Source organism: Manis javanica, chromosome 4 (assembly GCF_040802235.1).
Source record: "Manis javanica isolate MJ-LG chromosome 4, MJ_LKY, whole genome shotgun sequence".
NCBI lineage: Eukaryota > Metazoa > Chordata > Mammalia > Pholidota > Manidae > Manis > Manis javanica.
Window position 1 is genome coordinate 135,792,120 of NC_133159.1, and position 71,519 is coordinate 135,863,638.

The 71,519-nt window shown below is 41.3% G+C and overlaps 3 protein-coding genes and 1 long non-coding RNA gene across 7 annotated transcripts in view; 3 read left to right on the forward strand and 1 right to left on the reverse strand.

Annotated features, from left to right (window-relative positions):
* The window catches only part of TMIGD1 (transmembrane and immunoglobulin domain containing 1), a 12,786-nt gene extending 11,247 nt beyond the window's left edge, over positions 1-1,539 (forward strand). Inside the window, exons 6-9 of one of the 3 annotated variants that reach the window (XR_012130553.1) lie at positions 366-523; positions 630-730; positions 850-890; positions 1,423-1,539. Coding sequence is in view for 1 of the 3 variants with exons in the window: in XM_017674104.3 (XP_017529593.1) it covers positions 850-890; positions 1,423-1,426 (45 nt within the window). In the remaining 2 variants the exon portion in view is untranslated. Of the gene's footprint in view, positions 1-365; positions 731-849; positions 891-1,422 lie in introns of all 3 variants that reach the window. The other 2 variants (XR_012130552.1, XM_017674104.3) reach the window with 2 other exon arrangements.
* Positions 1,540-16,869: 15,330 nt separating this feature from the next.
* On the forward strand, positions 16,870-60,247 carry BLMH (bleomycin hydrolase). Its single transcript, XM_037022783.2, has 12 exons — positions 16,870-17,386; positions 17,652-17,849; positions 20,426-20,535; positions 21,221-21,362; positions 21,985-22,073; positions 23,358-23,450; positions 40,131-40,286; positions 41,178-41,336; positions 41,455-41,522; positions 42,564-42,681; positions 45,163-45,232; positions 59,342-60,247. Exons 1-12 carry the CDS (start codon positions 16,885-16,887, stop codon positions 59,491-59,493), a joined length of 1,857 nt encoding a protein of 618 aa, XP_036878678.2. The 5' UTR covers positions 16,870-16,884; the 3' UTR covers positions 59,494-60,247.
* A 3,080-nt stretch (positions 60,248-63,327) lies between these two features.
* On the reverse strand, positions 63,328-68,689 carry LOC108405793 (uncharacterized). Its single transcript, XR_012130554.1, has 5 exons — positions 68,598-68,689; positions 68,188-68,331; positions 67,085-67,151; positions 66,647-66,754; positions 63,328-63,570 (listed from the first exon to the last, which is right to left on the reverse strand). It is a non-coding gene; the product is annotated as an uncharacterized lncRNA (long non-coding RNA).
* Positions 68,690-69,534: 845 nt separating this feature from the next.
* SLC6A4 (solute carrier family 6 member 4) overlaps positions 69,535-71,519 on the forward strand; it is a 35,656-nt gene continuing 33,671 nt past the window's right edge. Inside the window, exon 1 of one of the 2 annotated variants that reach the window (XM_017674110.3) lies at positions 69,535-70,045. The gene's annotated coding sequence lies outside the window, so the exon portion shown is untranslated. The remainder of the gene's footprint in view (positions 70,046-71,519) is intronic. The other variant, XM_073235063.1, reaches the window with a different exon arrangement.

Here is a 71,519-nt window from a genome sequence, read left to right on the forward strand (position 1 = left end):
GGAAGTTGCTCAAGGGAATAAAAATTGTATATATATTATGAGTGGGGCTTTACAAAGAATGGAAGTGCAAATGGATAAGACCTACATGAAAACAGCTGTGGGGTTATGAGTAGGGGATTCAGGACTGATTTTTCTTCCTTTTAGCTTTCCCTTTATTGTGGCTATAGTGCCTTTGGCACAATAAATAGAGAAAGGAATCTGCTCTGGACTCAGAGAGCTGCATGAAAAAGGTGGCACTTGCTGCTCACCACACGCCCTGGCTATAGGAGGTCGGAGTTTGAATTGTTGAATGGTTAACCTTGTTGGTTAGCACATTGCAGAGGATGTGTGTGCATAGGTTAACGCCATCCACTTGACTCCACCAGTTAATCCAGTGCCAAAAGGAGGCAACTATGGCTGAGAGCCTCTGAGGAAAGGCCAGTGTGGCTGAGGCTGAGTTCACTACCCAGCAACAGGCACTCTCTTTAAAATATGGTAACAACGTGTTATTCGGGGCAACAACGTCTCCCATGAAGAGATGCAGGTAACCCTTGTTCCAATCCAAAGCAAATTTTTTTCTACAAAGAAAGAAATACTCAACTACTTAAGAATCCTAAAGCATTTTGATTCAAGAATGACATATTTTCTAGGTTCAATAAAAGTGATTAATGCCGTCAAAAAAATGAGACCCGGACCAGAGCAGAGCTGGCTGTATTTCCAGCCACCTCTTCATTGGTGTGTATTTTTCTAGGTAGGAGATTAACGAACATTTGAGTTTCCTGTCCCTTGAGATATCTTGATGCATTCGAAATGTTTATCCATGGGCCTTAGAAAAGCAGGCAAACTCATTTCCTTTGTATTTGCTTTTAGCTCTGCATTAAGGATGAAGAGCCTCAAAGAGAAACAGCTCTGTAAGTACTCTGGGCTGGGGCCAGTGATTTTTCAATAGCAGATGGGGTAGTGGTGGTGTGCATAACAAAGCCCATCCAAGCCAAACTCCTCCTGAGATGGGAGGTGGTGCTAAAAGGTGAAGGGGTTCAGAAGAGATGGAGGGTGGAGAAGAATCTGCCTCCACTTTAGAGGAAGGCATATGAGGCTAGGTTGGAAGGTTGCCTAGAACTGAGAATACCTTTGGTCTTCAGCCTACTCTTTAAGCAGTTTTGGGCTAAGCTTGTGTGACTGCATTTTATTGCCATATAATGTAAATGACTAAGAGGGCCTACCCTGGGGGAAGCCACCACTGTATTGTCCTTTTCAACAAGGTCAAAAGTCACATTCCTCCTCCTAAGTACTGCCTGCTCTTGGCAGTTTCTTTAGTCTGTAGACTCCAGCATATGTGAAGTGGGCGATGGGTAAGAAGAACAAAGGCATTCTTTCCAAGAGTATGAATTTTTTTCCTATTGCTATGATCATCATTATAACTAATTTCTTGGTTCATTGCAGGTGAGAAAGCTGAGGTGCCATGGAATACGGCAAGAATTTCGCATCAGGACCTCCTTGATTTATGTAGTCCCATCTGTATTTATTGCTATTATTAAATTCACTCCTGTCAAATTGTCAGAGGTTATGAAGAAGTGTTTCATTAAGCACTTAACAATAGTTGTTATGACTAATTGGATATACTTGCAGAACATTTTTATGGAGAAAGCTGTTAAGAATGAAAAGCAAGATTTTAAGTCTTCTTCTTGAAAGGTATGTTATTTAAGGAGATTTTTTTCCAAAAAGTCTGGTAATCATTTCCCAATTAGTGTGTATTTTTCTAGGGAGGAGATTAATGGACATTTGGGCTTCACAAATCAGTGAAATACCAAATAAGAAAAATTGGGGGGTGGAGGAGGGTGCAACATACACTGATCAAGTTTTTAAGTTGCCAAGGAAGCACATAAATAATATCACTACCGACACTGTCATTTCATAAAAGAAATGTTTTAGGACTAAAAAAGGAAGGATATAGTCTCAGAATAGAAGATACTTCTTTAAATGGGATAAATTTAGTGTAATGAAAAACTCAACATTATGTCCTTATTTTTCTCATCTCATTATGGTTTGCACAGTCACAGACTTTGTGAGCTTTACGTGAGGAAGAAGCTGAAACAGCAGGGGACATGCGCTGGCCTGCATGTTTGTTTACATATATCCTTTGCTCTTTTTTGCATGGTCATTTGCATATTTCTGGCTATATTATGAGTCAGCCTGCACTCTTCTCATATACCTCAATATTAGAATACAGTTCTCTTATAATTTATTGTTGACTTTCTCCACTTTCATTCTTTATTCATTTTTTTCCCCCATAGAGTCTCTGCGTCACTTTTCCACACAACTTCGTGGGTTAGGGAAAGAGGCAGCCCTGGCCAGAACTGCCTTTGATATCCCTGCTGGGCTTCCCCTCTATCTTAGAAAAAAAATTTGCTTTTGTCTAAGACTGCAGTAGCTAAATGTGCCAAAGCAAGAGAAGAGATCTGCTGTCAGACAGCTGGTAAAAAGCCCCTTATTGACATAGAAGCAAAAAGAAGATATGAGCAGAATGTATGAATTCTCAGCAGTCTTGTTTCTAAGAGGAACAGACACACCCTCCTGTTAGCTTCTCGTTGCTTCCTTGGAAACTTCAGCATGGAATGGAGAGCGAGAGAGAGACCATTAGAAACTGTGGTTTACAGGCTTGTCCGCTCCTTGGAGGCCACAGCAGGTTTTTGTGGAAAAGCCATAGATCATTGTTTCTCAAAGTAGAATTTGGAAGCCCTGTGGAAATGCTGCAGATAGTAGGAGGATTGTAGGAATCTGAAAATTTATACAATTAAGTAAAAGCCTGGAGCCTATAAAGAAAGAACAGATCTCAGGCATTAGTGGGGTTGGGGTAGTTTAAAGTGAAAGAGGAAACAGAAAAACTTACATATCTAATAGGACTTGCAATTAGGAGACCTGAATTTCAATATTGGCTGTGTTACCTTGGGCAAGTCCCTTTCCCTCTTTGGACAAGGAGGATGCTGGATTAGGAGGAGAATTAGTATTAACTTTCACGTTAGCATGAAAATTCTGTTTTTTCCTCAGAGTCCCACGTGGTTTAGTTAGCTGCTGGAAGGAGTTGGCAAGAAAGACTGGAGAGGCAATACTTTTGCCCCACCTAGTAGAATTATGAATCAGCTTTGTTCTAGGACATACAATAATCCTTGAGTATTGCAGGTCATCACTAAAGAATTCCTTCACCTTTATAAAATACAGTGACCTTGTACATTAGTACAGACAAAGAACATTAGTCTTAATACAGCATGGAAATACCATAAACAGGCATTGCATTTCATTTTGCCTTTTAGTTCTGAAAAAAAAAACAGCCTGTATTAAAAACTATGGCTATTATTTAAAATCAGCAATTTAGCCTAGACTTGGAAAGACATGAAATTCCAGGACTCAAAAGAAGCTGCCATAACCTTTCCATAAATGTTTTCTCTACCTATTATGAGATAACTGAAATTCCAACATTCATTAGTCTAGCTTTGACCCTTGGGACTACAAATACCAGTAGAGAAGTGATATACAAAGCCAGTCCAGTGGCACCCTTCTCAACCTTTCTACCAATAAAGATGGCTTTTATCATTATTATTTTTCTCCTTCTTGTGCCCCATTTTTTGAAAGCTGGTCTATCAAGAAAACTGCATTTATTAAACAACAGTCATCTGTTTTCCCAATTTTTAAAACATTTATCTGTGATATCTATTTGCCAATCTGAGCTGCTTTTATGGCCACGCAATTACCCATTTGATGTAATTCCATCTAAAAGCAAAGAAATCTGGTACTTTTGTTAACCTGTGCAGTCTTGTAGATGTTAACAATGTAATTGTTGCCATTAGGGTTTTTGAATACTTGAAAATAGTTTAGAAATCCCTTCTTCACCAACTTTATTCCTTTCATCACCACGATCATGACTACCTTCCTGAACCTATTGGCCAGAGGTCACAAGCTCAAATTCTTACAGAGGTCAAGCAGATGAATGAGTGAAGCAGGCTAGATGTAAACAGTAGGGAGTGGTAGGGACTGTGGTAAATAGAGAGCTCATCTACCTCTAAAAGAGAGGTAATAGTTTCTATCAAGGACAGATTTTCTGACTCTTGAGAGAATAACCTTTTATGTGTAATTCTCCTAGCTTGAAATTTTTTTCTTTTAATCCTGTATATCTAGGAGTAGAAGAATCTTCTCACCCCAATATATGCCAATATATTTGGTAAATTATGATCCAGTGTTGACTTGGGCTTTTATTATCTCTTGGAAATTTTTATGAAATAGTTCTTGTAATTTTCACTCATAGCTTCCTCTCCCCCAGAGCTCAAGCATGATTATGAGGAATTAAGTCAGGGGACAGTTAGTTATACTGTGCTGAGGATTTAACCTGCATTATTTGATCCTGTAAACAAACCCCATGAAGTAATCATAATTGTCCCAACAATGAAGACAATTGACAATGAGGACGTTTGGGTTCAGAATGCTTAACTAACTTATTGAGAGTGACTAAGCTAGGATTCATACCTGGCCGATCCAAAGCCTGGGGCCTGGAATAGGCGAGAGGATATTATAGAAGGGACAAATGTTGAATAATAAAGACAAACTTCACCTCTCTTATAATTTGCTAAGAGTGATAGCCAATCCTACTTCAAATGAGCTAGAGAATTTATTCTAGTAAGTAAAGGGAATTTAAAACAATCTGGTTGGAGAGCCTTTTGGAAATGTTACAACATTCCTTGAGATAATTGTTGCAGAATTGGAGATGAGAAACATTGCCCTAAATACTTGCTTGTCCTTCTCACAGTAATGATCACCAAGTATTACTCTTTGCCAAAGGATTTGCCAAAGGTGATTTCTTACTCAAACTCACACAACTAGTATGGGATAGAATTGGGATTCCAGCCCAGGGAAGTCTGATACCACAGTTCATGCTCCTAGCTCTACACTGCAGTGTCCTGGGGCCAGGGGATGGATGGGAATAAAGGTACTGGAATGTGACTGAAAGCATCTTACTGATTAGGGGCTTGGGGATTGCAGCAGAGATATTTATCACTCACTGCATATTCCATTGCTCTTCACATTTCTCTGACCCCTTGCCATTCAACGGTCCATGTGACTAGTTCTTGTCAAGGGGCTATTGATAGAATTAATGGTGTCACTTCTGGGCAAAGCAAAGGAGAATGAATGCACTTTCACAGGCTCTTTCTTCCTGTCACATGGCAACTGCAGAGATGTTAGACTTCTGTCACCCCCGGATTCTGAATAACTATGTGGAACAGAGCTATCTACTCACATGCCTTTGTGTTAAGCCACTAGACTGTAGGGTTAATTTATAACTGCAGCATAACTTAGCCCATACTGACTAATGCAGGTATTTTTGTTATAATAAGAACTCAGGAGAAAGTTTAATCTAGTTTAATGAAATAATGTTTAATTTCAGGAGCATCCCTCCAACCAGGGATCTGGAGTAACAATTGCCCCCATTGCTCCAACTAAAAATCTAGAGTCATATACAATGCTGAATAACCTGCAATAAAATTATGTTTTTCCCTTTGAAAAGACTTACACCCACTGACACATCTTTAGGACAGCAGGGCAAGTGAGAAAAAAAATCAATTTGTCTTACTTTATTAAAAAAATCCAAATTTTACTTAATCTCATGCCAGTTGCTATAGAAAACAAAACCTATACAATCACTACAAATTCCTTAACATTCAAGTATTTTTTCTCAAGGGCCTACCTCTGCAACACCAAGGTTGTTTTATAGCAAATGACTTACGTCGTGGGTACTTTCACCTCCCTAATACTAGAAAACACGGAGTTCTCAGAGAATTGTGTGTAAGAGCAGATTGGGGATCTAGCAGTCCTGCCAACAGATTCCTATAGTAAAGTGCTGCTGTGGAAACTCATGGATTATTTGTCTTTATATTTTCAGACATTCTTGATAGCAACAATAGTGCCAGCCTTTGTTTATCATTATTACCAACAATCTCTAACATTTTCATGTTACCTTACAGTTTATAAAACATTTTTACACATAACTGGTTTGATCCTCACAGCCATTCTGTGAGAAAGGTAATGCTGTCATTATTTATGATTTACAACTGAAGATACTAAAGTTCAGACAGGTTAAGTGATCTGTTCAAAGTCACACAGCTAGTAAGAAGAATCACTCCTCCCAACACCCTGCCTTTTGGCTCTACGTAAGTACAATTGCTCTCAGTTTTGTCCAGTACAATCATTTAGGCCTTTACCCTTTTGGGTGGTTGTTGTATGCCAGGAAGAATGGAGACAAATGAGAAACTAAACTAGCACAATTGTTAGGAATTGTTAAAATTGAGTCCTCGAGTTACCTGAAGGGTAGTGACGTCATCTAACCATAGTTTTACTCCTATAAGCACTTAACTTGCACTGTGCTAAGCACTTAAATATATTATAACCCACATAATCCATCCTCATAACAGTCACATAAGAAAGGTCCTTTTTTTTTATCATACCCATTTTACAGAGGAAGGAAGACTGAGTTACAAAGAATTTAAGTCATGCATCCAGGGTCACACAGCTCACTAGTGGCTAAGCCACGATTTAGACCAAGGCAGTTAGAGCTCCTGGGTCCTTAACCACTAGGCAAAATTGCCTCTTACATTAAGAACTAACTTATGTAGTATTTCCTCTTGGCAGGAAAAATCATATATGACTCATTTAATCTGTTAGTGACACAGTTAATGCTTGAATTCTAATAGAAAGTAGACACGGAGAGATGGGGAAGAAGGAGAATGGGTAAAACAAAAAGAGGCTGGGGAGAAAGAGAAAGACTGAGCCAGAAAGAACAGTGTAAAAGTACCTGCAATGAGGCCTCCATTCAACTCAAAGAACACACGCCCTAAAGTGGGCATGAAACAGGGATAATCAGCTCCCCTTGCCAGTCCTATTTCCCTCATGACTCTCAAGTATGAGCATCTCATGTGCTGAGGATGCATCTAGTGCTCAAGGATTTGTGTTTTTCTTACAATATGGTCCATACATGAAAGCCAACTACTTCATTTGGTTGCAACCAGAGAAAGAGCAATCTCTTTCCATACTGGAAAAAAGCCCCTGCTCTGCTGTGCTTATTAAGAGGAGGTGTCTGGGTCTCTGAAGTGACATTTTCCCAAGGAATTTCCAAGGATAATTTTGACAATAATCAATTTGTTGCCTGACTTTGAAACTTAATTCTTGAGTAAGCCACAACCTACTTATATCATTGAAGATGATTGTTGCCAAAGGGTGTAGCTGGATTCCTGTAGTTTGTAATGCAACTCTGCTATGTATATTCAACATTGCTCATGGAAAAATTTTAGCCACCAGGTATACATGAAGCTACCAGATGTATGAACAGTTGCTTGTGACAACATGGATGGACCTGGAGGGTATTATGCTAAGTGAAATAAGTCAGATAAAGAAAGACAAATACCATATAATTTCACTTATATGTAGAATAAAACAAACAGAAATAGACTCATAAATCCAGAGAATGAATGTGTTGCCATGGGGTAGGTCGAGGGGGGTTAGGCTAAATAGATGAAAGGGATAAAGAGGTACAAACTTCCAATTATAAAATAAATAAGTCATGGTGATGAAAAAAGTACAGCACAAGACTATTGTAATATATATTGTAATATAGTTAATAATACTGTAATCACTTTGTATGGTGACAGATGGTAAGAATATGTATCAAGATGAACATTTTGTAATGCATATAATTGTTGAATCACTATGTTGTACACCTGAAATCAAGATAATATTGTATAGCAACTGTACCTAAAGAAAGAAAGAAAAAGAAAAACTGGCTTCCCATCCTGGCTTGGCCACTAATGAGCTGCTCAGCTCAAGGATGTCACATAATCTTTCAGGGACTCCAAAAGGAGGAACTAGACCAAAAGATAATCTCTAAGATCCTGTGAGCCCTCATATTACACAATTGACATTCCAAAAAAATTAATAATAATGAAACAACCCTTAAGAGGTCTTCCTACCTCCTTGTGTATCATTTCGCATATAGGTTCCTTTTACAGCAGATTCTCAGCCCAAAACAGGTCATTTTTCACTCTAGCTGTTATTTGTAGGTTTTATAGGTAGCTCAGGGGCATAATTTAAAACATTCCACCAAAGAGGATATAAACTTTGCTGCCTTGAATTCCTGAATTTTATAGGTACTCATAAAAGTGTTTAATAACAAACTCGGTTCACTTGGAAATCACCAGTGTAAAGGACTTTGCCCCAACTTGAGATGTGGGTCATATTTGTCTTTTTTTTTTTTTTTTTTTTTTTTTTTGAGAGGGCGTCTCTCATATTTATTGATCAAATGGTTGTTAACAACAATAAAATTCAGTATAAGGGGGTCAATGCTCAATGTACAATCATTAATCCATCTCAAGTCTAATTCTCGTCAGTCTCCAATCTTCTGAAGCAGAACGAACAAGTTCTTACATGGTGAACGAATTCATACATAGTGAATAAATTCTTACATGGTGAACAGTACAAGGGCATTCATCACAGAAACTTTCGGTTTTGATCACGCATTATGACCTATAAACAATCAAGTCAAATATGAATATTCGTTTGATTTTTGTACTTGATTTATATGTTGATCCCACATTTCTCCCTTTATTATTATTATTATTTTTATTTTTAATAAAATGCTGAAGTGGTAGGTAGATGCAAGATAAAGGTAGAAAACATAGTTTAGTGCTGTAAGAGGGCAAATGTAGATGATCACATGATCAGGTGTGTGCCTATGGACTAAGTATTAATCCAGGCTAGACAAGGGCAGCAAAACATCCACGGATGCAGAAGATTTCTCTCAAAGCAGGGGGGGGTGAGGTTCTGAGCCTCACCTCTGTTGATCTCCAAATTCTCACCTGATGGCCCCCCTGCGACTGTGCCTGTCTTAGGTTGTTCCTCCCTTGAGGAATCTTACCCGTCTCTGGCTAACCAGTCATCCTCCGGGGCCATACAGGGAAATGTAAAGTTGGTAAGTGAGAGAGAAGCCATATTGTTTGAAAAGGTTAGCTTTTTACTTCTTTGCAGATTTATGCCCTGTGGCTTCTAGGGTCATATTTGTTTTTAAGAAAATATTTAACGATATAGTAACAGGTTCCTGTTTCTGCTAAAGATTTCTGCACAATCTCTTTTGATCACTCTAAATGTAGGCATAATGCATTTTAGGATTCCATAGAGCTATTAATCACTGAATGAAGGCTTCTATCATTGATCCTTGTTTCTCACACTGAGTGTTGTTCATGATTTCCTACCTAGAGCAAATTAAAATGAGCCAATGTGAAAACTTAACAGCTGCATGTGTATATGGCTAAGAAAAACTTCCTGATTATATTCTACTTGTCAAAGCCAGAGCAAAAGTACCCATAATACCTAAACCATCCACAAATGGAATGGCCACAATGGTTACTTTGTTGCAAATTGAAAAATGACATACAACACTTAACAATGTATAGATCTTCGAGCTTATTGTGTAGACTGACATGTCTAGAGTACTTGAGCTTCAAAATGCTTTCACTTACATTATCTCTTTGATCCTTAGGCTTAAAGAGATTAAATTTTTAGTCTCTGGAATTGCACTAGCTGGTGATATATCCTAAGTCTACCACTCCACTAGCTGTGCGATGCTCTGCGAGTTACCTAATCTTTCTGTTCCTATCTATTCTCATCTATAAGATAGGGATAGTAATAGCATCTACTTCCTGCTTTAGGATTATTATGAGGATTAAATGAGCTAAGACTTGTATATTGTAAAACCTGTGGCACAGTAAGCATTCACTAAATTTTGGCCATTATAGCTGGTACCTGAATTTTCAGAAGAGGAAACAGAGTCAGACTAAATGATTGTTTGCGACTATAAATAGTAGTTAGCAATTAAAACCAGAGCTAATGGACTTCAAACCTTGGCCTCTTCTTAACTCCATGCTGCCTTTCTTATTCGTTAAGAAATCAGGTTCACTAAATGAGGGTTTTTAAGGAACACATTCTATTTTTTTCCCTCCGGTCCTGAAAAGAGAGACCAATTTTTTCATCCACTTTCAGGATGAGATGCTTGTTAGCTTGTTTTAGTTTTTCATTTGCCCTGTGAATGCGTTCAGTTTTACTTTTATCTGATGAATTGTTCTTGGAACAAAGAAGAAAGAAAATTAAATGAAAGAAAAATAAGGTGAGGTGCGAAAGTGGGAATCTCATGAGAAAATATTATATGAGCAAAGGATATATGCATTTGAAAAGGTGGATTTGAGTAACCAACTCCTGCATGTTAACTTTATTTCTGAGATTTGTATGCTTTTCAAGAACTACCTCTGAAAATATGACAATACAATAATTATTACACTTAGATATTTGCTTCAGATAGTAAAGGAGGTGTTCATGCACAAAAGGAGATTTAAAGAAAGCTCTGGTTCTGTTCATTGCAGCTTAAAGAAAAACGAGTCTAATGGCATTCCTGAAAGGAAACCAGGATGTATGGTCTCCAATAGTGTTTAATTATTATTTTTGCTCAGGTCCAATTTCTCCTTCCTTGTCTCCATCATTTTCTCTTCCATTTGCCCTTCTTTTCCTTTAATCTTCATTGCAATCTTTCTGTGATTCCACAAAATTTAGGTTTTGGTGATCCAGGGTAATCATTTTATAGTAGGCCAGCAAGGATCTCCTTGTGGCAAAATTCCCACAGCATTTTGCAGTTCACAGGGATTTTCTTTCTCTCAGGCAAAAGGTGAGAAAAACGGAGGCAGTTTCCCTTCATCCTCAGAATAGGGTCTCCGTGCCTCAGTGGTCACAGCCGGCCCTCCACGTTTGTCCCCTGCTCTCTCTCTCTCTTTGGTTCCAGCTGTGGTGTGTCTTCAGTTCAGGAGACTTGCTCCTTCAGATCTTTGCATAAGCCACTACCTCCAACCAGAATGCCTTTGCTCAGTCATTATCACTTCACAAACTCCTTATTATCCCAAACTCAGATGATCGGTTATCTCTTCCAAGAGGTTTTCCCTGAAGTTCCTAGTCTTAGATATTCCTCTTCCATTCTCCACATGACAGGGTGCAAACCTCTACCAAAGCAGGACAATCAGGGCTGGGATTATGGCTAGGGTGATTCAACTCCAAATATATATCCCCTATGCATCAACTTCTTTTCATCCCCACTGCTGCCTTCTTGATCTGGGTCACTGTTCACCTTTTGACTGGACAAATTATAATCTCCTCTAACAGGTCTCCCATTTAACTTCCTGTCTCTCTTCAGTCCATCTTTTATACTGCAGCCAGAATGATTTTTTTAAGAAAAAATATTACATATATACAAAAAAGAGATAATATATAAAATTAAATATATGAAATAAAATGAACACTTATATACCTGCCACTAGTTTAAGAAACAGTATTTCCCTTTACCTTTGAAGCTGACTGTGTCTCTTTCCCAAAGGTAAACTGTTTTGAATTTGGGGTTTAATATCCCTTGTTTTTTTAAAAAATGTATTTTTTTACCAGGTATATATGAATCTCTGACCAATACATTTAATTATGCTTGTTTTTGAGCTTTAAAAAGTTCATCTATGGTGATTTTCATTTCTGTGTAGTATTCCATTGTATGAATCTGTCACATCTCCTGTTAATGAACTATTGGATTTCTTCAGTTTCTATGCAATCGCCAACAATGCAAAATAAGCAGTCTTGAGTATGACTCCTAGTGCATGCATGCAAGAATTTCTCTAGGGCAGGGCTGTCCAAAAGAACTTGCCCTGATGATGAAAACGTTCTGTCTATATATATATATATATATATATATATATATATATGCTGTCCAATATGGCATATGTATATTGGACATATGTAGCCACGTGTTGTTATTAAGCACTTGAGTATGACTACTACTATAATTGAAAAAGCAAATTTTTAATTATATTGAATTTTTATTAATTTAAATTTAAATAGCTACAAAATGGTTTGTGGCTACCATATTAGACAGAGTATCTTTAGAATATTACCCAAGAATAAAGCTGCTGTTTTTAGAGCATGAGCAACCGCCAACTCTATAAAATACTTTACTATAAAATACAATTAAATCACAAATATTTTCCAAAGCATAACATCAATTTATACTCCCCCAAGCAGTATGGAAGAATTATTGATAGTACTTTTTAATGTCTGTCTTTAAACATTCTTTTCTAGATATAAAATGGCATCTTATTACAATTTTATTTTGCATTTCCTTCATTAGTTTACTTGCCATGCTTCCTTTCTTTGTGAAATGACACTTCCCTTTCTAAAATGCCTGTTTTGTCCATTTTTCTGTTGGGTTATTTGTCTTTTTCTTATTTATATTTAAGAGTTTTTTTATATATTTTAACAATTATTTTCTTTAATTAGAATTGTTGCAAATGTCTTCAATGAATCCTCAAAAACATACATCAGATCTGTCCCTGCCCCTTCACTCCTTCCCATTATATTTAGAATATAATTTAAACTCCTTACTCTGGTGCAGCTGAATTTTATGCAAGGGATACATTTTTGAAACCTTTACACAAAATTTAAAAAATATATAATTCAAGACTATTTAGCAAGACTATTTCATTATAAATGTAAATTTATTGAAGGGAAGATCCAATTTTACCAGCTATCATGGCTCCGCCATGTGGCAATAACATAAACAGTTTCTCATTCACTGAACCACCACCAGCTTTGAAAGTATGCAATTCCTGACAAATGTTAAACATTGTGAAGGCTTCACACTGCTTCAAATTTTGTGCAAACAATAAGGTGTTATTAATAGTTTATAATGAACTATTTCAAATGTGTGTGATTCAAATACTCACAAAACGTGACCATACTTTCTTACTGTTCTTGTATCACTCTCAAGCCCATTCATGTCTCTTTGCCTTGGCATTTGTTGTTTCCTCTGCTTTCAATGCTCTGTGAATTGCTAGCACCTAGAATGGTGAGGAAGGGACAGAAGTGTCATATCCAGAGGTAGGAATAATATTGCCAATATAAAAAGGGAACATTGGACAAAGTTTCAAAAACAAAAAAAAACCCAGACATAACTTACAGCTAATGTTGAATATGTCAAACACTTGAAATCTTAATCTGAAGGAGGGAAGACAAAGGTTGGATTAAGCCTACGTGGAGTTTAGGAATGGTAGGAAAGGTAGAAGTTCCAAAGCTGCCAGTTCCTTTGTGCTTAGATGGGTACATCTCAAGGAAAATTACACGAAGGAGTATGGGTTCCTTGGAGCCCTGGAAGTTCCAGAATCCAGTATCTGAAAGCCTTCGTGGAGTCAGCCTCTACTGGCTTTGCTCATCGCAGGGAGGCAGGAATTTGAGGGCTAAGGATAGGGAAGAGGGTAGAAGGAGAAGCATAGTCCTCCTAAACTCTACCTAAGTCACCCTAAATCAGGGAATGAAAAAATCAAATATCTCCATGCAACAAATATAATGAGTGAAGCAAGCTAGATGTAAAGAAAAGTACATGCTCCTCCCCCGCCCCGACTTATTTTTTGTTTTTTCACTTTTAATGGAGAAATGACATGGGGAAACAACAATATTTTCAACAGAAGCCAGCAAGCCAGATTTGTATACAAAACTTCCCAATTCTAAATATTGGTTCAAAAAAATTTTTAAATACCATGCAGGCCAACAATATCTGAGAGTCAAATCTGGTCCAGCAGGACACAGGAGGCTTTCAGATCAAAGCAAATCTCAGAGTTAATTGGGGTAAAAATTACATGTGAATAAGTTTCATAGAATTGCAGAATATTCGTATCAGATTCTAAACCAGACTTTCATCCAACATAAAAATCTGGTCTTTCCACCAAAATAAAAGCAGTTGACCAACACATGGCAAAGACTGGTGGACAGCAAAGGAAGGGAGCCAGGTTGGAGAATTTGCCTTGCCACTGGTGCTGTTTGCTTGAATTGGGCAGAGCCCCATGGATTCAAGGCTGAAGGCAAGTCTCCAATGGCAGGTAGCACCACCTCACAGTATTTATAAAGAATTTCTTTTCTAATATTGTGGATTTCATACTAGAGTCTTGTTTCTGGATGTTTTATTCTATGAGTTATCACTGGGTCCAGCAACATCTATTTTGGATGGAGTTAGAGGGGTAAGTCCTAAGAATTCTATTCTTGGGGAAATGTCTTCCTGGGTGGGTCATTTAGGGCGGACCCACTGGAAAACCAGTTTTTTTCTGTACCTCTTCTCCATGTTCACACCGGGGCTGAGTGCATAGGTGTGAGTGCCAGGTGGAAAGCTGGTAATAAGGGTGCCACCCTGACAATGAGGGCAGAGCAGGAGACCTGGCAATGTGGTGATGATAAGAATCTCTGGTCATGGGGTGGGGAAATGCAATCATTGGTGTGCAAAGGAAGGCAGTAGCTGTAAAACTGGTCTCTTCCACCTTCCCAAGTGGTTTCATCCCTTTTCTTTTATGGGCTCTTATTCTAGCAATTGTACCCTTTCTGGCATGTATTTAATCTCTCCTCTGTCTCTGTACTGTTTCCTGCCTTTCATCCTCCAGGTACATGTTAAGTCTTCCTTTTCTCCCAAAAAGAGCTCCCTGATATTTTCTTCCCTCTCAACTTACTACAATGTGGCTTCTGCCCACCCCACTCTTTCACTGAAGCTGCCCTCTCTAACCTCTGACCCAGTTGCCAAATTTTTCTGAAGCTTTCAGTCCCATTCACCATCTTCTTCTTGCCTTTCTTGGATTCTAGGGGATAATACTCCAGGTGTTCTATCTCTCTGACTGCTCTTTCTTTTTCTGCTGGCTCCTCTGTCTTCACCCATTCCTTGAATGTTATTGTTCCTAGAGTTAATGGAACCCCCATATGGCAACCCTGTAACAAGTAGTAAAGGTGCACCACACTCTGAGCACAACTCTGGCCCAGGGTGCAGGGCCTGGCAAGCAGAGATTAGACTGATGTCAGGCCCCATTCCCTGCACTCAACCTGGTACCTTTGTGCAGTGAACACCCTGTACAACTGCATACTGCCACCCAGAGTGCTATTCTCCATTTTTCTCATCTCCTTTTTGCTTTATTCTCCCTCTGTAACTTTGTTGACTTTTAAGATTCCAAAACTTGCATGTCTATTTAATCTCTAGACATTGCTTCATCTGCTTCCTAAACTTCTTTTCCTAGGTGTCCTGTGGTTCCCCCCAAATTTGCTGTATTCCATCTCTTGGTTAATGACACCACCAGACTGTCATTCAATTGAAAACTTTCAGCTTATCTGTACCTATTCCCTTTCCACAGTTTAAAGCTTTTGTCATCTCCCAAGTCTATAACCGAATTGCCTTCTGAGTAGTTTCCCTATCTCTAGAATCTCTCCCCTCCAAATCACCCTTTGCTCTGCCTTTGGGTTTCTGTCTTTACACAAAACTGAGCATATTGCCCCTTTATTTGAAAACCTATTTTGGCTTCTAATTAGTCATAGGATAAAATCCAGATGCTCAGGCATGGCCTGTAAAAACCCTTCATACCCTGAGGCAACCTACCTTTCCAATCCTACTCCTTGCCCTAGTCTCAGCACCATCCTGCTATTAACCACATAAGACCATAACGCAGTTTTTTTAACATGATTTTGCGATGTGCTTTAATGCCTCCACGCCTTTGCTGGGGTCTTGCATGCCTCTCTTGTGTTTTTTGCCTTGTAAAATCCCATCTACCTCTTAAGATAAGCTCACCACCTATGGTCTCTTTTTTCAGGCACCTCTGGCCTCACTGCTTCTACAGCACCATTGGTATGCTAGTATAGATTGTCGAAAAGTTATCTTATATCTTTCCGACTACATTGGTATCTTAAGGGCAAGATTAAGCTTTGTTAGTCTCCATATCATCACCTTGCCCTGTGTCTGGTATACGGTAGATAATGCACAAAATTTTGTTAAATTGAGCACGATGCTTGACCATCATTTTGGGAAAGGGGCAGTGGTTTCTTTCAGCATAATTTTCAGCCTGTTCCTTTTCTTCAGACATCAGAAGAATGGGACAGTTGATGGGCCCTGTAGAGATAGTTGCTATGTCCTATCTTCAAACTTTAGCCAGGGTTGTCTAGGGACATAGAGATGGTGATTTCTCAAAAATTACGAATGGGTATCTGAGTGTGGATTTTTCTAGATATTAGAGTTCCTATTAATCATTCCTAACCAGTGATGATTTTCAATTTAGGACCTAGATTCCAAGTTCCACAGAAGCGCTGAGTTAGGGTTTTCAATGGTAAGGCACATATATTTGTACATGTTTTATCACCTGTGGCTCCCATCCGAACATCTTACCAAGTGTTCCGATTTCAGAGCACCATAAGCAATATAAAAACACACTCACACTCACACACACACACACAAATATATAAATATATATATGTAAAAGGGCTTTACTGAAAAAATCTCAAAACCTTGGAAAACCGCCGAGCTATCTTGAAGGGACTGGGGAGCGGAACTCATTGCAGAGAACCTGGCAAACAGCATGGATGCCTAAGACTGACCTGTGTCATTCCCCTTAGTTAAACTCCACAGTAAATGCTGGGCCGGGTAGGAGACACTCAACGACTCCAAGAAGCCCAGAATGGGTAGTTTTCTTGAAATGAGCAAATGAGTATTTGTAGAACCTTGGTAATTGCTTTTGAGTGAGTGGGAAAGACCTTGGTTCCAGTTTTCCCTAAAATACCAGAACTTGGTTCTGACTACAATCCAAGTAACAAGATGGCCACTGAAAATGTAATGACTAGTCAGCAAAGGATGCCTCTAAGAGACTTTGGGAACATTTTTGTGACGATCAACCCATCCTAAGCCCTGTAATTAATTATGTGGCTCCTCGGCACTGCCCTACAGCCTCGAGCCCCTTTTTGGCTTCTGAAAATGTGCTTAATGCAGTCAATTCTCCAATGCTAGCGTATTCGGGCTCGAGGCCCAACATCGAACCCTCCGGCTCCCCCGCTCGGAGCCTGATCCCAGGAAGGCGCCCGGGCGCGAGGAAGTGGGATGCCAGCTGGTCAAGGGCGCGGGCGCCACCTGGGCGGACTCAGTGCGGCGCGGAGCAGAGACCAGAGCGGCAGCCGCAGCCGCCTCGGGACCAGCCCCCGGCGAGGGCGCGGGGGGACCGAGCGCGTCAGCAAGCCCGCCCCCGTCGGCCCTCCCCCGGGCGGGCCCAGCCCCACGGCGCTGACTCAGCAACGCGAGGGGGACTTTTGTCCCTCCGCAGACCCCGTTTCTCTCGGACTCGGCCCTCCGCCGCGGCCGAGCCGGTTTCCCCTTTCCGGCGCTCCGGGTGCGAGAAGCAGGCTGAGTCGCCTAGGCGGCGAGCGGCGGTGCAACGCGGGCGCTCGCCTGAGGCCACGAAAACTACTGTTCCCTCGCCGGGCAGCGTGGGCGCCATGAACAACGCCGGTGAGGCGCTGCCCTTTCCCGCCGAGGTCCTCCCCGGGGGCTCCGGCTGGGCCCGGAGGCCCGGCGGCAGGGAAGAGCCGGGGATGGAGCTTTTTGGGCGGGCTGGAGCGGCCTGGAGCGAAGCCGCAGCCTGGGGGAGGACACTGGTAAAGGGCTTCTCCGCTGCAGTGGTCACTTCAGGAGGCTCTTGGGAACTTAGAGCCAGGGTGTGGGAGTCCCGGATCGGCCTGCTGCAGTGTTCTGATCCCATCTCGTCTTCCAACAGGACTGAATTCGGAGAAGGTAGCTGCTCTGATTCAGAAACTGAATTCCGACCCCCAGTTCGTACTTGCTCAGAATGTAGGGACCACCCACGACCTGCTGGACATCTGTTTGAAGAGGGCCACGGTACAGAGTGTTCAGCATGTGTTCCAGCACGTTGTGCCTCAGGAAGGCAAGCCTGTCACCAACCAGAAGAGCTCAGGTAAGGTCTTCAAACTTCTTGCACTCTTGACCTTCCTGATAGCGCCCTGTTTTGTTGTCTAACTTGAGAACGGTCTAATGGGAGCAGAGGCTTGTATTGAAGGGACTGTGGTAAATTCCTAGAGAACCGGCACAGGTAAAGACAGTTCCAAGAACGTTACCTTTTGATATGTTTTGGTGCTCTGTGGCTTGTTAGTTAGTGTACTTAATTTGAGCACTAAAGTGATTAGTCCCTGCCCATCTGTTTGGAAGTAATTCACTATCTTCTGCCTGGAGTTATGTGATTACAGCCCCATGCCTTGGAGATAGATGCTCTTGGCACACAACAGACCACGCAAAGATGTTCATGTCCAAAGTTGTCCTGAAGGCCATAAACAAATATATAAAATGGAAAATATACAATGTAATTGCATCAAGATGTCATTAAATGTTATTTTTAAATATGATTTTTGACGGCAACTTGAGCAAATGTGTTGATGGGCTCAGTTCCCACGAACAGACCAGTTTGTAATATAGAAAATATTCCATTCTCATGCTTTACTGGCCAAGAGCTCTTGTTTTGCTATCTGCTGGCTAGCACCACTGTCAGAAAAACAGCAAACAGTGAAAGACTGGTTATTCAGGAATCTAAATAAGGAGGACATTCTCGCAACAAAATTGTACTAAAAGTATTTTTTAAAGTCTGTTCGTTTCAAAACTGCTCCCTGTCTGTTTATATTGACAGAAAGCAGATCAGTGCTTGCTTAGAGCCAGTTAGAACTCATAGTGTACATTTAACATGATTATCTTTTATTGTATGTAAATTATACTTCAGTAAAGTTGATTTTTAAGTTTTAAGGAGAAAAGCCCATAATTTTGCAACAGTTAATGTTTTGCCATCGTTGAAAGTTCTTGGGTGATGGGGACTGTCAGGCTACAAATGATCTAGTTAGTAATGTCACAGTGTCCTATGTAGTTCAGATTGCAGGGAAAAGCCTTGAAAAAATTACTAGAAATACTCATCTGGAACAGATTAGGTCTTATATATTCTACAGTGTCACTTCTATTTATAACAGATACAAATAGCACGTGAACTATATAGGTTATTTTCTTGCAGTTTTCACATTAACAGTTCATCCAGATAACCTCTACTGGGAAATAATACAGAGTGTATGAGAGAGGTGACATACAGGAAAATCCACAGTAAAGATGAGCTGTACTAAGTGATCAGTGACTCTCAGAAAACAATAGTTACTTACTTTTAATTGTTTTTTTCTTGTTACAAAATTTCAGTTGTTCAATGTAGAGAATTTGCAAAATACCAAGAGAAAATATTTTTTCTGTCACATCTTTGTGTATGTGTGTGTTTAATATGGGTGGATACCTTACCTATTGTTAGGTAACCTACCTACCTTTTTACTTATCAATATATTGTGAACCCATTTTCTTCTCAGTAAAAATGTTATACTCAAATAAAAGTCAAGGTTTTTTCCTCTGAATTTTCCTTCAGAAAAGAAGAGTTATCCTATATGTGAAGCCTTATAAAGAATCTCATAACAAGCCCTCTCAGTTCATTTATTTTGAAGGAAAGTACAGTTTTGCAGACATTACTCTGAAGTGACCTCAGTCCTCAAAAGTGCTAGTTTATAGGGATCATTTGATTGAATCAGTTTTTTTATTTTAAGCAGAAAATTTTGAATGTAGTATATTCCTAGGATATGACTTCACATGGAAATACTGGATATGACTGTAAATAGCCCTTCTAAAGATCACTTAAGATGGTACAAGAAAGGGTAACATCATAGAGTTTGTGTTTATCCACTTACAGGACAAATGAAGAATGCGTTGGATAGTCGATGCATACAATTTTCAGGGACAGCACACATGGATTCAAAACATTGCTGTGACTCAAACATACTAGATGGAACAAAGATGATGTGTTCTGATTGAAAGAGTTAGCTCAACAACTTTTTTTTTGTCATTGGGATAGGGGGATTGACTTATGAAAGGGTCACCTTGGATTGAAATACTTACTTTATATTCCAGATTAAAGAATAGGGACTTTTTAAAGCTTTTGCTCTGAGGTGCCAAATTGCCCTCAGATAGTCTGTACCTGTTTGGAGATATACTAATGCTATTTTCCAATGTTCTTGCCAACACTGAATATTTTATCTATTAAAAAATAATGTTTTCAAAAAAATAATAATAATGTTTTCTCACTTAACAGGTGTCTTATGATGAACTTCAGGAAATTTTTCTTTGCCATTGTATCTTTTTTGCCCATTAAATTATGTTGTCGTGTTTCTCTAGCAATATTTATTTTTCCAATATGATTTTCTTAGGTGATTTGTAATGCATTCTTATATGATGTGTGAAGAGATTTTTTTTTATATGTTAGGATATTACATCTTTGCATATATATTGCAGATAGTAATTACTGCCTTTCTTCTTTTGTTTATTGTTATTAAAATCTTCCTACCCTTTCTGATTTGAATCATCCAAGATCTTGTCATGGGTTCAATGTTGGGAAATACAGTTGGAACAATGTAATCTATGTGAACACTCATCATCATTTCTTGGTTTGCTTTCTTGTTTCAGGGCGATGCTGGATCTTCTCTTGTCTGAATGTTATGAGACTTCCATTCATGAGAAAATTAAATATTGAAGAATTCGAGTTTAGTCAGTCTTACCTCTTTTTCTGGGATAAGGTATGGTACTGATCTTGTGAGATTATTTTTGTTTCAATATCACATTTGGTAGGGACTATTCTCTTCATTTCTTGCTTTTCCAGTTGTAGTCTGCCTTCCATTATAGATGAGACACCTTTATTCTGCTTTCAAAAGCATCAAAAGTTGGTTCTTCTCAAAAGTAGAGGACTTCTTTTGGTGGGTAGATGGCTACTTTTTGCAATGAAATAAGTCTACTGACTCACCCTCCTATTTCTTTAACTTACTTCTTAAAAAATTATTTTGTTTTTAATGATTGCTCCCTTTAACATATTTATTTAGGTAACTTGGTCTTTCTCAGGCCTAGTAGCCTTTCTCTGGGTAGTACTTGTCTGAGAACAATAAATAATTTTATTCAATCTTTTTATCTTTAAAATGTACATCATGTAAGTGTCCATTCGATGTTTATTGATTGAAGACTATCAGATTTTGTTTCAAAATAAAGCAATGCCTTGTTTGAATAAACTATTGAAATATATACACACAGATTTAAGAAGAAACTTTAAATATTCTTATGAATCCAGATACTGTTATTTAATGACCAACTTTAGTTTAAAAATACATAGAATATGTTGCATCTACAGTAGTTACAAGACTCCTGTTGATAATGCCGTTAAAGATATTAGCCCTCTTTTCCTGTAACCTGATGTAACTTCTCTTACTCTAGGTTGAACGCTGTTATTTCTTCTTAAATGCTTATGTGGACACAGCCCAGAAAAAGGAGCCTGAGGATGGGAGGCTGGTGCAGTATTTGCTTACAAATCCTGCAAATGATGGTGGACAATGGGATATGCTTGTCAATATTATTGGTAAAAGCCTTTCTTTGTTGGAACTGAAACTCAGCATAATCAAGCAAGATTCTTTAGTTAGGCATAGGCCATTTCTTTGGTGGTTATCTTTAGAGTAGAACTGGTCTCCCAGAAAGGTGTACAGTTAGCTGTAAGAACCTTTATCTCATTCTCACTATCAAGTACCTTTCTTAGATGAGAGGTAAGGTGGGGGGGTGGGTAGGTACTATGAAGGTAGGCTGGAAAGAAAAGGTATTAAGTAGAACCAACTTTCTATGAAAAAGTTTATTTCTTGTCCATTGATGTGATCAAGAAACACATTTAGACTGCAACTGTTTGAATATGTCTCATTCAAAAACAACGTGTTGCTTTTGGGAGAATTTCATCATGCTGAGCACTTTACAAAGTATAACAGATAAAAAGAATAGAATTAACTCAAAGATAGATGGATAAATGTGAAGATTAAATGACCTGTTTACTAATACAGAGCATAAGATTGCTAAGTTTTCTGAATGAGCCTAACAAAATATGTCCTATTTTTAAAAAGAATAGCTTTTTTTTCCCCAGGCTTCTAACCCAGGCTTCTAACTTTCCAGGCTTCTAACTTTCACCTTACTGAACAGGAGAATTTGTTTTCTTTTAGAAAAATATGGTGTTATCCCTAAGAAGTGCTTCCCTGAATCTTATACAACAGAGGCCACCAGAAGGATGAATGATATTCTAAATCACAAGGTATAGCATATGGAGCAGAATGGGATTGAATTTAGTGTACTTACCTTAAAACTCCTAACCAGTTTTCCAGGGGGATTTCTGAGCTTTTAATGTACACAGTTCATGTACAAAATAGCTACTCAGTGTCTAACAAAGTTTTTTTTTTTTCTTTTAAAAAAATCTTGCACTTTCATTTTTATTGATTTTAATGTTTCCTTGTGGGTACTGAGGAAGGTAAGTCCCATGCTAAATATGGGCCACAAGCACACTGGGTGCTGTGCCTCACCCTTGGCTCTAGTAGAGATGGGCTGGAATCTTTATATTCTAGTGAAACCCTATAAAAACTATTTTAAGGCTTCCTTAAAGAGAGTATGCAGAGTTGTGAGGCTTCCCCAAACCACATCAGTGTAGTTTATCCACTCACTAAAATTTGATGTAGTCACTGAACTGCTTTTTATTGCTCCAGTTATCTCAATGAATCATTCTCTCCTGTCTTCTCTACATAACCCATTTTCCAAAGGAAGATTATAAATTCTATAGGGATGCTGCTCTGCCAGCCAGGCATCTTTTTTGAGAACTAGAGTTGCCAGACTCTTCCATCTTGAGGCTAAATTGGGCCTGTTATCCTTGGGAGAAAGGTTACATTCTAAAATAAACTATAGATGTGTTACCCCAATATTAGAAGTAGGTTATTTTCCACCCAGGAAACTGGGGATTCTTATCCACAGGCTAAAAAGATCCTTAATAGTGTAGCATTAGATTCCATTTCAGATGGGAGCAAGTCTTCATTAGCACTGTGGTTAAATTTAAAACTCATCTTTCTGTTAGCTGTCTCTCAAAATTGAGAACAATAGAAATGAAAACTACATTTGAGGGGCATCGTCATGGTCATGATTTGGCAAAGAGGGAAAAGTGGAATAGTAAAATTCTAAATAAAAATCTGTTAGAGTGACTTAGTGGCATAATCACTTTCAATCTACTTCATTTTGTAAGGGTGGTAGGCATTATGGAATGAGGGGTCTCCCCTATACCCAGGTACATATTTTCACAGAGGGTACCATCAGTTGCAGAGCAGGAATAGTTCCATCTAGTATTGTGGGGAATAATCCATGTCTTTTTCTCCTAGTGGAAAGTGTTTCTAGCTATGTGTACAAATGGACTGGTTGGAGAAAACACCTGCTTTTATCACCTTTGCCCTGGGTTTTGGCTGAGTCATATTTCAGAATAGAACTAGCATTGCTCTACTAGACCCATTTACTGTTGAATTTGGATAATATTGGAGTGCTGAATAATTTTCTGTCATAGATGAGAGAATTCTGTATACGTCTACGGAACCTTGTGCACAGTGGAGCAACCAGAGGAGAAATCTCAGCTGCACAGGAGACCATGATGGAAGAGGTAATAACAATTATTTTGGATCTTTCATGACCCTTTTAAGGAACTCTCAGAATATCCCCATCTGGTAAACTGATTAAGAAGCATAGTCATTGCAATAAATGTTGAATTGAACTGCAAATTAATTTTTACAGCTGAAAAAACTGATGTATAAACTTTGCATTTTAGTATGAGACTGGTACTTAATGTCTTCTAATTCCCAATTTAGATATAAGTGATACTTTTATCCATTTCGTAAATATTGAATACCCGCTAGGAGTTTGGTGCTAGAGATACAAAGATGAGAAAGACATAGTCTCAACTTTCAAGGAGTTCAATCTCTTGGGAAAAGATACATATGAATAATTATAATAAGTCCTATGCTAGAGATGTATCAAAAAGAGTTTGGTGGTCGTAGAGGAGGGAGTGACTAATTTAGTGAGCTGAAAGTTTCATGGGCAGGATATCTGAACCAGCTCTTGAGAGAGCAGTAGGAATGTACTGGCTAAATACTTGGAAAGGCTATTCCAGACAAACGGAATTGCATGTACAGTGAGTGGCATAAACGAAGGTAGAATCTTCGGAAAATGGTATAGCTGAAACAACATTTTGTTGTACGTGATTGATAGCAAATTAAGCTAGAAAGGCAGCACTGTGAGGGACCTTCCCTAGGTGCCAGGACTGTTGGCTTTATTCTGTAGGAGTGAAGATGGGAAGCTACTGATACTTATAGCAGTTAAAATAATGTATGTAGAAACATTTTGGAAAACTTAAAATGCTCTGAACAGATTAAAGGTGATAATGTTTATTACCAAGGCAGTTAAAAATCTTTATTACTTAATACTCTCCGTAATCCAGATGAATATGTATAAAACTGTGATGTTGCTTTGAGAAAAGAACAGTGGATCCATTACTAGGAATCACTCAACCAATAGTCTCCTTTCAGGACTATCTGTGTAGAATTAAGATGGCCTAAATTTTTTCACTGCAGTAAGCAACACTAATGCTTCACTCATGTTTTCCTTTGGATTTTAGAAAGGCCGTATAGTGTAGCTGAGAGTATGATCTTTGGAGTCAGACTGTCTGAGTTCTGACCTTCTCATTACTTAACAGCCATGTGACCAGGGGCAGTTCCTTAAGCTCTCAAGTGTCAGTCTGTTCAAGTGTAACATGTGTAGCCCAGCACTTGACATAGTAGTTGTTTCTTAAATACTCACTGGATGAGTGCAGAGATTTCATTTTGCCAAATGCAGTTAAATTATCTAATTTACCTCTTTCTTTACCTCTTAAGTGTTCTATTTAAGACAGGTGTCTGATGATAGAAAAAATAGAGTTGGAGTTAGAATTCGGAAAATTTGTATACATCTTATCTTTACTCCCCTGCTCCTACCTCAGAAAAATAGTAAAATGCCACCTTACCAATTCCTAAGTATGGATGTTTTATAGGATTATTTACTTAATGAATTCTTCCTAAACTGTTGACTGCTGAATTCTGTGTGGTAGGTCCTTAGATTTTTACAGTCCCCCAAATGACTCCTGTTTATTGAACCTGACTCTTCGATAATGAAGAATCTGGCTGTGGCTTTAAAGCTACAAATTAGTACCTATGATTTGCCTAGCCTTGTAGGCACATCAAAGTGATGACTTACATCAACAGCCATGAAGCTCAGATGGCTTAGAATGACATGTATTCATGCTGAAGACATTCCTACTGAGAGAGGAGAAATGCAGGTTGCTTGTTGCAGTAATGGGCAGGGCAATTCCATTTTGGAAATGTGTTGTCACCTCTGTTGCACTGTTTTCTCAGTGCATCTGCTCTTTTATTGGCTTCAGACCCCTTAGGATTATGAATGTATTCTCTACCAAAACTCTGTTAAAACATTAAACTAAGACCAGAAACAGTATTTATCAATGCTGTCAAAAGAGACAGGAGCCATTATGATTTGCTTAGGAAATTCTATGGCAGCAGTTTTCAGCTCTTAACAATATATAGGCCTAGGCTTGCTGCAGACCTCCAAGATTAGTTTCCCTGAGAGTGGACCCTATTAATCCGTATGTTTACTTTTAATTTTAAAGACTTCTTTGAATAGAAAAACTTACTTAAGCATCAAAAATATAAAAAGTTGGACAATGAAAAATCTTCCCACTCTGTTCTCAATCTTTCTAGTTCCCACATAGCCACCAAGTAACTTTCTGTTATTAACTGTTGTTCTGGTATTAGCTATTAGTTCTTTCAGAGATTTTTTTGACAATCCAATATAAATGTATATGACATTTTCCCTCCTTTTTTCGCACAGATGTTAGTATGTTATTCATGGTGTCTTGCTAAAGGCAGATTTGATGAGCAGTGAGTAGGCTAGTTTACCTAGAGTCTTACTTATGAAGGAGCTGGAATAGTGTTTCTCAGAAGGTCTGTAGGCCATCTGCATGAGAATCATCAGGTGCTTGTTAAAAATACAAATTCCTGGACCCCACTCCATATATACTGAATCTGAATCTCTGGGGATGGTCCTTGTAATGTGCATGAAATTAGTGATCCTGAGGCACATTAAAGTGAAGCTAGGAGATAATGTGAAAAGTTAGAATTAAACATTGTAATAAGCTCGACGACTAGGATGAGAGTGTATCCTAATTCAGTAGGAAATGAGAAGTTAGGAAGATCAGGGGGAGTAATGTGAAGTAAAGCTATACTTTAGGAGATTAATTTAGTTAAAGAGGTGAAACTGGAAGGAAGAGAGGCAGGAAGACTAGTTACGAAGCTGTATCAGTCCAGATGGTACTAATTAGGCCTGAACAAGGATAGTGACCATAGAATGGGAGAAATGGGAGAGAGTGCTAAGAGGAAAGATCTGTATGACTTAGCAACTTACCTGCCAACATTCATAATTAAAAATAACCTTAAGGTTTTCAGCCTGGTAACTGGGAGAATGCCACTGCAGTTCATATGAGTCAGTAAGAGAAGCTGTTTTCGGGTCACCATGAAAAGGAGAAACATTGGCTCTAAAGTGCCTAGTTCTGAGGCACTGTCCAATTGGAAATGTGTTTCAAGCATATGGAAATAATTCTGAAGCTCAGGAAAAGAGAATGATCGAGAAGAGTGATAAGTGATGATAGTATAGATGCTAAAACCTTGGGGGTGATTGAAATCCCTGAGGGAGAATAGAATGGTAGAACAGGTCTGAGTAAAGACTTACAGAAAATGTCTATTTCCCTAAAACATCTGTTCCTGTAAAAGCAAATGCCAGACTTATGTTGTGATGTTGGTGCTGGCCGTCGGTGTCAGAGGCTGCAGACAGGTGAAAGAATGTAAAGAGTGACAAAGGCTGCTACTTTCCTAAATAGGGGTGTGCAGAATAGTGTCAGGAGACCAGAGAAGGGAAGGAGCTGGGTGGAGAGTCAGACCATGGCAAGAAGAGGAAGGCAGTTTCAAGAAGTGTGGCAGTGAAGAGGAGAAAATTGATAGTCATTAGGGTTTTCTTTTAATTTTGGTATCATTAATATGCAGTTACATGAGCAGTATTGTGGTTACTAGATTCCCCCCATTATCAAGTCCCCCCCACATACCCCGTTACAGTCACTGTCCATCAGTGTAGTAAGATGCTATAGAATCACTACTTGTCTTCTCTGTGCTATACTGCCTTCCCTGTGCCCCCCACCCCCACATTATATGGACTAATCTTAATGCCCCTTATTCCCCTTCTCTCACCCTCCCCCACTCCCCACCCCAAGTCCATTTCCCTTTGGCAACTGTTAGTCCATTCTTGGATTCTGTGATTCTGCTTCTGTTATGTTTCTTCAGTTTTTTATTTAATTTTATTTTTTTTGGTATCATTAATCTACAATTACATGAAGGACATTATGTTCACTAGGCTCCCCCCCTCACCAAGCCCCCCCCACATACCCGTTCACAGTCACTGTCCATCAGCATAGTAAGATGCTGTAGAATCACTACTTATCTTCTCTGTGTTGTACAGCCCTCCCCGTGCCCCCATATTATACATGCTAATCATAATGCCCCCTTTCTTTCACCCCACCCTTTATCCATCCCTTCCCACCCATCCTCCCCAGTCCCTTTCCCTTTAGTAACTGTTAGTCCATTCTTGGGTTCTGCGAGTCTGCAGCTGTTTTGCTCCTTCAGTTTTTTCTTTGTTCTTATACTCCACAGATGAGTGAAATCATTTGATACTTGTCTTTCTCCACCTGGCTTATTTCACTAAGCATAATACCATTTAGCTCCATACATGTTGTTGCAAATGGTAGGATTTGTTTTCTTCTTATGGCTGAATAATATTCCATTGTGTATATGTACCACATCTTCTTTACCATTCATCTACTGATAGACACTTAGGTTGCTTCCATATCTTGGCTATTGTAAACAGTGCTGGGATAAACACAGGAGTGCATATGTCTTTTTCAAACTGGACTGCTGCATTCTTAGGGTAAATTCCTAGAAGTGGAATTCCTGTGTCAAATGGTATTTCTACTTTGAGTTTTTTGAGGAACCTCCATACTGCTTTCCACAATGGTTGAACTAATTTACATTCCCACCAGCAGTGTAGGAGGGTTCCCCTTTCTCTGCATCCTCACCAGCATTTGTTGTTCCTTGTCTTTTCTATGTTGTCCATCCTAACTGGTATGAGGTGATATCTCATTGTGATTTTAATTTGCATTTCCCTGGTAATTAGCAATGTGGAGCATCTTTTCACATGCCTGCTGGCCACCTGAATTTATTCTTTGGAGAAGTGTCTGTTCAGATCCTCTGCCCATTTTTTAATAGGGTTATTTGCTTTTTGGGTGTTGAGGAGTGTGGGTTCTTTATATATTTTGGATGTTAAACCCCTTGTCGGATATGTAATTTGCAAATATATTCTCCCATACTGTTGGATGCCTTTTTGTTCTGCTGATGGTGTCCTTTGCTGTACAGATGCTTTTTAGCATGATGTAGTCCCATTTGTTCATTTTTTATTTTGTTTCCCTTGCCCGAGGAGATGTGTTCAGGAAAAAGTTGCTCATGTTTATAGTCAAGAAATTTTTGCCTATGTTTTCTTCTAAGAGTTTTATGGTTTCATGACTTACATTCAGGTCTTTGATCCATTTCGAATTTACTTTTGTGTATGGGGTTAGACAATAATCCAGTTTCATTCTCTTGCATGTAGCTGTCTAGTTTTGCCAACACTAGCTGTTGAAGAGGCTATCATTTTCTCATTGTATATCAATGGCTTCTTTATTGTATATTAATTGACCATATATATGTGGGTTCATATCTGGGCTCTCTAGTTTGTTCCAGTTGTCTATGGGTCTGTTCTTGTGCCAGTACCAAATTGTCTTGATTACTGTGGCTTTGTAGTAGAGCTTGAAGTCGGGGAGCATAAACCCCCCCATTTCATTCTTCCTTTTCAGGATTGCTTTGACTATTGGGGGTCTTTTATGGTTCCATATGAATTTTAGAATGATTTGCTCTAGTTTGTTGAAGAATATTGTTGGTATTTTGATAGGGATTGCATTGAATCTGTAGGTTTCTTTAGGCAGGGTGGACATTTTGACAATATTAATTATTCCTATCCATGAGCATGGGATGTGTTTCCATTTATTGGTATCTTCTTTAAGTTCTCTCATGAGTGTCTTGTAGTTTTCAGAGTAAAGGTCTTTCACTTCCTTGGTTAGGTTTATTCCTAGGTATTTTATTATTTTTGATGCAATAGTGAATGAAATTGTTTTCCTGATGTTTTCTTTCTGCTAGTTCATCATTAGTGTATAGGAATGCCACAGATTTCTGTGTATTAATTTTGTATCCCACAACTTTGCTGAATTCAGATATTAGATCGAGTAGTTTTGGAGTGGATTCTTTAGATAGGCATTAGTTTTACAAGTATTTATTGAATACCCTCTAAATATTAAGCATGATTAAGCACTGAGGGATACAGTGGGGCTAAGACAGATGTAATCCCTGCTCTCATTACATACTAGTGGAGGGAGATAGATAAACCAGGTAAAAAGCAAGGGAGATAGAACCAGGTAAAAAGCAAGGGACTATATGATAAGTGCACTGAAGAGTATAAAATATGGTGATTGATAGGGTGGTCAGGAAAGGCCTTTCTGAGGTCAGATCTGAGCTGACACATAAGTAGCAGGAAGAATCCAGCCATGCTGAGATCTAGACACAGAGCACACCAGGCAGAGGGGACAGTCAGTACAAAGGCGCTAAGACTGGAGAAAGCTTGGTATTTTTGAGGAACAGAAAAATGGCTGTGTGGCTTGAGTGTGGAAGTGGGTGGGAGTAGCTGGAATAGATCTTGCAAAAGAAATAAGAATCAGCCAATGTAGACTGTCAGTCATGGTAAGGAGTTGGCATTTTATTCTAAGTGAGGTAACCACTGTGGGGTTTAAGTTGAGGAATAACATGATTTAATTTTTTTTTTTTAATCCCTCTGTCTGTTTTGAGAATGTATTTTAAAACAGCAAGAGAGGAAGTAGGCAGACCAGTTAGGAGGCTAGTGTGGTCGTGGAGATGAGAGGGTGTAGTGGTTTTGGAATGAGATGGGGTATAGTTCTGAAGGGAAGCAGACAGGACTTGCTTGCTAATGTGGAGGACACGGAAAAGGGAGGAATCAGGTGGCATCATGGCATCTTAAAGAGGAGTGCTTGCAGCTATGAGAGAAGGCTTTCTGGTGGTTAGGGCACGTGTGTGGGAACCAGTGTGTGGAAGGGGAGAGCGAATTCAAATGAGAAATAGTAATTGAAGAGGCAAGGTTTGGAGGAGGAAAAGAATAGTTGGAAGTCTGAAGTATGGCTTTCAAACTTTAATGTGCATACAAATCCCCTGAAGATCTTGTTAAAATGAAGATTGTCGCGCGCCCCGTCCTCGCCGGCAAGAACAGCACGCAACAACAGCAGGATTCTTCTGCAGAAAGCTTTATTCTTCAGCTCTTTGTGAAACAAATGAGTTGGGCAGGACCCAGAGGGGAAGGAGAGGCTTGCTTATATAGTTCTCATGCTCTGACCTGGTTGGTGCGGCTCCATACGCCTTATTAGCATAACAATTTGGTGGGTCTCATTGGTCCTTATGCCAAGGCGCAATTAGCATGTGGTTTAGTGGTGTGGGATGTTTTGTCACTAGGAAGTTTGGGGCCTTCCGGCTGCCCTGCATTGGGCGCTATTTTCTGAGCGCGGCTGCCAACATCTCCCCCTTTTTTGTCTAATAGAAGCTCAAGGCGGAACTTGCCAGCAGAGGCGGAGACAGAGGCCTGACCTCCATCACACTTCCTGATGCCCCTTTTTGGAGAGGGGTTCTGGGCATCTACCCCTATGCAGTCAGGCATGCCTCTCAGAGGGGTCCAAGACCTCTTGCAGTGCTTTGCCTCGCATCCTCTGGCTGGTGTTGGGACCGCTTGGTACAAAGGGTTTGGACCTTTTTTCTCAACCCTCTTGCACCATGAGCTTCTTAGAGAAAGCTGTGATTAAGCAATGAGGTACTCGGGCCTGGTGCAGTGCCACATGGGCTCAGGGTGCAAGAGCTACCTCAAGCTAAAGCCGAGCTTCCTTCTTAAGCATGTTGAGCCACACTTGGGGAGAGGCGCCAACGTCTATCGCCATTAGGGCTTGAGCGAGGATCACCTTGTCCTGCTTATGTTGGTTGCGGAGTCTGCATAACAACCAGAGTAGGAGCATGAGACCTCCAAGCATGAACACGCCCATCCCAGCCATGCCCGCCCACTCCTTGACTATTTTCTCCGAGGCGATCGTCACTCGCTTCTCGGGGCTCTTTCGCTTTTGCCCTAGGCGGGCTTTCTCCCTCACTCTGGGGTTTCTTTACTTTCGTTTTTGTGGCCTTTTTTTTCGGCCGCGAGCTCGCTCTGTCTCCCGTTCCGTTTCTGACATGCTCCTAAAAAGCGCGTCTCTCGGAACTTACCCCTCCGGGTTTTCTTCTGTCCTGCAGTTCTGAATCCTCTCCAGATGTCTGAAGGGTCCTCCCTGTGCCGGTGATGTTCTGGTTCCCGGGTTTCGGCACCACTTGTCGCGCGCCCCGTCCCTGCCGGCAAGAACAGCATGCAACAAAAGCAGGATTCTTCTGCAGAAAGCTTTATTCTTCAGCTCTTTGTGAAACAAATGAGTTGGGCAGGACCCAGAGGGGAAGGAGAGGCTTGCTTATATAGTTCTCATGCTCTGACCTGGTTGGTGCGGCTCCATACGCCTTATTAGCATAACAATTTGGTGGGTCTCATTGGTCCTTATGCCAAGGCGCAATTAGCATGTGGTTTAGTGGTGTGGGATGTTTTGTCACTAGGAAGTTTGGGGCCTTCCGGCTGCCCTGCATTGGGCGCTATTTTCTGAGCGCGGCTGCCAACAGAAGATTAATTCAGTTCTGGGGTGGGGCTGGAGAGTCTGCATTTCTAACTATTTCTTTGATTCAGACACCATGCTAGAAGTAGTCTCAAGCTCATCATTCTACTATTAATTAGTAGCTATCTGTATGAGCACACTTCCTTTAACAGCACAGAACGCCATACATATTTTTATGTCTTTCCTTGCCTGAAAATATATTTAATGCCTCCAGAAAGTATTTCCTCCTCTGCCAGGCACAGTTGGATATTTCTGGGTTTTTTTCTTTTTTGTTTTAAACAGTTCCTTGCCTTTCTTTCATTCCCCACCAGAAAAGCAATAGAGAGCTGTCTTCTCTTCCCTCCCCCTTTCTCTATTATCCATTACCAACATCCATCTTGCAACTAGCTCATTTACCCTCAGAGTTCAGCTGTTTTCTGTGACACCACTTTTGTGTCTTTGATGCCATTCTACAGTATGATCAGTAGGTCATTTTACCTTTTGTAGCTGGGCGGGGGAGGGCAGGGAGGGTGTTCCTGGCCCCCGTGCAAATCCCCCTATGAAACCTGGTGAAACCAAAATAAGTCAAGGGAAAGGGTAGCTTGCAAGAAACCATTTTCATTGCTCACCGCTTGCTCGAATTTGCTAGCTAGGCCCACCCCGACTGCCCCCTCCAGGCGCTGCTCACGTTCTTCCCTCAGGGCGTGCTCTCTACTTCTCCCCCACGCCTTCCTGGAGGAACTCCATTGGCGGGTCCTTGGTGACTGGCAGATGCAAGACCAATTATGTACAAGGAATGGACGTGGGGGAGGAGAGAATAGCTGTTCTCTCTCCACCCCTTGCCCCAAATCGCTGGGAGGCTCAGCAGTGGTGGATACCTATTGATACATAAATGAACTAAGGCTAGGTGGGAGATTCTGGAAATTCTGAAGTTTACCCCATGCCTTTGAACCTAATTTCTTTCCACCAATAGGACTTTAGTTGGAGTACATGATTTCTTAAGGGTACTGTAGCTTTGCATTTTTATGACAATAAAAGTAACATTACTACAGTACTTTAGCTTTTGCTGTAGTCTCTCAACAGCCCAGTACTGTGAATACACATGAAAAGTCTGTGATTCTTTCACTTCTGCAGTAGTTCCAAGCACTGAACTCTTTTAGCTTTATTAATTTTGTTCCATTACAAGTAGCTTGGCTGTTATCTTTAAACATTCTATCCTTTATAATTACTGTTTCTCTCTATTCTGTGTCTGCCTAAAGCTGGCTTTAAACTCTCATCCGCTAAGTATTCGTGATTGACTCAACTATTGCATCCTCTCACTTGATGTCTGTCTCCCAGTTAAGCCATGTGTACTAGAACTGTACGAGAACTGACGCATTCCCATGCCATTTTTCTTTTAATTGGGATCCATGCATTCTTTCCCCATGTTCCATGCCTCTTGTTTTCTGTGTCCTTTCTTCTTTTTTCTGTTCCCTTAGCTAATTCTATTATTTGCCATGTAAGACTTCTGCAAATCATTTAAAATGAACAGGTTTCTCTGGAGAAAATATATTGCGAGATCAATCAGAATGGGCCTTTATTTATTTATTTATTTACTTACGTATTGAGAGGCAAGATCCTTTTTCTTTATAATTTACACTCTGCCTACTTACAGGCAGTGTAATACATAATGATAAAGACCATAAATACAAAATGGATATAAACTGGAAATAGGACGGACTTGGACCTTTCTGACACCAACTGCAGCTTTTCTGGTGGGTTGTTAAGTTGGTAGAGAGGGACTACATATATCCACATTGTAAAATTGGTTTAGATTTTCAATTTAATTAGCCAAGAATATAAAATCTTAGAAGCCAGAAGGCCCCGAGAAGCAGGTACAGATAGAGCATATCTCAACAGACATGACTTCCCCTAAACGTGCAAGGGGAGGATTTCGTGGATCTGAGAACTGAGCTCAGTTTTTGCCCTGCCACTGCCCTTTCATCTTTGGGGCTCATTTCACAAGTTTAGGACAACATTCTCTAATTATCTGTATTTATGGGAATACTTACTAACACTGGATTCCCTTGTTTTTTTGTTTGTTTTGCTTTAATTTGTTAAATTTTCCTGAGTCTGCTCCCTTGGCTCTGTTTTAATAACTTTTTATCAGGTTGGCTCTGATACTAAGCTTGGTCTGAAATCATAGTTACAAGCCATGTGTTCAGTAAATATTTCTTGAACACATATTCCTGGAACTGTTTTAGGCATTGAAGTTCAGCAGTAAGCAAAACAGACAAGAAGCCTGCTTTCCTGTGGTTTACTTTCTAAAGGGCTAATTGTAGCTTTTTAATATGTAAATTATATTCTGAAGAATATGGTTGTAGTCTTAATTTATTCAGTTCTGAATAATGACTGTGTTCCGTGCCCGGTATCTATTTTTTTGTCCTGTATGCCACATGCCTCTTGTGAGAAGAGGTGACACTCCCGAGTTGCCCACAAGAGAGCAGACTTGGACCGCCAGAGCTCCCTGACGTTCTGTACCTTTGAGTACAGGGAATCCTATTTCAGAACGGCAGAATCTCTTATCAAGAAAACACAGTACCAGAGGCCTTGGAGATTATACTTTGAATAATATTTTTAAAAATTAGAGCTTGCTTAGCTATTTTTAGGTAGCTCAGAGCCAAATATTCTCCCAAAGTTACACACTGACTTGAATGTGAATGGCTTTGGATAATTTATAGCCGTGGTAAACATGTAATAAATAAAGCAAAATGTCTGAAATTACCAAATTTACTAAATCTGAGTACATTTTGTAATTTAGTATATTTTGCTAAATTTAGTTTTACTTAAATCCAAGAGAAATGTCACCCTTATTCTTATTCTTGCCTTGTATGTGTCTTTGATAAAAACTCAGTATAAAATGTGTGCATCAAGACATAAATATTTGTCTTGCAAAATGATTCGCTCTAGAATTCATTTAGATAGCAAAAATGCTGATTTCCTCTAATGCGTTTTTGGGGAAAAGGGTATGATTTAACACATTTACTTTAGATAGGGAGTCAAATGTACAATAAATCCTGTGTAAATTATACTGTGAAACTTCACATTTGTATACAGAGTATTTTTGAAAGTAAACAGAGCTCTACTTAGATGTCTTACTCTTTACTGGGCCTGGCCCTAGCCTCTGCCATTTTTTGGCCAGGGCCTGGCTGAGCTAGATAAACCACCCTTGGATGACCAAGAATTGATCAAAATGATTTCACTGATACATAGTCACACACACGTGACACTTGCTAGCTGAAGATACACATCATTTAAGTGTTCCTCATCTAAATGTGTTCTAACTATACTTCCATTGTGATTGTCTTGGCCATAGTTACCAGGGGTAGAATCCTCATGATGATAGATTCCTAAAGTTGCTGTTTTTGGCTGTGGTGCTGAGCAAATATACAATAACTCTCTGGTCCACGTAAATCCCAAACAGAGCTCATTAATCCATGGCTGGAGCAGAAGTCCAGTTTGAACTCCTAAAGTTTGATTACCATCGCTAATGTGATGCCCTGGCTCTTCTTTTCTGTACTAGAAACCAACCTGAGAATGATACATTAAAAGAGAGGTGGTTTAAAGACCAGCTATTCAGGCTCGTAAAACACATGCTAAATCCTAGTGAAGGAAGGTACTGTCTGGAAAGCAGAACGTAATAAAATGAAAGGCAAACGTAACCTCTTCTGTTGGTTAATCTGCTTCTGTTAATGTAATAGGATTGGGCTCTATCTAGCATAACAACATGAATTAAGAGTCCCTTTATCCTTAATTATAAGCCTAATACCATAGGCAGGCCTATTCCTAGTTTTCTAGTTGTGTTTCAGAGAATAAGTTTGAACCCTGGTATCAAGTTCCAGTCTGACGCAAGGCTTTCTGAGAGCTAGAATACATTGGAGATGGTAAAGAGAAATACAAAACGACTCAGTGTTGGATGATAGCATATGGACGCAGGCTGATAATTGGGGGATCCTGGGTGTGTGTGTGTTCCCTCTGGATGAGGAAGCCAGATAGGGACTGGGGTGTCTAATGAATTTCCCTATAAGTCAATCTGGAGAAGTTCCGGCTGCTCAGAACAACTACTCAAGTACAGCCTAAAGGAGTACCAAAAGCTAAGCTTCCTACATCGTTTTTCAGGGTGAAAATGGTGGGGATGTTAAGAAAGCAGGTAGGCATGAATCACCTGGTGATGCTGGAACAGGAGGAAGCAGCAGACATTTCTGAAGAGAGAGGAGGGTAAAGTGAAGGAAGAGGGTGGTTTCTGTCAGGCTGAGGAAATCAGCGTTCTGCAAAGGAGGGGGTCCAAGGACAGGAGACAAAAAAGGGTGTGTTTCATACAGGCTTTATGTTTTTTTGTTTTGCTCTCTAAGCCTTCCCTCTTGCCTGCTTTTCGGGTCCATTTGGGATTTGGCTCAGGTCATCCTCTGAGATGTCTCACCTTCCCTGATTGAGCCTATTGGGACAGAAAGAGCCCATAGAGTTAGTAGGGTCTTATTTGAAAAATAAGATAGCTCCACTGCTTCCAAGAATGAGTGCAGCATGGGTAGGATTAGCTGCCCATATCTTACCATATTTGGTTCATCTCTTCTTGAAATTTAGAAAGACAAAGTTAGGAGGTTTTTTGCCAGCACAGAATTTGCCAATGTATAATTTTCTAATCTATGAAATGAGAAAATAATAATGTAGTTTGGGAGCCATTTTCCTTCTCTTGACTAGAGGAAGAAGAGAGAGAAATATCCTTGACTGTAAATGGAATTGATAGGTGATGATTTGCTATAATCAGCTTGTGAAAGGTATGAATTCATGGTCTGTCAGTCAGACATGAACCAGAGCTGGCATGTTTAACTTAACTACCCAGTTCTGGAAGGCATCAACCTTCTGATTTTTTTCAGTTTTCCTGTGAAATTTATGGTTGAATTTAGCCAGTGATTCATTGTTTCCCAAGTTTGAGAAAAATGAAGAGGTGAAAAAAATAACCTGGAACAACATTGCCTATACACATGGGTGAGGCCTTAACCATCAGAATGTTTTTAAAGAGAGCAGAAGTAAGGAGACAGTAAGGAGAGACACAGACACACCTGAACAGATTACAGGTTCTCTGATGGGACATCAGTTGAGTGAAGTTACAGACAGCCTTTAAAATTTGACCATGCTCATTAGGAAAATTCAACTGAAAACCACGTTGAGATACTGTTACATACCCACCAAAACAGCTGAAATTAGAAGTATAATGCCAGGTATTGGCAAGAAGGCAGAATAACTGGAACTCTCTAACTTTGCCTGGTAAATATGTAAACTCCTTCAATCCCTTTGAAAATGGTTTGGATAAAATATTCTTAGCAGCTTTATTCATAACAACCCCAAACTAGAAGCAACTCAGTAACTGTCACACATCACCAGGAGAGTAGATACATTGAGATGTGGTCACACAGTAGACTACTACACAACAGTAAAGAACTAATTACTGATACCCACAGCACCGTGAGTGACTCTCACAGACATATGTAAACAAAGGAAGCCAGACACGAAAGAGAATATGGTGTATGATTCCATTTATATGAAAAGCAGTCAAAGCTAATCAATGGTTATATGGGTTAAAATGGTGCTTACCTTGGGGGAGGTGTGGATTATTGACTGCAGAGGGGCAGGGAACCTCTGGTGCTCTGGAAATGTTCTATTTATTGATCTGAATTAGGCTTACATTTGTGCATGTACATAAAAAAGGAATGAATACACAATAAATTGTTTATTTAAGATTAGTGCACTTTACATAGTTGCAATGTATGTTACGACTGAGTAAAAAAGGAAGGAAAAGAAATCAGGTCACAGAGTTTATATTTGTTATATATAACAAATAGGGGGTAATAGGAGATAGTAGGGGAGCATTATTGGATCTTCAACAGGGAAGTTGAAGAAGGTGGTGCTTCTAAAATTATCCACCCTGTAGTGAGTGATGTTGAGAATGGAACAGTGTTCAGATCAGCTATTATATCTAGGTCAGATACAGTGCTAGATGGTGGAGGAGATGAAAAATACCCATGACCTGGCCCTTACTCTTAAGAGGTTTATGATCTTTTGGAGGAGATAAGTCATATGAAATACAGAAAATTACAGTGAATGATAAGTGTTTAATTTAGGGTGTTGCGGAAACAGCACTAAAGTCAAATCTGTGTTCAAATCCTAGTTCTGCCTTTTATTGGCTTTGTGGTTTCAGTCAAGCTCTTTATTTCCCTGAATGTTGGTTTATCTGTAATGGAAATACATCTAATGCTTTTGCTCAGGATTAGGAGAGATGATATTCAAAGATTGTAGTATGGCATAGTAGACATTCCGTAATACTCTCCTTTAAATCCTGTACCCATGGGGCAGTGCTTTTTTTTGGGACAGTGTGTGACCTCAGTTCAGATCATGGTCCTTCCACTTACTGGCTAAGTGACCTTAAGTAGCTTACTTAATTTCTTTGAGTCTCTCTTTTGAAAAAAAGAAAAAGGAGGGGAAATTACAGCTTGAGAGAGCATTATGGAATTAGATGAACCTAGATATATAGTATTTAGCACAGAACAGGCACACTTAATAAAAAATCCATTTCTCCTGAATGTCATGGGGTATGCAAAGGGAGGGTCCAGCTAATGCAGGTAATAAGTGATGAATTTGAATCAGGATGGTTTTTGTGGGGTGGAGAAAGAAAAGGCAGATCATGTTATATTTTTTAAAAGATACAGCAAGTTTGATCAAGAAGAGGAAGTACTTTCTGTTCTCTGACTTTATATAGGATTTTTCTATATTTTTGTTTTTGTCTTTCTATTAAGATGAAAATAATATAAAATATATCCTTAGATTGTAATGATGCTAACTTGAAGGTGTTGTGACATTATCAGAGAATGTTAGGATCTCACAACATCTGTGTGGGTAATCAGCCAGAGACATTCACCTGGGAGTATCAAGACAAAGATAAAAATTATCAGAAGATTGGCCCCATAACACCCCTGGAGTTCTACAGGGAACATGTCAAGCCACTCTTCAATGTGGAAGATAAGGTTGGAGACTGGTATCATTAGCCACTGGCTGTTTATTTTTAAATGCCTGTTGACTACAAAGAAGGGTATACGATTCCTGGGTTAACATGCATGGTCATTAAACTAGACCCATTAAACTAAACACCCAAAAAATGGTACCTTACCACTAAAAGTTATTCTTTTTTTTTTGAGAGGGCATCTCATATTGATCAAATGGTTGTTAACAACAATAAAATTCTGTATAGGGGACTCAATGCACAATCATTAATCAACCCCAAGCCTAATTCTCAACAGTCTCCAATCTTCTGAAGCATAACGAACAAGTTCTTACATGGTGAACAAGTTCTTACATGGTGAACAGTGCAAGGGCAGTCATCACAGAAACTTTCAGTTTTGATCACGCATCATGAACTGTAAACAAGTCAGATATGATTATTCGTTTGATTTTTATACTTGATTTATATGTGAATCCCAGATTTCTCCCTTATTATTATTATTATTATTATTTTTAAATAAAATGCTGAAGTGGTAGGTAGATGCAAGATAAAGGTAGAAAACATAATTTAGTGCTGTAAGAGGGCAAATGTAGATGATCAGGTCTGTGTCTATAGACTAAGTATTAATCCAAGCTAGACAAGGGCAACAAAACATCCACGGATGCAGAAGATTTCTCTCAAAACGGGGGGTGAGGTTCTAAGCCTCACCTCTGTTGATCCCCAGTTTCTCACCTGATGGCCCCCCTGCGATTGTGCCTGTCTTAGGTTGTTCCTCCCTTGAGGAATCTTACCCGTCTCTGGCTAACCAGTCATCTTCCGGGGCCATACAGGGAAATGTAAAGTTGGTAAGTGAGAGAGAAGCAATATTCTTTGAAAAGGTTAGCTTTTTACTTCTTTGCAGATTTATGTCCTGTGGCTTCTATGCCCAGCATTTGCCTTGAGGTATCTTTACCAAAAAGTTATTCTTATTTTAATAATAACTTTTAACAGGCATTGTCATCCAAGCTCCAATTGAGAAGTTAATAACTTTTCTATGAGTGGAGACCCCTGGCGCAGTCAGTGGGAAACCTAGGTGCATAAAGGGAAGGAATCCATTAATTTGCAAGACAAATATTAAGCACTAAGTATTAACATTTCAGAATTGTATTGTTTACAGTGTTTAAGAACTTATAAACTGACTGATACCAACTACAGGGCATCAAACCTTCCAATTTTTTTCAGTTTTCCTGTGAAATTTCTGACTTGAATTTAGCCACTGATTTATTGTTTCCCAAGCTTGAGGAAAATGAAGAGGTGAAAAAAATAACACTTCCCCCTAGCCAGTGCTCATCTGACCTCCTTTTTTCTTCCAGATATTCCGAGTGGTGTGCATCTGTGTGGGTAATCCGCCAGAGACATTCACCTGGGAGTATCGAGACAAAGATAAAAATTATCAGAAGATTGGCCCCATAACACCCCTGGAGTTCTACAGGGAACATGTCAAGCCACTCTTCAATGTGGAAGATAAGGTTGGAGACTGGAATCATTAGCCACTGGCTGTTTATTTTTAAATGCCTGTTGACTACAAAGAAGGGTATACGATTCCTGGGTTAACATGCATGGTCATTAAACTAGACTCTAACCAAATTTTTTTCTCCCTTCATCTGAAGTATTTTATGCACCTAATAAAGGTGGTCATACACTGTCTGTCACCTTTCCCTAGTGCCTCTCTTCCAAGACTTTTCTAACTGGAGGTCAGCAGTCAGTTTAATTCCTACATGCTCCCCTCGTTGAGGCTCAGCATCATTCTCATGTGTAAAAACAATAAGCATACTGGGTGTTTCTTACCATGGGCTCAGAGCACCTCTGAGGTGGGCCCTCCTAGGGACTCTCGTGGGAAGGGAGCAGTATCACATCATGGTTTTGCTGTTCTTTCCCAGCCTTCTCCACTTGTCTAGCAAGATGACCAGAGTCCCTGCCTTCATTGGCATATTGACCCTCTTAGAAGCAAAAGGCTTTGTTTTCAGATTGGAATCTCAGTTCAGTTGTGGTATTGCCAGGTGTTGTAACCATCTTGTGACTTGAGAGCAGGGGTCTTGTAGTGATGGGACCTGCATCTTGCCTTGCGTTGATCTCAGTGCATGCAATTCTTCAGAATTAGTTTGGGGGCAGTTCTTGCCAGCAGGAAAAAAATAGGAAGATGCAGTTCCCAAATGTACCCCTTACACTAATGAGAATATTGAAGAACCTCTCTCACTTTGCCACCTTTTTGTTGTCGTTATTTAACAGTGTGTTTGTAATGTTTATTCTTGTAGGCAGAGGTGATGGGCTTCATGCAAACATATGAGCTTGAAGGAGAGTGTGTCTTGCTTGACATTTCTGGTTTTATGTTCTAATCAACATGTGCTTGATCTCAATAGATTTGTTTAGTGAATGACCCTCGGCCCCAGCACAAGTACAACAAACTTTACACAGTGGAGTACTTAGGCAATATGGTTGGAGGCAGAAAAACTCTGTATAACAACCAGCCCATTGACTTCTTAAAAAAGATGGTTGCTGCCTCCATCAAAGATGGAGAGGTTGGTATTGTTTCTATGTCTTCCACATTGGGGTTAAAAATTTCTCTTCCGCTTCTTTGGTTTAACAGGACAATAGGATTTATATTGACTTATTTTTTCCTCTTTTCTCTATTTCTAGGCTGTGTGGTTTGGGTCTGATGTTGGAAAATACTTCAGTGACAAGCTGGGCCTCAGTGACATGAATCTGTGAGTGTGAGAAATTCAAAATAGTCATTTGTGGATTGTTGCTATTGGTATGCCCTCTTATTAGGAGGTGAGGTGGCTGAGGTCCACCCAAGATTGAGGTTAGCCTAGAGTGGGTCTCTTCCTTTGTGTCTTATAGAGAGGACTCAGAGTAGAAACTCCACATACTCATCCTGCTGTATCCTGGGAAGTCAAAATCATACTCCATATCTGAATTGAAATTGTTGGGTGCTCCTAAAAAACCATCCTATATGAGGAAGGCACTGTAAAAAAATGATTGATTACTGTGAAATCTGCTCAGTGCATTTGGGAATGTAGGAAAAGGCTTTCCAGACCTCTTGTATGCTATTTGAGCTTTCTTAATTACTTCTCTTACTTAGATGCCTTATATATTTTGATTTTATGACAACTAGGACTAATTTGCATGCACACTTTAAAACGTTGCTCCTGGTTGTTTATGACAGTGAAGTTTAATTTGTGAACTAAATCATACAGAATTCCTTGACTGTTAAAAAATGCTACTTTAAGGTTACTTATAAGTAATTGTTACTTATAGGAAGTTGAGTAAATAATTTGACAGTTAAAAAGAAGAGAAAATAAATCCACTAAGAGAATCTGTGATTTTTTTTAACTTCAAAAATATTCTCCAATATTTTTGACATTATTTATTTAAATTTCACAGTCAGCAATGGTCTAAGTGGATTCAGAAACTAGGTGGTTCTACTAGCAAAAAAGATCATTTTTTAAAGAAGTTATTTCACACACTTTTTAAAAAATGACAATGCGAGCTTATCTTTCCACTTTTTGATATGAAGAATTTGTTTAATCACTTCATATTTTCCTGAGTATTTTAGTGACACACAGAGAATGGAATCCCATTGAGAGACTAAATTCTACATGTGCCATATTCTCTGAAGAGCTACAGCCCATATTTATTTGAAGTTATTGAGGCCCTTCAGTTTCTTCTGTGTTCCTTTTACAACCAGACACCAGTTTTCCCCTTGGTTTTACTTTCTTTATTCTGTACTGTCATTCTCTTTACAGCTATGACCATGAGTTAGTGTTTGGTGTCTCCTTGAAGAACATGAATAAAGCTGAGAGGTTGACTTTTGGTGAGTCACTTATGACCCACGCCATGACCTTCACTGCTGTCTCAGAGAAGGTATGACCCTCAGCATGCCTGCTGCAGTGTGTGTACAGATGGACCTCCATTCTCCTGCAGACTGTTTGTCCAGCAGAACTCCATTCATAGTATATATGATTTCTGTTAAAAGTTAGCTTCCAACCAAGACATTATAACCTCATCACTTGGGGTTTGGCTGCATGTTGAGAGGTAATAAAAATAGGAGCTTTCCCTGAGAGGCAAAATTTGGATCAGCAGGGAGTAAGGAAGTAACTGCTTTTCTGTAATTTTGGAAGTTTTTGGTATGAAGAGAGGTCAGCAAGGGAACTTGGGAGAAGATCACTTCTGTTTAATAAGGAATTAAAATGCGCCCTGAACATGTTCCTATCATGATGACGTATGTTCAGACTTACCTTCCTTTCATTTGTCATTCAGATTCTTCTGCAGTAAAATGTCAGTAACAGTAATTTATGGACTCCATGCCCATTACTGGATTTATGCAGAGCTTCAGGAAATTGGATGTAAAGTATTTTGAATTTCCTATGAAATACTCTGAATAGTAATATCACTATTTCTAGGACACAGTGTTGGAAACAACAACTGAAATTTTATTTTTCACAAATAAGCCTCCCTATTTCTAGGCATAGAATGGATATTTTATTCCTTTCTCAGGGATTATAAGGAAGAAAAGACTTTAAGCTACTTTAATCCTTCACCACCACAAGCAAAAATGTTCTCAGATACTTAGAATGAAATACTAAATTGTTCATTTTTATGTTCAGACCTGCTATATTGTAAAATTCAGTAAATTTCTAACTAAAGCTCCTAAAAGTTAAACTTTTAAACTATTTAGAGGACTGTTAAAAACAAAAAAACAACCCAAAAATATGTCATTTCCGAGAGAGGTTCAGCTTTTTATCATTTTCTTTCTCTGTTATAGAGTATTTCTATTTTCAGAAATAAAAATCCTACATGCCATGTCATTTTCTCTGGAGCTTCCATTGTTTGATTGGCATGGTTTATTAACATGCCATTTTTTTCTTTAGGGAAATAGAGCTGCCTTACATGCTAATAGTTAAAGCAGAGTTTATAGTATTAAACTGGTATTTTATATTGAAATTTTTGTCTTCTCTCCAGTTTCAGGTTTTGGCCATGAAAACTTGTTTATACTGCATTTGAATGATAATATAAAGTTAAATGCTAGTAGTTGTATTCTGGGATATTCTTTCTTTTTTACTTATTTCTTGGAATCCCAGTAGGGGAGGTTCAGCTATTAATCTGTATTTACAGATGACACAGAGAACCGCTTGATCTAGGTTGTGCAGGAATTCATTGGCAAGGGAAAGAAGAAACATTTTCAGACTTACTATAATAAAAGACCTTAGGTGATACAGATTCCAACAGTTACATTTAAAAAGAAAGTAAATATGGACTGCAATGGGGGGAGTAGAAAACCAAAACAGACATTTAATAGGCTAGCCCCAGAATATATAGTTTAATGATGTGATTTTGAAGGTACCTAGAAATAAGATTAAGGAGTAGTATAGATAAGGGTGTTTGAAACTTGTGGGTTTGATTGTTGGATGTTTCTGAGACTGAACATTACTGAATTCCAAAAAAACTGCCAAGAGTAGAGTCAAGTGTGGATGAGACTAATGCAGTGGGAGTGACAGATGAAATCAGTAGGAAATAATACAGGAGCCAACTCTCTTCTCATGCTACAAAGATTTAAGTCATTTTGACAGCAGTAAATGCTCTGGGTAAATATGAAAGAGAAAAGTCTTTTCCCAAATGGAGCCTTCCTCTTGTCCCTCTTTGTGGGACAATAAATGAAGGTTATCATGATGAATATCATAGTCCCTTTAAGAAGATTAAAATTGAACTCATTTTATTAATGAAGATAGAAGAGGGAGAACAGTAGAACTGCCTGGGTTTTGTTTCATGAAAATAGTCTTTTTACTTTTGCTTTGCCATTCAATCTCTCCTCTATTAAATTCAGTGTGTGAGTAACTGAATCAGTAAAAGCACACATTTGGAGAGTATCATCACTCGGTTCCTCTAAGCAGAAAATTAGGCAGTATGATGAGAAAGTATTTGTCTTCCCTTTTAAGCCCTGACCAGGTCTTAGAATCATTTCCAGAACAAATCGGTGGGTTGCCTTTGCAAAGAATGCTGATTGACTAAACAAGCCAGAGAATCTCTGGCCTCAGGTGGTGTTCACTGCTTTTAAAATTTAATATTTTGGGTTTTTTAGCCAACTAGAATTTTAGTATGCTTATTTTCTGTGTAGAATAGAATATGAAGGAGAAAATAGTATTTATTGCTTTGTTAGGTGTATTACATTTTTACCCCAAGAGGTTCAAATTAGAGTATCCCTTTAGTTATAGAAAATACATGGCCCTGATCTTATATGTCATAACCACACAGAGAAGGCTGGTTCTTCTGAGAGGCTGAATGCTAAAATTACATGACACCTCAGATCTAGTTTCAGACTATACTCTGTTACCCACTCTTTTTCAGGATGATCAGGATGGTGCATTTGTGAAATGGAGAGTGGAGAATTCCTGGGGTGAAGACCATTGCCACAAAGGTGAGCTTGATCTGGTAATTACTAACTCAGGGTGATTGGAGTCTGCTCTATTCTTCCTCCTAGAAGATAATGGATAGAAAGTTGCCTTAGTGGAGCATTTTTTCAGTGATTGGTCCCAATAGCTGGACTATTCTAGAGAAAAATCTGAGTATCTAGTTTGCCCACAAGATCCCCATGACCAGCATGGCATGCCTGAACCCCCAAGTTGACTCTGAGAGCAATGTGTGCTGGCATTCATTTCAAACCATGCTACCCTACTAGACCTCTTTGACCAGAACCACTTGGCCAGTGAGAAGGTTTGTCAGGACACTTGCTGTATAGCATTTGGTGCATTTTAATCTATTGTACCAAGTCTCTAGAAAATCAGAGCCTTCTAGTGTGAAAATGGGATTAACAAGAAACTTTTGGCATTTATTGGACAGAAGTTACGAAGTCTAAAGAGGAAAAGAATGCTTTGGTCACCATTTAAAACTCTGACAAATCAACTGAGGCAGAAGTCATAAGTAAGTTATAGTAATTAGGCTCAAAAATAACATACATAATATATGAGTTGTAAAAAAGTAAAGATATAGATAAGCAAAAAGAAGAAAATAAAAAGCTCTAATAAACTTACCACCGAGAGATCACCTTTGATTAATAGCTTAGGGTATATTCTTGCAAATTTTGAGACCATATTTTTAAAGACTGTTTTTCATAATAGATAAAAGCCTTTTAAGGAGCTTCTATGTTTCAGTTTTTAGCATTTCAAACCCAAAGTGGCAGCTGTCATAGAGTAATATGTATGTGAGCGTGTATATGCATGCATACTATATGCTGGTTGCATTTTGTAGCAGTGCTTTCCCAGAGTCTGTATTCCTTACTTTTAGCCAATGGATTCTGGCTAGGAAAACACATTAACCACAGCTTACTAAACTAATTAGAAGACTGGGAGGAAATAGGTAGGGAGGCCAGTGAGACACCCATACACTTGGGATCAGACTTCATCATATAGCTCACCAGAGCACAAGTCAACCAGAAATTTTCTTTAAAAAGAAAAAAGAAAGAAAATAGCGCAGCAACTCTGCCTGTTTTCTCCCTTTATGTTTAGAACAGTGATTTTCCAACTGTGTTCCTCAGAGCCTCAGATTTCCAAGGGTAAGAGGTGGAGGAAGGGTGAGGTTTGGAAGTGAGCAGATAGGGCTTCAGCTATTTATATTTGAAAATTACTCTCTTAAAAGAGCCTGTTAATCTGAGTTTTGAACTCAACAGGACCTGAGTGTGCTGCAGTTGAGCAGCATAGGCTGGTATACGATGAAAGCCATTTAATCTGTGGTTCCAACTCTTACCATTTCCCCAAGAAATGGTCATTGATGGATTTTGGCTAACTATCCCTGGGATCTGCTGTTAAATGCAGCAGCTCACTGTTACATGTAAATGAATACAAGCACTATTAGTGCCTTATGTCTGTTCATTGTCAAATAGTTGCTCACCCCATTCTGTGGTCCCTGTTACTGTTCTGTGATTACAGGGTGCTTGTTAAATTAACAATTATGAGTTAAAGTGCAACCTATTTTAAATTGATGATTTGTAAAATAAGTTTCATCTTAAGGCAAAATACACATTGGGATCAGGTAGGAAGGGATATAAACCTTAAAGCCAGTAGAAAATAAATAACTCACAGTTCAGTTTTATTTGTGTATTGGTGGTAATTAAGAAATGGATACAAGGGAATAAATAGCTTGTCTTGACTTGGAAGGAGTTGATATTTGTAACATTTCAAAACATAAGATACTGCTTCAGGTGAACTTCTGTAGCTTGTGTTTCATTTTTGGTCTAATTTGGTCTTGTAATTGGATTTATCATAAAGGTTAGTGTCTAGGAAAAGGACTAAAGTTACACTTTGTTTAGATGAACCTGGATCCATTTGTTGGCTTACTTCTGTGGTATTTTCTATCTAACATTCTCTGAGTTTGTAGATAGTAGTAGTAGTGTATTTTGTGCCTGTTTCAGCCTGTCAATGATCAGTTTTCTACTGGACCAGCCCTTGTGGTTCTTACAATTACAAGATACCTTTCAGCAGTAACCATCAGGAAACTTTGAAGAAGTAAAGTTTTATTACATACAGGACCTGGATATTACACCACACACCTTAGGCCCCACAGTGAAGTCCTGGGGGTAAGGGGGGAGGCTAGAGGGGGATGGAGAGAAGGAGTGAGCAGGCACTGCAGGCCTGGCCTTTTGCATTTGTATAGGGGCTAGGGTTTCTCAGGCTTACTTTTTATTGGTAGATTTAAAATGTAAGAGTGGGAATTTAAAGCTTGGGAAGAGAAAAAATTGACCAAATGGTCAGTTACAGAAATCAACCAGGATCTCTAAAACAAAGGAGTGCAGTGGGAGGAGGTGGCCTGGCTCTGTCTCCTCCCTTGGCTGGCTTTGTGTTTATTCTAGATAGCCATCTTCCAAGGGTAGGCCTCTTTGAAGTAGATGCCCCTCAGTCAAACAAGTCAGGCACTTGAAAAAGAAAAACAGCTATCATGCTTTATACTACATAGTGATGTCCATTTAAGAGAGGATGAGCATTGGAAAAGTCAGGCATATACTGTGTTTTGTGGTGTGTTACTGTCTTTATTACTTTGAACCTAAATACCTCCTCTTAAAGAGAATTTTGGGCCGTTGCTTTTTTTTCCCATTCAACTGTACCTCATTACTCATACTCAATAAAAGTTTTGTTTCTGCTGTTACTCATTCCATGATTATGTTGAGAGAGCTATGATTTGCCCTTAATCCTTCCTAGTGAAATCCGCAGCTATCTAGTTAATATTAGAGTAACTTTTTTGTTGTTCTTGAATAACTGAAATTTCAGAGATTATACAGAGCAAAGCATTTCTGTAGAGAGCCAAATGATAAGAAATCGTACTGAGTGGGGGTAGGGAATAGTTCATTCAAAGCCAAAATAAATTATTCTCATGTATTTCTTGGTAATGTTCTTTGTGACTTAACAGGAAGGAAGGAAAGAAAACATGATCTAATTTAGTTGGCACACTTGGCCTGACCTTAGAGAGTCCCTAGTATGTTGTCATGCTGGTGGTGTGTGTTTACCCCTGCAGTGCCCCCCAGTCTGTTACCCGGTGGGCACGGGCTGGCATGTCTGAGGCATAACCTTTGTGCTCCCTCACAGCCTTAAATGGTCCTGCTGGGATTTTGTTTCTGTAGATAACATTGTTAACAGTTTGTTACCATTTTCTTTAGGATTTCTGCCTGTTACGATTGATGGCTTCTGAAAAAGCAGTGTTGATAATACAAGCCCGGGTGAACAGAGCAGAGATACTTGGGCAGGATGCCCTTAACCCTCTGCCCGCTCCTGGCTTCAGCCTCCCCATTGTCAGGTTCATGGCCCTTCCTGCCTGGAGACTACTAAGTAAATCAAAGAACCTATTTCCTAAAATTGACAAAGGTTCCTTTCTGACCACAAGAGAATAAAAAGAGAAATTAATTCTGGTCTTACTGGGCCCATTGTATTACTTAATGTTGGTGAATCCTAGTATTCTTCATCAGCTGGACTGAAAATTGGATGCATACCTAACATCATACAGCCAACATGGCTTTCTTTTCTCCCCTGTTGCTTGAAATATGTTACTGTGTGTTTTCTACCTTGTTTAGGGATCATATCAGAAGTGAATTTCACAGTTGAATGAGATAACAGACCTTGGGACTTGTTACACTGTCTTTGATTTTGGAAAGTTGATAGGCTTGTTAGAGTAAAATAGTTCGTAAATATTTAAGAATTTAAAATAGAGAAAATAACCTGGAGTGCTTCTCACTCTTAGTCAGATTTATCTGAAAGAGCATGACCTTTAAGCCAGAAGTGACCTGCAGATCATCTAGCTAATAAATAGAGCCAGAATTAAATTAACTCAGACAATATGATCCTAGGGCCTATTTTCTTAACCACTTAACTGTGCTTCCTTTCAGCTTCTCTGTTCTCATAGCATCTGGTCCAGTCATGGAAATAGCAGATCAATTCAGGATCTTTGGTGACCAGAAACTAATGGCTGAGGGGACATAAAACTGTATAAAGGATCTGGAGTCGTCACGTAAAGATCTGATGTCAGGAGAAAGGGCTCTTAGAGTAAGCATGATTTATGGTTGGGAATCTGCATAAGGCAGGAGGGATGGGACATCTTGGGAGGGTTTGTGTCCAAATTTAGCATATTGTGAGTTGGACAAGTGAAAAGCTGTTTGTAACTACCCAAAATTTCCCAGAATTATTTTGTTCATGCTGCATTTTATAACATGGTTTTTGTTTTATTCTTAACTCTCAATCATGGACAATTTCAAGCATATATAAAGTAAACAGAGTAGTATTAAGGAGCCTCCTGTGTGCCCCTCACCCAGCTTCAGTAGTTACTAACATTCTGCCATGCAGATAGCAATGTGTTTTTGTCAATAAATTAAATTCTTGAATGATCTCCCTAAGGAGCCAGTCTGTTATGGAACTGAACTTTACTTCTTTATGATTGGTTCACTTAGTCATGAGGTGATATTCCAGTTCTAAAGTCTGTTACAGCAGTGCTCTGAATGTAAAACTATCAAAACATAATTCTTAATGCTTGTTTAGTTTCTTAATATGCTAGATAATACAACTTTTAAGTGATGGCAAGGGGGGGATATCATTTTCTAATTCTGCATGGTCACTAAAGAAAAATCTTATAAAAATTCTGTCTCTCCTAGTTTTCGTTTTGAACCAAGATTAATTTTTCATTTTTTAAACTGCTTTTGTGCGTTTCAGATACATGAACATTTCAAAATTTTAACCCACACTCTTCATCTTTTCTTACAAATGAGTCTCTATGTTCCTGATTTCATTCTAGTAAAATTTCCAGACTTTCTCCTAAAAGGAAGTCTCTTGATGATTTCAGTTAAAGAGACTTTGGCATATTAGAGATCAATCTGGAAAAGAAACCCATGTGGCTGCTTCAGATTATATCTTAACTTCTGCTGCTTCCTGAAAACTGACAGTGTAGCCTTTAATTGCCTTACCAGCCAAACTATGCCATGTGATTTTGAAGATAGTATGTCTAAAGTTAGGCCCCAAATTCATCCTATCCTTCATATAATGTTACATTTTAGAGCCAGGAGAGAGTTACTACTTCCTTGATATGGATCCTGGATGGTAATTTAACTCCTTTACATTTTTACTTTGCCCCTGTAACTCTTTTCATATTTCTCTATCAGTAAGCTGGATAATTACTATTACCTTATGAGGTCCTACAGTTTGTATGTAGCCATCAAGTGCAATAATATATGAAAGCATTTTTCGAAAGGTATACTGTGTACGTGGCTCTAAGGAGTTCAATGAATATTCCGTATTTCTGTCAGAGGTACTTAGGACATATAGTTCATAGCATTTTGGTTCGTAAGAATTAAAAGTTTGCTGATATATTTGTATTTATCTTTCTTCTTGATATCAAGGTTGAGTAGTAACTCTGGATATGAATATGGGTGATTATACCCACGTTTTATGTGAAAAAAACTAAAACTTACTGAGAGGTTTTGACTTAACGCAGATTGCACAGTGTCAGAGAGAAAATCTGGGATTCAGAATACTTGACACAGGCAGCCCATCTACCTAACAACATATGTAACCTAAAAAGATAACTCGTAATTCGCAGATCTGTTTATGATTCAGTTTTGAATTTCTAGTACAAATAATGGAAATTATATTGAGCTGAACTTGCTGAGACAAGAGAAAATTATATGAGCTAAAAGCAGAGGCTTCTAATTTGCCGGAAAAGGGCAAGATATAATTTGTTATATCACCACAGGGTTTTCACGTCTCTGCAGATTTGGGAAAAGTGCTGCCGCCATCTCATGCAATATCTGAGTTCTGTCAGAGGGACCTCTCATCCTCCATCTTTATTAACCAAAAAACCTATGTGGCTTGAGCTAAAAATTAGTACATGTGATTGGAACAGGGGAAGCAAGTGCTGTCAGACTGACCGCTGCTTCCTTGTCAAAGTGTATGACTAACGGAGGGCCACCGTTTGTGAGCAGACCGGGGCAGTGGCTCCTCCTAACTTGCAACCAGGCCCAAGTTTCATGGAGAAGTCTCCTCACAGGTAATAGGGAGTTCTGGGTGTATTTTGCTTTCTCCTGAAGATCCCCTGATCTGTTATTCTCACCAGATTGTCCCCAAGGGGTATGCTTGCATTGGTTTGAGAAGTACAGAGATGGAGCACAGACCCCTAGAGCCAGGCTGCCGGGTATGCGTCCTGGCAATCCTACCTGCTGCCTGTGGGACTTGGTCATGGTGTTTAACCTATTGAAGCCTCAATTTCCTCATCTCTAAAATGGAGCTAATGATTGTAATACCTCGAACTGTGTCAGGCACATAAGAAAAGCTCAGAAGTATTAAATCTCATTGGTACTGTTAATGTTTTCTGTAGACGAATGCGCGCAAGAGAACATGAATGGAAACAAGGCTCCTTAACTTCTCCCTTCTGGAAGGCCCCTCTAATGTGCCCATGGTCCTGGCTTCAGATCTCTACGAACCCAGGCCCCAGCATAACCATTGTGCTGCATCACCAGTTTATTGGATGCATGACTAGTCATGTGCGCTTAGGTTCGGGAGAGAAAGCAGTGGAGGTCAATAAACTTAATGCTGAAGAAAACCCATTTGCAATAGCATCACCTCACATGTATTGATGGGAGGCAGGGACCCTTGCACAGACCATGGTGGAATAATGTCTCTGACCCTCAGAGGAATTTATACTTGCCACCTGGACACAGGGAGGGGATTCAAAGAGAGCAGTGATATGACAGAAGTGGCATTCATGGGGTGCTGTCTGACTGTAGGGCGCAGGATAAGTAGACTGAGAAAAGCAAGAGATGATTTCTCTAAGAAGGCAGATGACAGGAAAAGAGGAAGGCCCAGGGAAGGCCCCCTCAGTGGGGAGGCGATAGGATGTTGAAGCTGAGCTCACTGAAATGGATGGGGGGTCAGAGAGAAGCTGAGGGACTAGATGGTGTCATAAGAATCAGAGAATGAGTCAAGGGAAAAGGCTGTGGCACTGGACTTCAAGGCAGGTTTTGGAAACTTCAGGAGGGATGGAGGCAGAAGCCTAACTGCCCTATTCCACAACAGCAACATTTTAGCCCTTATTCCTTCAGAGGCTTGGTGCACAGTACAGGGCGATCGAAGTGGGGACAATGGAGGCTGTAAATCTTGCTCTGTATGGTGTTTGTAATTTGTTGTAAGAACAAATATGTAAACACAGGAATAAGTGCAAAATAATATAGGGGATAAACTGCAAGGTAGACGGTGAGTGAATAGAAGAGTGGAAGACTTGTGAGTCTTCGAGGGTGAGTGGTATTGTAGGGAAGACGTTAGGGCTGTGACTTTTTTTTGGGAAAGCAAGTGGGAAGCCAGACAGGGAAACAGTAGCTGAGAATGGGTAGCTCTTGGAATGTGGAGCATGCTTCAGGCAGATCCGAGGAGTAATGAGGCCTGCCATCCATGGAGCTTTTGAGGAATCATCAAAAAGTAGGCTTTGCCTGAAACAAATAGGAGTAGTGATAGTTTTAGGGTCAGAGAAAAGTCACTGAGTCCTGGTGGGAAAATAGAGTCTTGCATGACACCTAAATTTGTGCTTTCCTCTCCTGTCCAATGTCAGAGACCTGGCAGAACGGTGTATGCTCTCCGGTGTGCAGGGATTGTGCTCGCTGGTCCAGGGAAAGGAGAAGTCAGGCTGGTTGGTGTGTTGCCATCGCTTCTCAGCTCAGAGGTGGACAGGCTTCTACTGGGCTTGAGCAGAGGGCACTTCCCCCGGATGTGCATGCTTCTGACTGAACTTTGTTGTGGTTTGATGGTTTAAAAAAATATAGCCCACAAACCAAGACAACCCTCGTGCCATATGATATTTCCATTCTGCCTTTTTCCTGGTACGTTCACCAGGGAAACAGTATCCTCTAGCCCTTGTTTCTGAAAGAGGCCACAGGTAATATCCAGCTATAAAAGCATTCCTCCTCTTATCATCAAAAGGTTCAGGAACATGAGTGTGTCCTCACCACATAGCCAGACTTCTGTGTTTACTCTGGAGGAAAAAGAAGCCTGTTCTCAGATCACCGTCCAACATCTCTTTCGTAAGTGCTGGGTTTGGTTCCCTTCCTCTGATTTTTTAACATCCAGCCCACCCTATTCTCCATCCCTCTGAATACGTACACTTGGAACACACGGCATCTCTTTGATTTACAGATATGAAATAGCTCAGAAACAGACCCCACAGAAACCGGGCACATGCCTGTTGATGTGCGATGTGGGAGGAGGTGGGGCTGGGTCCAAAGAGTTCAGCGCTGAGCTAGTGGGTTATGTGCTGGTATTTGTTGCCTAAGCCAGACTGCCTGGCAGGCAGGTCTCCTTGCTGCTGGGCTCTGTAGGAGGAAGCCGAGCCCCATGGAAAAGACTTTGAATTTGAAAACCTGAGTTTGAACGCAGGCTTTACTTACTGGCTGCATGACTTTAGACAACCCATATACCAACCCTGCCTGCCTCATACTGTTGTGAGGATTAAAATCAAAACCAGGATAGTAGATGTGAAATTGCACTGTGAAGTAAAGGTCCCTGCAGATTTGTGTGTGTGTGTGTGTTTCTTTTGCTTCCTAAAGTGCAGTTCTTTTAATAAAATTACATTGTTCAAAAATGAAAATGCAAAAAAGTGTATAAAGAGGTATCTTGTTTCCATCTGTCTCTTTCCGCGCTCTGCTCTGCCCTCCCTTCAGGTCACCATTTCTGTGGGCTTCTGTTGTGTGTCCCGTGTGTCTCAGTGCACCAGAGGGAGCGGGGACAGACTCTGCGGTACATCCTGCTTTCACTCCGCTTACCAGCGTGCCTTGGAGGCATTTCCCTGTCAGTGCATCGCCACATCAGTGTAGCTTCACTATCTTGCATTGTCAGGATGTTCCACAGTTTATTTAACCAGTTCCTCTACTAGTGGAACTTGGGGTGTTGCCCATCTTTTGCTAGTACAAACGATATTTCAGTGAGTTAGTATCTGTACAATGCTTCAAACAATGCCTGCCACACAGGAAGTGCTGAATAAGTATTAGTATTGTGCCTCCATGCATATTGTGGGCATGCAAGTACTGTCTGTAGGATGAAATTCCAGAAATGGTGTCACTTAGCAAAGAGGATAAATGCATTTGAAATTTTTCTAGATGTTGCCAAATTGCATTCCATAGGGATTGTGTCATTTTGCACACCTGCAACATACTCTATACAAATGTAAGGTTATCGGGGCATGCTTTACTAGTGAGTACCTAACAGAAGTGGTTGGCAGATCATCGCTACTTACTTCCCTGTTAAGTTGTGTATGTTCATAGTTGTTGGACTAGACAGTGCCACAGCCTTAGTGAGTGATGGGTTTTTCATTGAGATTATGTTTCTGATGTTTTCTTACCACTTAGCCTACCTTTTTCTCTTACTTATCTTTTCATTATAGTAGCAGAAAATGTTGGTAACCCTAACACCAAAATTAGAAACCACAGGAAAAGATTGACTTCATAAAACTAAAAAATTTTGGTAGACTAGAAAACTTCATAAACTAAAGTAGAAGGCAAATTACATAATAAGAAAAATGTATGCAACTATTATAATGTATAAATACATAGTGTGCTATTTCTGATCATTGTGAAAAAGGCAAATGGGTAAAAAGAGGCAGAGATCCCCAGACAGGCATATTACAGAAGAAAACTGTAAATAACAACTGAAAACACACAAAAAGATTCAAATTGGACCCAAAAAGAAAGTTTGTAATTTTATATTTCAACTATTGATGAGAATACAAGGAAATGAAATAATTGAAAATGTGTACAAAGGCTTAGTTATAAAAACGTTTATGGCATTGTTGTTTCTAAGTACGAAAAAACAATAGAGTCCTGCAGTGGGGGACTGATTAAATTACACTTCACTTACTCAGGCAAATTCAGTACTTAAAAACGTTGATGTACGTATATGTATTTTTTAATCAATATGGAAAGAGATGTATTTTTTTAATCATGGACAGCATGTTTGGTACTTTGTAATAAAAAAGCATGTATGATGTCTCATTTTTATTAAACGTCTACATGTAGAAACATTATCAAAGGATGTATGTAAAATCTGAGCAAGGCTTATCCCCAGGTAGTAGGATTATAGGCAGTTTTTAAATTTCTATTTGTCCTCTCTCCTCATTTACCTCTTCTTTCTCCACCTCACCTTCCTCCTCCTCCCATGTTTCCAAAATTTTTAATAATGAGCACTAATTTTGGGGTAGTCTTGAAGGAGTCAAAAACCAAATGTCAAAAAAAAAAAAACAAAAAAAACCAAATGTCAAACTTAAGAAATTTTGAGGGGAAAATCACCTGCACTATCATTTTGTTTCTTTTTTTCATGTTTCCCTCCCCACCCCACAAATCCCAATCTGGATTTGTGACATAGTTGTAATTGAATAAGATACACCATTTTTACAGACTTTACTTTTGTTACTTAAACATATTTGCATGTTGCTACATAGTCTTAAAAACTTCATTTTAAATGACTGGTCAATGTCCTGTTAAATGGTTTCTCACTGTTAGGAAGTTTGAAACATGAGACAAGCGCCTGTGAGCTTTTTGCCTTCCCTCTGGGCCCTTCTTCAACCTTGAGTCACCACGTCAGGGAGGATGGCAGTAATGGGGCCTCGGTCGGCCGACTCGCTCAGGTCCATGCTGCCAGGCGCACCCTTAAGAGCAGAATAGGTGACTTGGTTTTATCACAGTTTTTAAAAATAGTTAAAAAAAAAACTAACAAATAGTAGTTTGTTAGTGAGGTGAAATGCTTCCTAGAACAAAGACAGCAAAAAATGTAAAGTACATCTAATTCACAAATGGTAGTATTTTTATCACCTTAATGGAGTCTGAGAGGTTTTAAATCTTGGATCTCTGATAGGATTTCAGAAAACTGTTTTCTCAGGTAAAGGTTTTCTTTCCCTTAAACTAACCTCCTCAAAACTACCGTTTCAGAGTGATTCTGGCCTAACTGGTCTAGAACTCTATCCACAGGCAGCTTTTCCCTTTACAGAGCAACACTACCTTTTCTCTTAACAAATGTAGAAGCAAAGCCAGTTTCTTTGGGACCGTTCACTTTCTTTTTCATTGTGTGTAAACAAGACTTTGACGATTAAACAAAACTTAATTACACCTTAGTTCCTAAAGCTGACTTTATCCGCCAAACTGTTTGTTTTTCTAAGTGGAACCTTGGGATTCCTGGAGCAGATTTTTCTTTACTTTTCCTTTCTCCTTGGGGAACGCCTGTTCCTAATGGCCACAGTGCTTAAGGGCTAGAAGCTGCAGCTTCCCTCAGCTAAACATGGCCACTTTACACCAGCCTGGGGGGGCACTTGGCTGCCGCCTTAAACAGCACTCCTGTGGGCTACAGACATACTGATCCTAATCTTCTCAGACTTCTCCAAGACGTGCAGAATCAACAGTAACAGCAGCCCCAAGTTCATTATCTACTCAGGGTGCAATTACTTGGCAGCCACCTAGACGGTGAGTTCTTTGCCGGCCCCCGAAGAACTCATATCCTGAAGATAGAGGCTAGTCAGCACAGGTCTTCTGGGCAGGGACCCTGAGAGGGTGGATGCAATTGATAGGAGTTTTAATTTGTAAGGACTTAATCTGATCTGCTCCTTTTGGAACAAGATAGTGTAGATGTACTTACTGTCCATTTTCTCTGTGCATTCTTTTAAGACTCATTTGATTGTGTGATGATAATATTGTCATAAGGACACAGAACTTTATTACATGAATCCACCTCTATCCTTCACCTGCCTCACTGTCCAGCGCTGCTTGGAGGACCAATGCAGCCTGCGTTGGGGTGAGGGAAGGGCAACTAATGTCTCAAAGGTCGAGTGTTTAGTAGTTGCTCTGCTCTTCTGTCCGCTGAAAACTCCTTTTGGGGGAGTCATATGCTGAGCTCCTCAGAATGCAGCAGGACATGGTCCTGGTTGGCCTTCCCACTGACCAAGCTTCGGTTGCTAGAACTTAGTGGCGGTAGTGCAGGGAAGGTAAGGGTCAGGTCCTGACTGGCACAAGCAAAGCCAGGGACTCCGGGGGGAGGTACTCAAAACAGAGACCAGAAATGGCACGAGCTGCAGCCTTGTGCTCCTCTGCCTTCTGTCTCCTGTTGAGAGAAACAGGCCGGCATCAGGAGACGCGGACACATTCCCTTAAAATGACTGGGTCGAAGCCCTTGTGCACTTTTCCAGGACATTTTCTGGTGAGGTAAGTGTGCTGGGCCACATCAGGATGGGCAGCCACTGCCTTCTGTCAACGAGAGCAGAACTGGGCATAGATTACTCGCTGGAGCAAGCAAATAGTGTCCACCATCACACCACTTAGCTTTCAAAATTAAGCTTGATTACTAAATCAGTCTTGCTTTAAAGCAGCAGTTCTCAAAGTGTGGCCTGAGGGCACCTGCAGGTCTCAGGACCCTTACAGGGGGTCTGCAAAGTCTTCCCTTCTCCAGCAGTATGTCTGCATGAGGCCGGATTTTCTTCATCTACTTCCACCAGAACAACAGGTTGGACTCAGAAGCTGATAGAAGAATTCAGCTATCTGGTGAAGCCAGACAGTAAATTGTGAATAGTGCCACTTTCCTAATGAAGTTCATTTTGTTTTGGAGAGTACAGTAATTTTTTCCTAAATGTATATTTTTTATATCATGTTTTTAAATTCATATTTTTAAGTGAATTAGTATGTTTTACTTATGTTTTAATTTCTAATATGATGGATCCTGGTAGGTATAACCAACATAAACAACTTTTTGGAGTCCTCAGTTATCTTAAAAATGCCTTGTCCTTGTCTTGGGAACCAAGACGTTTGAGAACTGCTGCACTAGAGGACCGCCTTAGAGAAACACCTCCATCCTCTCCCTTTCTCTTCGTCCTCTCTATGGAGAAATGGTACAGCACAGACCTAGATGTGCATGTGCACACACTTTCAGAGAAAACGGCTAAGTGTCTACTATGTAGCGGGTGCCAGAAACGGTGAGCCACCACCGGTTGCTAGTTGCTAGGAGTCCTCCATGCAGTGTCCTGTGTAGCTACACGTTTCTGTGCTCTGTGCTCTCTCCCCGGCCCATTCTTGCTTTAAATACATACACTGTCGTCTCTTGCTTTAATTTTGTTCTTTGTATTAACGGTGGCTCAGGGGGAGCGTTTTTTCCCCCACTGCTTAAGTTGAACAGGAATTTGTGCATCCTAGTGGAGCCTGAGCTACAAGTTAGTCCTCCTAACGGGAAGAGACAGGCATCTAGGATGGATACCTGAGGACACACTTCTTCTCTCAGCTGAGCTGTCAACCTGGGGTGTTGGTATAGCAGGGCCTCTCCAGTCTGACCCATTGGAGACTCCATAAAGCCTAAGGCCTTAAGAGGAAGCGAGGTCGAGCTGCTGGCTCAGACTTCCAGTTCTGCATGGTCCTCACCACAGATTTCCTCCTGGGAAAGCAAGGACTGTGCTATTTGACTCACACAGTGTCATCTGCAGACAAGCGGCTACCTGGGAATGAGGACATGGCCCATTCTGGATTCCCCCAGCAGCTTAGCTGATTGTGGAAGGGATTTATGATAGAGAGGAAGGAAGGAGAATGGCCGGTGGTGTGAGAAGGTGGGTGGGGTAAGCTTGCCTTGCAGACCGTAGAGATTGACCCCAGCTGTGGCTGTGGGAACAAGCATTTCTGCCCACCTAGGCCATCCACTCACCTTCAGCAACAGAACATCACAGGCTCTGGTAGCAGCTTCAGGGGGGCCCAGCTCTGAACCTCACCTCTGTGACCTGGGCACATCCCTTAGTTACTCTGAGTCCATTTTCCAATTGGTAAAAATATATCCTTTTTTTACCAATAATATACAAAAATATATCCAATTTTACCATATCCTATGTCCTGTCTGCTTCACAGAATTATTGATAAGACTGAGTGAAGTTATAGATGAGAGAGCTAAAACACACGCACAGATATCAGCTCTGCAAAAGGCTCCTTTGTTGTGCCGGTAGTGGTTCTGCTCTTTGCCCCTTGCTGTCTGGGCTTATGAGGCTCTGGTCTTTTTTCCAGGTTACCTGTGCATGACAGATGACTGGTTCTCTGAATATGTCTATGAAGTGGTGGTGGACAAGAAGCATGTCCCTGAAGAGGTGCTAACTGTGCTGGAGCAGGAGCCCATTGTCCTGCCAGCCTGGGACCCCATGGGGGCTTTGGCTGAGTGATGCTGCCTCCAGCTCTTTCCTCCTCCCACGGGACCTGAAGTCGCTGCAAAGGACAGATCCAGGGACTGAAACCAAAGTTACACAGGTGACTCGTGTTCCTGTAGGAAGGACACAGTCAGACTCTTGGATTTCTCTTCCAGGAACCTCTTCGGCAAAGTGTGCTTTATGCTGAAACAAACTATTCTTAAAGAAAAGAACGGGAAAGATCAGGTCACACTACCTGCCCTCCTCATCTCCAACAGCTCAGGATCTCTTAGCATTTTAATCAAATGTAATTGTTTATCTTAACTCCTGTCAAAAAGTTTGGTTCAGTGTCTGCTTTAATAATTGAGGAGCATGGAGGGAAAACAGACCTCTGATGGCCCTTGTCCTAGAGTAGTCAGGGGAGGATGCCCTAAGATTGGAGCTCGGAACTGCATGCTGCCTGGCAGTACACTGACCTTCCTAAGTGGCAGTCACTGGATTTTCTGTGCCTGTTATAGCCCAGGAAGGGGAGGTTGATCGAGTCTGACATGATTCCTTCCTATTAGTCTGAACTGTTGGGGAGCACAGCTCTCCTTGAGTCCGAATTAACTAGAGGCATAGAGGAAGTTAGGTGAGACACCAAGCCGTTCCAGTTCCAGGCACTAGGGGGCACTCTGGCCTAACATGCGTCTCTGGGCTCGGGAGCCGGGTGGGCAAGAGGAGATACCCATTCTTTCTGACGACTAGATGGTGCTGAGACGCTTTTGAATAAACACTTTGTTAAACGAGAGTAAGTAGCTTATTTGATCTAAGAAGTGTTTCTTTAGCTACGAAGGAAAGGAACCAACAGCAAGATGGTTCAGGGCTTCCCTGCTGCAGCTTCTCTGTGGGACTCACGATCCTTCCGGGCCTGTGCCGATCCTCACTAGCTTCTGCAGAGGACTTCCAAGCACCATATATAAGAGAGCGTGTGCCCCTGCCACTCAACCATTCTTTCACCCAGATCCAGGGTCCCTGCAAGGTGGACAGTGAGGCTCTGCTGCGTCCAGGCATAGGAAGAGCTGGACTGAGACGGGCCCCCTTCACTGAAAACAAGTAAGTATAGCACCCTAATCAAAATTTCTGTTAAGTCCTGAGCCCCCTATCATCCTGGCCCTCCCAAAATCTTCAAGACAATTAGATTGATGGCTAACTTCTCACCAGCAACTATGTAAGACAGAAGTCAGTGAAATACATCTTCAAAGTGTGAGAAATTAACTGAGCCCAGAATTCTGTACTCAATTGAAACTGTCTTTGAAGAACAAGGGTGAAATAAAACACCGTTTCAGTCAAAAACTGTTACCTAAACAGAATAAAAGTGGTGCAATATGGAAGATCTGAAATACAACAAAGAAGGAAGATCAAAGAAAGTGATACATACAAGCATCATCTATACAGGTGACTATAGGTAAATCTTAAAGTATTCAAGAAAAGATAAAACCAAAATACGTGGAAATAGAGAGGGAGGAGATTGGGACAAACATATTTGAAAGTCTTTGTGTCATTCAGGAAGAAGAAAAGTATATTGGTTAACTTGAGACTTTGTTAATTGTGTGTACTAAAAGTATCTAGATTTAACTACTAGAAAATAAACAAGAAGATGTAATTTCCAAGCAAGAATATAATCCATAAAAAGACAAGATAAGGGAGAGAAAAAAACAATGTCAGTGTCCAAAATAAGGTAGTAGAAATAAATCTAAATGTGTCAAGAATTAGAATATATATAAATGGGTTAAATGTTCGAGAGAAAAGACAAATTGCCAAACTGGATTTTTAAAAGAAATTCAGCCATATGCTGATTATAAGAGACATCATCAACCTGGGTTTTAAAAAAGGATAGAAAAGGTCTATCTATGGCAGATACTAACCAAAATAAATTTGGTATAGCTATGCTAATGACCAACAAGGTTCGGGCCACTCCGAATAACCAGACTAACTCCACGGAGTGTGTTTCCCAGCCTCCTTGGAGGCTGTCCAACACAGTGGCCCTGGAAATAGCCTTTAAAACAAACAGCATTACTAGAGATTAAGAGAGAGAAAGGTTACTATGTAATCATATGTTTACTCAATTCTCCAAAAAAATATAAAGATTCTAAATTTGTGTGCCAAATAACCTCAAAATATACAACAAAATATATGGAAAAATGAATAATCCAACATCATAATGGAAGATTTTAACACACTTCTCAATTATTGATAGATCAACCAAAAATTCAGGTGAGGATATAGAAGATTAAAAAATTTAATAAGTTTGGTATAATGGACATCTACACACTGCACCTAAGTGCACATTCTTTCTGAGCATGGAACTTTTTCAAAAGTTGACCACATACTGGGCAGTAGAGTCAACCTGGACAGACTCAAAAGGATTGTTATGTGCAGACCACACTCAAACCACAGTGTGGTTAAGTTAGAAACCAAAATTAAAAGATAACTAAGAGACTCCAGTATGTTTAGAAATTAACTCATAGGTCTAAGAAGAAACCATAAAGTTATTTTAACCTAAACAATAATAAAAATACTATGTATTAAAATTAGATACACAGCCTAAAGCAGTACTTAAATTTATAGCATTTAAAAGTTCATTAGAATATAAAACTGCAAGTTGAGTTAAGCATCTTTTTCAAGAAATTAGAATAGCAAGTAAAAATAAAGTAGAAGGAAATAAAAAAGGTGCAGAAATTCAGCATAGGATGAACAAAGCCACGAGTGATTAAAAAAAAAAACGAGGCAAACGAATCTTTGGTAAAAGACTGAACACAAAAGGGTAGTATAGATACCACAGATATATGAAAATTAGAAGATGCTTTTAACTTTGTCAAAAGTGACAGGAATGGGATTTGTTTAGAAGACAAATCTGCAAGCTTGAAACAATAGGAAGGGAGAAACAGCTGGAAAGCAGACAGAGGTGTTGAAAGATTGAGCAGAGCTGAGAAAGTTGAATCCTGTACCAGTGGTGGAGCCAGCCAGAGATGAGCAAACCAATTTCCATTGCACAAGCCCCCACAAGCTCAGATACGGTAACATCGGAGAGCATTACACCAAGAATTGGGAGTGAAAAGAGGGTTACTGAAGCTTGAATGCCTATTAGATCCCCTCCCTACTTTGGGCAGCTAGCTGACTGCCCCTCTCCTGCTCAGCAGGTGATTCAAGATTTTTTCTTGAGAGGGGAAAACAGTGTTTGAGTCCTGGATGTCAGAAATGGAAGACTGTACCTGAGGGGATGGAGCATTTGCAGACTCAGTGTTTTTGGTCATATTTGGCTCCTAGAACTCTAGCACCCAGAGATTGGAAGTCTTCTTTGGGGAGTCTTGACTAGCTCAAGAGGAAAGATGTAAAGTTATTTTATGGCATAAAGAATTATTTTATGCAGCCGGCATAACCCTGACAAGGGTAGTAAAAGAAACAATGCAAATCTCGCCTATAAATAGATGTAAAAGTCCTAAACCAAATCCAGCAATATATTTTAAAAAGTCTTCATAATCAAATATTTTATAAAAAAGCTATTTCCCAAATAAAATCAGGATCCAGTAAGGAGAAACAAACAATGGTGGTATGTCCTCTGCTGAAGATAAAGGGAAATGGGCTGAAGTTTTAGCTGGAGGTCCAAATTGGAAGAACTTGCTAATTTGGGGGTGACTGGTGAACTCAGAAATGGGAATGTGTGAATTGTTTTTCCCTATAACTGAATGACACTGATCTCTGGGAAGTACTTAGCAGCCCCAGGACTCCTCTTGAGACTGCATGAGTCACGCTGACCCTGCACGTTCCAGAAGCCAGGACCTGATAAGGAGACGTGCCCTCCGGATGTGGTTGTAGACCCATCTGCCTGCTCCGGCTTGTCCTGAAGGAGCAGCTTGATTCCATTTGCTGTCGGTGGCACCCGGGCGCTTGCACTTTCATTCCCATCCCTCCAGTCGCGTGGTCCAGGTATGCATAGTTGCCAACTGTGGCCACAGCCGTTGGCTAAGGTGGACCTTTTCTTTTAAGTAATTCCAGATGCGCATTCTCACACTTAGGACAATTTGTTCAGAACCACTGCTGCTGCTCATGAAGCTGACTCCTCCCTGGGGTCTAGGATAAAAGTTGGTTGAAAACAAGGAATAAACTGACCAGAGCTGTTCTGTTTTTATTTCCCTTTCAAACTCCAAGGGGCTTTATGCAAAGGGAAGGAAGAAAGGGAGGGCGGGAACGTTCAATTTCTACCAGTTGCTGTTATTTGGGAACAGGATTCTGTGAAGATGGGAAGCCTTTCCTCAATCCTCTTTCTTTGCAATAGTTTGAATGCTGATTGCTCTCTCTCTTGCTTACCCCTCTAGTTCAGTAGCTCCTCTTGAAGTGGATGGAGTCAGCTCCAGAACCATCTCCCAGCTACCCCATGACAGTGTTTTATTTTATTTTATTTTTAATCAGTGGCTGTCTGGAAGGGTAGAAGCTGAGGCAGGGTGGGTATGTGGTAGAAAGCACCAGAGTGGGCTTGACTTAGACCTGTAGCTTCCCTGCATCTCACCCCAGGGACCTTACTGGTCACCTTGTCTGAACTTCTCCAAAACCGATAAGAAGTCCTTTAAGTTCTACTTGGACCCATTCAGTAATGGGAGCATACAGCCTCCTCTCTTGTGCCCACCCCTCTGGACTCAACTTCCTCACTTCCTCAAACACACCAAGCTCATTCCCAGCTCCTCTGTTCTGTCTTCTGAAAGCTCTTCTCTCAGGTCTCTGCATGGCTGGCTTCTCATGGTTCAGGTCATGGCCTGAATGTCAAGGCCATCCCAATCAGTCGCCTGAGTAGCCAGCTACCCCTCCCCGCTGCCTCTACCACTTCCACACCTGTTGCTCTATATTGTGTATTTTCCTAATGGTGCTTATCACTGAAATTTTCTTGTTTATTTATATGTTTATGTCTGTTTTCCCCAAAGTCAGCGCTCCCTATCAGTTCTCCAAGGGCAGAGGCTTCTATCTTGGCTCACAGTGGTATTTACAAACCTGGCTCAAGGTAAACATTGGTTGGCTGACTGATTGAAAACACCCTATATTCTGACAAGCATTCTCCATCAGAAGTTCATACACAGTCACAGTCTGCTTTCCTACAACTTGCTCAACAGGGATGCGTAGGAGGAGAACAAGCTCCCACGATCTTCATATTTCTGTGCTTAACAGAAAAGTTGAGATATTATGAAGGTGACTAGTTTAAGGGGAGCAGAAAAGGGGGGGAAACATCAGAGAGGCTGGCTTTGCCACTTGGAGTCTGTGTGCATGTGGACAAATGGAACATCTGAGCCTCAGTCTCCATACCCCATTTTTTGAAGAAGCTTTAAAAAAGAAAACTGTGATTTATTAAAAAAAATATTTACAGCAAATAGAGCCACAGGGTTTATACTGCATATTACCCATATGATAAGAAAAGGACAAAAGAGAAAGTGCATACTATGCCTGGTGGGGGCTAAGTGCACACTAGCTTTTATTAATAATCAGTTCTCACAGCTGCACCATTGAATCAGTATTGTGTCAGGCCCTCTGGGGTTAAAACAATTCCTCCCTCTCTGCAAGTTTATCCTTTAGTTAAGAAAATAAGATACATATGCAAGAGCCTGTAGAAAAGGTGACTTCGTATGAGTGAGGTCTTCCAGTAAGTTCCAGATAGTTATGAAAAGCCTTGAAGTTGGAAAAGGAAAAGAAGTGCTGACTGGCTTTAAACACTTTGAACCAGTGACCACAGACATCAAGGATGAGGGTGGTCAGCTTCCCAGGGAGCTCCACGGGAAGGGAAGACAAGCCAGAGAGCAGAGCGGTGCATGCTGTATAATCCGGAGCAGGCTAAAGAAAAGTGGATAGGATGCCAGGGTAGAGGAGTGACTTCAGGGGCTGGAAGCAGGGGACTTGATTCTAAAAACAGTTCTGTCCCTGGTGATTTGATCCTGAGCAAAGCCCTGGATTTTGCCTCTTGGATCACAGTGTCCTTGCAGGTAAATAAGTGAAAATATTTGTGAACAAAAAATGTCTGCAGTGCTGAGTGACTCAGCCCCATTTGGAAAGGACACATGTCTGTCCTCCCCCCTTTGTCCCTGTTTGTGATAAGCATGGGGCCCACTAGAAGGTCATCCTCTTTATTCTTTCCCCTCCCTTTTTTTCTTCTTTTCCTTTTTTTAGCTTTTATAACTTTAAAAATATGTTGCTTTTCTTAAAAATCTTTATAAAAATCCTACCTACACATTGAAATATTGAAGTTGCACAGCAGGGTGTGCAGTGCTAATGGCACCTTCCATCCCTACGGCCTTTTCCTGCCAGACACTTAATACTACTCCCTGCTGCCTCTCCTTCTCCCTGCACAGAGAGATTCCACACCTGCAGCAGCCTCTCTCTCTCTCAACAAACTGGAGTACCTGTTCTGTGCTTTGCTTTTTTTTCCCCAGTGAACACTACATCTTGTGACCTGCACCCACGCTGCCTCGCTCATGCTAACAGCTGTGTGGCACACCACTGCTGGATTGCCACGATTTGCTCACCCATCTCTAGGGCCCTGGTTTTTATGGCACTAAGTCTGTTGAGGGTATGGGGTTTCCCCTAGGCATTCATTGGCAATACATATGCTTATGGGCCTGTTGTGTGCTGTGTGGTGGGTGTTGAGAGAGAGGTAGAGTCCCTTCCCCTGGGAACTCAGAGCCTATCCAAGTCCTGTGACAGGGCTGTGGGGCCCTTCCCAGGGCCCTGTGCCTCTCCTGGCTTCGACTTCCCTGCCAAGGTAGAAGGTAAAAAGAGCTGCCCTCCAGAACATGGCCTTAGCTAGGGGTGTTCCTAGTCAGGGGAATGAATCCTGTAGAAAGGAAGTAAAAATCAAAAGCCCTGGATCACAGGTGTTACAGATAGAGCATGGGCTGGTCACAATAGCTGTAAAACCTGGGCGAAGAGGGTTTGGTTAGCAAAGGCAGGAGGAATGGGAGAGAAGGGCCAGGAGGAGGCCACCAAAGACACAGTTCATCTACTTCCAAGTGTTTCTGCTTTCCAGGCTGAGGCCAACCCAGCCTCCCATTCCTCTGCCTGGCTGGTCCTGACTCACCCTCCCGACACTCCCTAAGGGCCTTCCCCTCCCTTCCCTTTGCCTGGCTGCATCAGGATTAGGGGGCCTGCCCCAGGGGCCTCCTCCACAGACCTCTGCTGGGACCAGCTCAGGGCTCCCAGGAGCTGCACAGTCTGCCCTCGGGGTGCTGTACTCCACGTGTGGTTGAGCCTGAACACAGTCACCAAAGCAGGTTACCTCCTAGGAAAAACAAGGGATGGGGGGGTTGCCTGAAAGGGGTGGAGCAGGAAGGCACTCTAAATTAGAGTGGGAATGCTGAGGAAACGCCCACAGGAACAGTGGGCCTAGTCTTCCATTATTGTGTTAAAATATCTATCTCAGTGGCCCTGTGGCTCGGAGAGATGGCACCAGGGCTTCCAGCGGGAGAGGCTTAGATTCACAGTCTGTACAGGCATGGCCAGGGGAACAATTCTGGGCTCCCCGGAAGGTGGTCTTCTTGGTGGCTGGTGTTTGTGTGTGGTGAGGGGAGAGGGCTGGGAGAGGACATAAACAATTGAACGTGCTCCTTACCGCTCAGAGAAAGAAAGTTTTTTCTGCATCCTCATGGCAGGCCGGAAGCCCTATTTCCGAGCCAGCACTGGTGGAACAGAGAGGAGTCACTGCTGAACCATGATTGCCTGCAGGCCCCCCCCCCCCCCCGCGGTCTCCAGGTTCCTGGCACCTCTGACGGCTCTCTTGCTTTCCCCACCATCAACCTGTCCTGAGTTCCTCAGGCTCTCCTGGTTTCCGACTCTATCTCATCCTGGTTTGCCCTGGTGCTTCCCGGCTGCAGGCCCGTGCTCATGTTCCAAGGATCCTGGCTGACTCCACGGCCCACCTCCATCCCCCCACCCAGCTCCCCCACACCCCCAGCCTGTTGAGCAAGCCACTGGCTCCGTTCCTGACACACTGCTTTCCTCAGGCCAGTCCTGCCCAAGGCTCCCTCCTGCCTTCAGTGCTCAGCCAGCCCCTCTCCCTGACTCGGGGAGAGGCTGTGTCTCCCCAGATGATCAGCAGGTATGAAGATGTGGTGATGGAGGTGACAGCTGGGAAGGGCACAGGGCTGCCATTCTTGGGCAGTAGATGATGACATCTGTCCGCTCACCCTGATCTGGAGGCGAGGGAGGCAGTAGAGCTCCACAGGCCTGGGAATAGGTGCCAGAAGAGGGGATCTCCCAAGGGAGAGAGGCAGGTCCTGGAACAGGGCAGGGCCGTGGTGAAATGAGGATGGGAAGCAGAAAGGGGAAGGGTTAGCTTTAGGGAGGAGAGAGACCCTGGAGTTCAGGGGGAGGTAGGCAGCTGAGGCTGCGTGGTCTTTGAGGGATGAGAAAGCTCATGTTTAGAGACAAGCGTGAACCCGGGGCAATTTTGTGTGGACTCCGCCCGGGAGGCATGAGGAGCAGGTCAAGTCTGTGTAATTCTAATGTCTTTTTCTGATAGTGCCCCTCAGCCAGAGAGCATAAGGAGAGAAGTCTGGCCTGGGGTGGTCGGAGGCCAAAGACAGTTTATTATGTCTCCCTCTGGAGGACAGGGCCCTGAGGTTTGCTGCAAAGCAAGGGGACCGTGTCCAGGTCAGTCCCTCACTTCACCATTATGATCCCTATTTGGCAGGTGAGGAAGGCTGGGGAACTTACCCCATGTAGGAACGAACCCACATAGTACAGGGCCAGAGCTGGGGCTTAACCCAAGCGCCAGGAACTCCCACTCTGGGCCAGCACCATGCCAGGAAGGCAGTACGAAGAGGGGCCCGGGGCGGCTGGGCAGGAATAACGTAGGGTCTAGGAAGTAGGCCGGGAGCGGTGGGGTCAACAGGTTTGTAAGACTGTGGAATCGTGGTTAGAAGGTCACACTGAGCCGATGTGGAGGACAGGCTGGGTGGCAACAAGAGCCTTAGCCAAGGGCTGAGGTCACCCCCACAGCTCCTGCAGCCTTTGGTCCCCTTCTCAGCCCACTCCTCCCCTGGGTCTGCCCACCCCCTCCCCGGAGCCATACCCTCTATCTGTGAGCCCCCCCCCCCCCCCCCCCCCGTTTGCACAGCACTTACACGGTAGTTTAGGAAGCAGGCCAAATGGACCCTGGAACGCAGAAGACAACCTACCCAGCAGAAAGGAGCTGCCGATGTGGGCCCTGCTGCCCCAGGAACCGGGCCGGGAGAGGAAGTTCCCAGGCTTGCCTCGGAATCACCAGCCGGATTTTGCCACCGGGAACTCCAGCCAGCCCACCCGGGCAGCACCTTGCAATCGCCGCCCTCACGTGTAGGTGGCACCAAAACCTCACGTTGATTCCTCCCAGGTTCGGGAGCCGCCCATCCTGGGAACGGAACGAATTCGTCCCTCCAGATGCCTGCTCAGCTCAGCTGGAGCGTGCTCCGCTTTCCGGGTCAGTTCCTCCGAGAGCAACGGGGCCGCGGACTGTAACCCCGCCCCGCCTTCTGCTTCTACTCTGGGGAGAGGCGGGCAGGTTAGCCCGCGTCCTCCCGCCTCTGCCTCAGGGGCGTTCCGAAGTAAATTCTGCCACTGTTCTTTTAAAAATGTAAAGAATAATTTTATTGAAAAGATAACTTAAAAACATTAAATTCAGTTTTAAACCTGGTTGTTTTTTTAAATTGCCAAAGCAATGTACTCACGTGTTTCCCCATCAGCTTTTGGTAATTAAAATCTGTAGTAACTCATCCACTGCCCCAGCCCCACAGGCATACCCATTTTGGGCTCTGATACTGCTCCCAACTGTGGCTGGGTAACAAAATGAGAAAGAATTCTGCATATATTCGCTCCTTCTGCAGGTGTCCCTTGTGAGCCCCTAGGCGGGGCCCCGGTGAGCACCGTCGGAGGCCCTGGGAATGGCCGGGAAGTGGACTAGGTCCCTCCTGTCCAGCTCCCATCCCGGAGGGGGAGCCAGAATCACTCAGGGACCGCACAGCGCTAAGTCCTGGGGCGGAAAATAGAGCCGGATTCGTATGTGGGTGACAGGGAGGTGGCAGTGGTCAAGAGAGCGCGCACCGAGGAAGTGACATTGAGCGGAAACCTAAGTAAAGTTTGGAGAGCAACTGGTAGGGGAGGAAATACACCTGCCCGCCGTGGAGCGGCCCCGTCCCCACAGGAATTAAGAGCCGGAAAGTTAGGACTCCCGGCTCGGCTCGCCGTGGCCAGCGCCCCCTGGCCCGGGCTCCCCAGCTTCCCAGGGCAGTGGGACCACCCCCCACCGGCACCGCCCCCACGCCCCCTCCTCACGCTGCGCAGCCCCGCCCCCACCCCAGGAGCCGCGGCCGCCGGGAAACGTAAAGTTTGTGCAGCTCAAAGTGACGCAAAAATTCTTAAAGAGCTCTTTGGCGGCGGATATCTAGAGATCAGACCATGTGAGGGAACGCGAGTACAAATACGGCCGCGCGGGCGCCAGCTGCGGCACAAGCAGCGGCCGCCCCAGGGCCTCGAGGGCGCGAGGGTCGCCCCGCCGCGCAGAGCCCGGGCCAGCCTCCCCACCGACGGCCGGCAGGTGGGTGCGCGTCCTTTCCGGATTCTAATGCACACTTCTTTGCAGAACTTCACCCCACTTTGCCTCGCCAGACACTGGGGCGCCTGTGCGGTGGGCTTTGCTGCCGCCCTCCCTGTGAGCACGGGTGTGGACAGCAGGCGGGCCGAGGGACAAGAGGACCATGGAGCGACCAGCGGGCTGTGGAGGGCTCCTTTGTCTACTGCATGCTGGGGCTTTTGATGTCTTGAGTACCAGAGGAAGACCTTGTAGAGAGGGTCTTAAGCAAAATGCCCTGCGCTTTGGAAAAGTTACTTCAGTTTCAACCCACGGCTTATGTTTGATCTTGACTTATCTCCCTGGCATGCAAGTGGCTTTATGCAAAACCGTTTCTGCAAGGAGGGTCTGGTTGACATAAATGTCCAAATATCTAGAGAAATCTCTGAATGACACCTAAGTTGGGCGAGTCTCGGTGGGCTTGGGCGGTTTTCTCTGGCAGACCTCTCACAGGCCCCTTCAGAACTGATGGGAAACTCAAACTCCCACGAGCTGTTTTACAGTTGAAGAGTGTAACCATAAGTTGCTTGAAAAATGTGTACATCCAAACACATGTCAGAGAGATCTCTCTGGAGCTGAAGAACACCAAGGAACACGTTTCCTTTTGCACTGGGTCTTTTGAATAATGAATTTGTTTTTTCAGTTGGGGTTCTAAAGAATTTGAGAGGGATAGAATTTCTAAGAGTCAGACATGACAAAAGCTTGTGTGTATCTTTTGGGTGATCTGTTTTTTCCAGAAAAATGAATCAGGTCGATGGATTATTTATGAGCCTGCTAGCTCCTTCATGGAGAAGACGAGATCAAATATTCAATGTTTTGCCTTCAGTTACATGGGGAAAATGTCTAAGAAAGCAACATTAGGGTTTGTGTTTAAGAAAACGGCAGAGCACAATGAAATAGCATTAGAGTTTAGGTTTCTAGGAGTGGAGGGAAACACCAGCTTTGATTCTTTGTCCCATTACTTGTTTCGTATGGAGCTACTGATGCCCACAGGTTGGTTTTCCAAACACAGACTGGGGGTTGGGGGGTCTGTTTCCAGCAGGGAGGAGAGGCAGATTCTTGGGCTGGTGCAAATAAGCCATTTCGGGCATGGGATTTTCTTTTTCACTGACCCTGAATAAGAACACACTAAGACTGCTTCATAATTACTCAGAAGTCTCCTCCACACTGGTGATCCATATAGGGCATGTCAGAGTTGTAATACCAGCACCGATATTCCAACCCATTTCTTTCAGTCTCCTTGCTTAAGAAATATATACACTAGGGGTGGGCAGGTGGGGTGGGAACACCGACCGAATAATGTAGTTTTAATGGAATCTCCAAAACCCCAGAAATTCCTCCTTAGGGATTTTTTTTTAGAGTTGTCAGCATTTTGATGAAACTCGGAGAGGCATGTTGAGAGTTTGACAAATGGCTGAGGTGACAGTGCAAGGGGGTGCTT

What these genes read in the sequence shown, in the direction of transcription:
- BLMH (XM_037022783.2), top strand. Translation starts at nt 16,885, where the DNA reads ATGCTAGCGTATTCGGGCTCGAGGCCCAACATCGAACCCTCCGGCTCC. An exon ending in GGGCGCCATGAACAACGCCG is followed by an intron (nt 17,387 to 17,651) that starts GTGAGGCGCTGC and finishes GTCTTCCAACAG; the next exon opens with GACTGAATTCGGAGAAGGTA. An exon ending in CCTCCATCAAAGATGGAGAG is followed by an intron (nt 41,337 to 41,454) that starts GTTGGTATTGTT and finishes CTCTATTTCTAG; the next exon opens with GCTGTGTGGTTTGGGTCTGA.